Below are 72,089 nucleotides of genomic sequence, written 5' to 3' on the forward strand. Positions count from 1 at the left end.
TGGAGCTCAGCAGCATGGGACGACTCTTCATCCCCGAGCTGTCAACTCTCGTTTGGTGCCAGCTCTTCAGAAGAGGAAGAAGAATGGGGAGAGAAGGAGAGAGGTAGAGAGAGGTAGAGAGAGAGAGAGAGGGGGAGAGAGAGGTAGAGACAGAGAGAGAGAGAGAGAGAGAGAGAGAGAAGTAAAGAGAGAGAGACAGAGAGAGACAGAGAGAGAGGGGAGGAGGGGCGCTGGACACACATGAGAAACTATTAGCATGTTATATAAGTGACCCAAGAACATCACAGGAAGTGCGGAATGATGTCATAAAGCTGTTGATCTGTGCTTGGTGCAGAGAAAGAGTTCAATCTGAGCACAAAAATCTTCTAAACTCAAACCATATTACTAACATATTCAAACTAATTGCCTCAAAACCTCAAATTTGTGCAAGTAAACGATGACAACTGTTAGAGACGGACCATGAGATGTGGAAACTACATCCTTCATTAGACTATCGATGGTTAATCGGCTGTCTAATCAATTCATTTCTTTTTTAATCTAATGTATATAAAGGTGGAGCAGAGCCACATGACAGATCAGTGGTTTGATTCCTTCGTGTTGATTCTGAGTCGCGTCACATGGACAGAGACTCACCCACATGCCCCACTATTAACAAGCCAAACTCTGAACAGAGAAATCGGAGCTGCTTTCAGACACAGAGAGGTGCACCCACAGCCCTCAAAGCAGGTGTTTTTAACCTGCACAATAAACCCGAGGTTGTTTTACTGCACTGGATTACGGGCAGGAGTATCAGAAAACACTCAGGCCATTCGGAAAGTTTTGCTCGAAACCCGAAGCTCGTTTGTAAAGGAGTGAGAAACTATTCAGATTCCTTTCAAAGTGAGTCGCACAAGAAACAAGAACCAGTGAGAGGTGGGTTACAAAGGACAAAACAAAAAACACACACACACACACACACACACACACACACACACACAGAGAGAGAAAAGTCACATTTGGACATTAAGAGTACTGTGCTTCACCCTGTTTACACATAGTTACACATGCTCACAACACATCACACACACACACACACACATACATCACACATACATCACACACCACACACACACACACACACATCACACCACACCACACATCACATCACACCACACACATCACACCACACAACACCACACACACATCACACCACACACACATCACACCACACACACATCACACCACACACACATCACACCACACCACACCACACACATCACACCACACACACACACACACACACACATCACACACACACACACACACATCACACCACACCACACACACACACCACACACACACACACACACATCACACCACACACACATCACACCACACACACATCACACCACACACACATCACACCACACACACATCACACCACACACACACCACACCACACACACACCACACACATCACACACACACACATCACACCACACACACACACACACACACACACACACACACACACACACATCACACACACACACATCACACCACACACACACATCACACCACACACACACATCACACCACACACACATCACACATCACACCACACCACACACCACACCACACCACACATCACACCACACATCACACCACACACACATCACACCACACACACGTAACTATACACCAAACCAAATACTCCTTCAATATATACTGAATCATCCTAATTACTGATGTCCTAAATAAATGTTTTAAGTGCTCAGTAGGAACATTTTATCTGTGCACATTTCGTTTCTCAAGCATATAAAACTATTTGTCGTCGTCAGACTTCCTCCTGACCGGGTCTCTGTGTTAATCTAAAACACTGCAGACTATGTTGTGTACTTTGCTCTCGCTTCAGAAGTCACAGCTTGAGTCGGGATCACGTTTTATTTCGTGTGAGGACCTGGGAAAGTGTTCAGCTTTTAAAAAACAGGAGAAAGTGGATTCGGAGTAAAAGATAAACAGTTATAGATAGATACAGAAAAGATCATAAACCTTCTTATTACTTGGTCGTTAAGCCGACGGACACGATGCCGGTTCTGGTCCATTTTTTGTTTTACTTTGTTTTTAGCACTTCATCACAAAACCTTCACTGGGTATTCACCTCAACAATGCAAAATAAACCATAAATCAATGTGTGTAAATAAAAGTTTGAGGCAGTGAGCTCTTACCTGCAGGCTAGCTTGCACGGCCATCGCTGCGATCGAGACTGACGCTCCACTGCTCCAGTCTGAAACACAGCACAAGAGTCAAAGTGTGTGTGGGAAATAGATGTGGAGAGAGAGAGAGAGAGAGAGAGAGAGAGAGAGAGAGAGAGAGAGAGAGAGGGAAGGAGAGCGGGAGAGAGAGAGAGGGAAGGAGAGCGGAAGAGAGAGAGAGAGCGAGCACATCAGAGTTCAGTGCACCCTCCCACCCACCGGATCCCCCTCAATGTGTGTAGAATCAGTTCACACACACTGTCGCTCTTCAGTAGTGACACACACAACCCAGTCTTCACTAACCAACTGGTCTTATCAGTTGCGGGATCATTTCTTCTGTGGAGCTAAACTCTGATTCCTTGTGCATGTGAATAAATCATGTGAAAAGCCGAGCAAAAACTCGAGCTACGTCTTCCATGTGGATCGGGACAGTTCAGTCAACATCAGCACAGCTGAGGAAACAAAGCAGCACATGTGCGCGCATAGTACACCACCACACACACACACCAGGACAACAGAACTGGTGAACTAGACAACTGTTATTTATCTACTGCTACAAATACATGAGTAGGGAATGAAGAGAACATTCACACCCATTTTAATCCTGATGCAGGTTTTCACTAATTTCCCTAAAAAAATTCATTGTAAAACAGAACAGAAGGGAGCAGAACAGGAGCTCACCTGAGTGGCACAAACAAAAGCCTCAGTTCCAGTCAGTGAGATGAGAGGAGACGAGTTAAAGACCCAGCAGCACATTTAACAATCCGAAGATGAACTACTATCAGTTCTGTATTCCACACAGATGAAACCGAACTGTCACGGTGTGTACAGCCACAGAGCAGAGGGGAGGAGGAGGAGGAGGAGAGAGAGAGAGAGAGAGAGGAGGAGGAGGAGGAGTAACAGCCTGGGGACTGGCTAATGAAGTGTCTCCGCTCAGACGCACAGAACACCACCACAGATGCTGGCCAGGCTTTTACAAAAAAATCCTATTGTTACAACCCTCTTTCTAACACACACACACACACACAGACTCACGGACCCACACAGACTTGGACTTACCGACACACACACACAGGCTCACCGACACACACACAGGCTCACCGACACACCCACACAGGCTCACCGACACACACACAGGCTCACCGACACACCCACACAGGCTCACCGACACACCCACACAGGCTCACCGACACCCACACACACACAGGCTCACCGACACCCACACACACACACACAGGCCCACCGACACACACACACACACACAGGCCCACCGACACACACACACACACAGGCCCACCGGCCCACCGACACACACAGGCCCACCGACACACACAGGCCCACCGACACACACAGGCCCACCGACACACACAGGCCCACCGACACACACAGGCCCACCGACACACCGACACACACAGGCCCACCGACACACACAGGCCCACCGACACACACACACACAGGCCCACCGACACACACACACACACAGGCCCACCGACACACACACACACACAGGCCCACCGACACACACACACACAGGCCCACCGACACACACACACACAGGCCCACCGACACACACACACACAGGCCCACCGACACACACACACACACAGGCCCACCGACACACACACACACAGGCCCACCGACACACACACACACACACAGGCCCACCGACACACACACACACACAGGCCCACCGACACACACACACACACAGGCCCACCGACACACACACACACAGGCCCACCGACACACACACACACAGGCCCACCGACACACACACACACAGGCCCACCGACACACACACACACAGGCCCACCGACACACACACACACAGGCCCACCGACACACACACACACAGGCCCACCGACACACACACACACAGGCCCACCGACACACACACACACAGGCCCACCGACACACACACACACACAGGCCCACCGACACACACACACACACAGGCCCACCGACACACACACACACACAGGCCCACCGACACACACACACACAGGCCCACCGACACACACACACACAGGCTCACCGACACACACACACACACAGGCTCACCGACACACACACACACACAGGCTCACCGACACACACACACACACAGGCTCACCGACACACACACACACACAGGCTCACCGACACACACACACACAGGCTCACCGACACACACACACACAGGCTCACCGACACACACACACACAGGCTCACCGACACACACACACACAGGCTCACCGACACACACACACACAGGCTCACCGACACACACACACACAGGCTCACCGACACACACAGGCTCACCGACACACACACACACAGGCTCACCGACACACACACACACAGGCTCACCGACACACACACACACAGGCTCACCGACACACACACACACAGGCTCACCGACACACACACACAGGCTCACCGACACACACACACACAGGCTCACCGACACACACACAGGCTCACCGACACACACACTCACTGACACAGACACACACTGACACAGACACACACACACACACACAGGCGCACCCTCACAAAAACACAGGCAAAAAGAAAGAGGCAAAAAGAATGAACTGCAAAGAAGGAAGGACAAAAGACACACTCTTCAAGCTTCTGGGTTGGCGTTGAGCTTCAAGCCCACTAAATGTCAAACAGCCATAGAACAGAGGAAAAAAAGGGGGAAATAGTGGAAAAAACAAGCAGGGTTTTATGTAGCAGCTGAGAGGGAGCCTTACAACACAAAGGCCAGGCCCTGACCCAATGCTTTGAGCAGGGCACTGCCACATTCTCCAGAGGACTCGCACAAATTCCTCTCCCTCAGCAGCATGCCACGACTTGTGTACAGAGCAATGCCAAGCTTCTGTCTGGAGCCAACGGTCACAACAAGCGGAAAGTCTCAGTCAGTAACGGACGCAAAGTTTGTCTGCGTCTGAAAGTATGGGTGTGTTACAGCATTGTTTTATTAAACACGACTTAACTCGGGAATAAAATTCCCTGTTAAGGAAAATAAATCTGATGTGCGTACACTAAATGCATAAAAGAACCAAAAGCAACTATTCATTCCTCGACATGTACTGAACAAATGCACCCAAGGCACACGACTGCGTTAATATCGCGAGTGTTAATATCGTAATCCTATAATAATGAAGGGCTAAACATGTTACTGTCCAGATTGGGGATTTTAATTAAATGCGCAGACACCAGGGTCAGAGTAAACACGGCTGGAGAGTGAACGCAGGATGACATCCGGGTCGTCTCCATAATCACCTAAGAGGATCAGTGCTGCAGACGTGGACCACCAGGGCGTTCAGTTCACCCAGCCAGTATGTGGTACATGTGCAGGCTCCAGTGGCACAAACATGGGTCCAAAACATCAACCCCCACCCTAAATCCCTTCAACTATCCACGGACTACCCCTCCTCCTTTCTCATTGTAGTCCTTTGTTGATAGATGTGCTTGTGTGTGTGTTTAATTGACCTGTATGTTACTTTCATTAGAGTCACCGAACAAACACACACACATCCGTAATCATTGTGCATGAGATCAATGTTGAATAGTGTCCTTCAGAAACCCACCTCCACCCTGTATCCTATTAGGAAAAACCCCTTACTTTACAGTCCAATTAAAGCTGGGGGACTCAGCTGCCGTCAAGAGAACCTCCAGCTAGGTAATGATAATCCATACAGAACAGCTGAGGCACCTTGGCCTCACACAAAGACCATCAGAACACACGTTGACTTCTATTGTTTAAAATTATCACTCTGAACTAAAGTCATGCGTATCGATCCTCAGGACCTAACTTCTTAAACCCGATGGATCAGTATTGAGAAAATGTAAAAATTTACATTATTTGCATCTAACAGCACATAAGTATTTCTGGCTCAAACATGGTATATCGCATTAATATACATCTTTATTTCATATTTATGGAAAGAGTCTCTAGTGTCAACGCTTTGTAACAGTTTTCTTAACAGAAATTCTGGGTTTCTCTGAAAAAACGACTACCGTATATAAAAACGTGTGTTTTTGCGAGAGAAAAAGAGAGAGATGATGCTAAGAAAATGACTGTTAATCATTGCTAAAGCGCAAGACTAGCATGTTTAGCAAATGTCCCATTAACAAATCTTTATTATAACTTACTATGTTTGGAATCGTTGGCAAAATGAATAACACTTTATAGACCACAGGGTTATATTAGAAAATCCACTACAGATTAAGTCTAGGCCTAATGCTTAGATCACACCATGACATGACGCTGTGTCATAACTGAAGGTTGTAATGTGTGGAAGCAGCAACTAATCTGCAGCACAAGTGTTTGACACAAGACCGATTTACACCAACCAGCAAGACGGCGCGACAAAAAGAGAAACAAGGACGAGGTCAAATAGTTCAGGTTCACCGGAATCATCAAGGTTTGTATGTTCTTGCTCCGGCCTCGCAGGAAAATCCCACGGAGGCCGCAAGAGATGAGACGAGAACAGAAAACCAAGGCCAGTTATCAAGGACTTGGAAGCAAAAAGCAAATAGAAACCGTTGCCATGGCAATGTTTTGTATTTCCTCTGTCACAAAACAAATAAGTAAAATAATCTACTTAATAAACCAGACGTAGCTCTTTTTCTATTGTTGGCACCCCTCTCTGCCAGATATCAGCTGGTGCATCATTAATAAACAAACCGTAATCCAAGCTTGATAATGATCACCCTGCGAAGCAGCACGTTGACAGCATCGCATATGGCTGGGACATCATCAAGCATTCCCTTCATTCACAATGGGATTTGCCCTCAGTTCCCATGTGTCCCATCTCATTTCACTTGACAGATTGTTCTCTCATTAGATAACAAATCAAGCATTATACTTGTACATTATTTGTTATAGCAAATCGCAATGAATCAAAAATGTATCTTAAGAATATCCAATACATTTAAAAAACAAGGTCATCAAAACGATTTGTATGGCTTAAATAAATCAGTCCTACGGTGTCGCTGTAAAGGGAAACACCTGCTCTTCGCTCCTCCTCTGGGAAAGGAAGCAGGAACCCGAACAACCTCGACCTTTTACTATGAAAAGAATGAGATTCTAGGTTTGCTGGCATGACAGTGATGGCTCTGGGGAAAATGGACTAAATACATACTATAGTTATTATGACCAGCTGTTATACTAATTCCTTGGAAATGCAACAATATAAAATTTTACATCCTTAAAGTTAACAATGTATAATCCCTTTATACGTACATGTCACACAATTAATACCTAATTAATTTAGATTTATGACATCAAGCCAATCATGTTTGTTTTGCCACACACACACACAGGTAAGTGTCTAGATGTAAATTAGGCAATAGTATGAGGGTAGGTGAACCCCTGAAACCCCGTTCTTAATAGCTTGATTAACCTCCTTGCAAAATACAAGACTTTAAGACTGTTTAGAAACTTTAGAAAGAAGAAAAACATCAGTGTAATTGTAGTTATTCATATTTAAAAAAAGCAGGATTGGATTTCTACAGGGACATGACTCAGCCTGAAATAAAACACACACAGACTCACTCACTCACTCACACAGAGACAGACTCACTCACTCACACAGAGACAGACTCACTCACTCACTCACACAGAGACAGACTCACTCACTCACTCACACAGAGACAGACTCACTCACTCACTCACACAGAGACAGACTCACTCACTCACTCACACAGAGACAGACTCACTCACTCACTCACACACACACACAGACTCACTCACTCACTCACACACACACACAGACTCACTCACTCACTCACACAGAGACAGACTCACTCACTCACTCTCACACACACACAGACTCACTCTCACACACACACAGACTCACTCTCACACACACACAGACTCACTCTCACACACACACAGACTCACTCTCACACACACACAGACTCACTCTCACACACACACAGACTCACTCTCACACACACACAGACTCACTCTCACACACACACAGACTCACTCTCACACACACACAGACTCACTCTCACACACACACAGACTCACTCTCACACACACACAGACTCACTCTCACACACACACAGACTCACTCTCACACACACACAGACTCACTCTCACACACACACAGACTCACTCTCACACACACACAGACTCACTCTCACACACACACAGAGACTCACTCTCACACACACAGAGACTCACTCTCACACACACACACAGAGACTCACTCTCACACACACACAGAGACTCACTCTCACACACACACAGAGACTCACTCTCACACACACACAGAGACTCACTCTCACACACACACACAGAGACTCACTCTCACACACACACAGAGACTCACTCTCACACACACACAGACTCACTCACACAGACTCACTCACACAGACTCACTCACACAGACTCACTCTCTCACACACTCACTCTCTCACACAGACTCACTCTCTCACACACAGACTCACTCTCACACACACACACACACACTCTCTCTCACACACACACACACACACACACACACTCTCTCTCTCTCACACACACACACACACACACACACACACACACACACACACACACACACACACACACACACACACACACACCAACTTACCAGCACTATAAAATCAGGAATTTCAGACTATGGGTGAAATCCGAGCCACACAGTTCCTGTAGTCCACAGAATCTCGGCGTAGAGACATATACATACAGTGTCATATATATATCTCTCTCTCACACACACATACACACACATATACACACTCTTTAGCTCGGCATCTTTAGGAAAACGTTTGTAGTCCGCGTGCCTGGAATGTTCAGTTGAGTAGGAGGAAATGCTGTTCGAAACGACCAATCACAGCGCAGATTGGGGAAAAGGAGGCGGGGAAACGGTGCATTTGGACACAGGGACTTCAGAATGCCATAACAGCACCTACATTTAAAGTTTAGACTAAATAACATTACAATAATCTAGTACAACTAGTACATCTTGCACTTGCTGCTTATTGCACTTCTGTTAAATGCCAAACTGCATTTCATTGCCATGTACTTGTACATGTGTAATGACAATAAGGTTGAATCTAATCTAATCTAATCTAATCTAATCAATTAGAAGCACACAATTGTCTTTTTGTATTCTGTAGTGTTCAGTTCAGTTTTTAAATTACTAAGTGGCTCAAACACTTTTGGGATAAAGACCTCCTCATTCTTATAACATCAGTGTCTGATCTCACTAATGCTCTTGTTCCTAAATGTTCACAAATATGATGGTGTAAATATAGGATTGTTTATGTAGCCTATCGTTTAAAGGTGATTTTGACTAATGCTAACTCTGGTTGAACCACCATGAGTTCTAGGGAAGGAGCTTCTGCTGAGATTAACTCAAGTGTGCAAATTTTAATCCCCAAACTCTGACCCCAAAAATCCAACGAATACACCTCTCAACCTCAAACTCATTTATAACCTAATCTATTCATGAAGAAATAACATTACAGACAAATCGTATCATGTTGATGACAGGAAAGAAGTTCTCTCTGTAATTATCAGCATCATCCACATCAGTCTCATGACCTGAGGTAAAAGTCAGTGACTGTATAAACAGCAGCCTCATTGTTGTCTCTTCTCTCGACTGATCTCTGTTCATGCTAACATCAGACCACCACACAAATTAGATTAGCCTATCCTTAAGTCCACCAGATCTATTTAAGCCTTCTTGTTAGCCAACTGTCTTACCAGCAGGTTAATATGAATTTAGAGTTTAGAAAACACATTGTACGGGGGCAAATCCTCACCATCACTTCCACTGAAACAGATATACATACATATACATTTATTCATGTACCACAGCAAAACAGCAAACGTCATGTCTGACTGACTTGATAATCCATGTGCACTACAGAGCTGTTGTTAAAAACAGAACACAGATAGAGCCTTTGTATGTTTAATTCTGTAACATGAACATAATACGATACCAGAGCTATGAACTAATTAATAAACGTACATTATTGATAAATATAGATATAGATAAGGTGCTATTCTCATTAGCCTTGATTGGCAGCAAGCCACAGAGAAGAACAACCGTGAGTCTATGCCCAGACAGATAAAGCTTGTTAGCCATGTCAGGCCATCCATCTAAGAGAATTACACTTCAACATATGACCTGGGGACCTCACTGTCTCCTTCCCAGCTTGCTAGGATATGGCAGATGAACCCTCAGGGCTAGTATTTAATACTGGGGCCAGTACTGCACACACTGCACTCCACCTAAAAACACCATTGTACAGGTTGGAAGAACACACCCTTGTCTACACACCATGAAGCCCTGCAGCTAAAGGAAAGGGGAGTTATAGAAGGTGGAAGATGACACTGGAAGCCACAGTTCCGATCCTGTATGCAGGCGTAATGATTTATAGTCACACTATCCGGTGTCACCCAGAAGATGATGGCTTCTCTGGTGAGTCTTGTTTCCTTTCATGGTCTCTTCCTCATTTACTCTCAAGTAGCTTTTCCTCAGCTCTATCCCCACTGGCTCACTCATTAAAGATAATTAAAACCCTATATCAATATCCACATTTCTGTACAACTGTTTGTGAGGATGGTCACTGTTGATTTATTAAATTGAATATAAGAAATATGGAAAAACACTCCTATACGACTCACCATACACCCACGCCGTGTAAAAATTTCTGTATTCAGCACAGTGGAGTAGTCATTGGTTGCCTAGCTATTCATGGACATTAGTCATGTAACCAAACTTATTTTAGAGTTTCTACTTAAAAAATAAAAAAACTCGTATTTGAAAGACCAAATATGAGTTCAGAGTGAAAGGAAAGGAAAAATTCAAGCATCATAAATAACATTTTATGGGAATTTATTCTGGATTTGATTGAAGTTAGTAACTCAGATGTACTTGCATGTAAAACAGATAAGAAATGGCTATTTTTTGAGATAATGAGATAAAAAAACAAGCAATTAACAAAACAAATGTGAAATAAAAAAATAGTGAAATAAAATTATTAAAAACACAAAATAATATAAAGTATTTTACACACACACACACACACACACACACACACACACTGTATATTGTTGTTCTTTTGGCTGCTCCCTGTTTGGGGTCACCAAAGAAGATCCTCTGCTCTGCATATTTGATTTGGCACAGGTTTTTATCCCGGATAATCTTCCTGACCCTCTCATTTTCATCCAGGCTTGGGACTGGCACTGAGAGTTAACCCTTCTCACACACACACACACACACACACACACACACACACACACACACACACACACACACACACACACACAGTATGTTGGGGGTCATATTATGTAGGAGGGTTTGATTGTTTAGTGGTTAGCATGTTTGACTCTGATTTCCAGGGTAATGCACAGAGTTTTTATGTCCTGCCATGATTTAAGGGGTTCCTCTGAGTTCTCCCGTTTTCTCCTGACTGGCTTCTCTAAATTGGTGTCCTGCCCTGGCACCCTAAGTCCTTTGAGATAGACTCCATAATTATCCATAGGGATAATTGCTACAGAAAATGGATGGTTGGACGGATCATGTTATATTTAGTGAATAATATTTTACCTGCATGTTTACAATTCTTTGAGAAATACATTTTGGTGGGGATTATAGAAATCTATATTTTTTAATCATTTTTAGATAAGATAAGCTTTATTGATCCCAAAGTGGGGAAATTCACTTATCACAGCAGCTTAACCAACTGGTTACTGTGGCTACAATGGAAGAGTACATGGTTTGAAGTTCATTACAAAAACTTTGTTGGTCATTTTAGTCTGTTTCTTTTGGTGGTGGTGGTGATGGGAGCAGAAAAAGATAGAGAGAGATTTAAATATATAATCGCTTTTATATTTTATCAAGATTTGTTTGCTCATGCAGAGTTACTCTAAGAATTTTGCTACTGAACCTATTTTCCTTGAAGTGTAAATGACCAGATGTCAATATATAGCTAAATATATATATTCAATTTTCAATTCAAGTTTATTTATATAGCGCTTTTTACAGTTGGCATTGTCTCAAAGCAGCTTTACGGAACATAAACATAGAACAAAAGGTTATTATAAAAATAATATAATGATTAATATAATATAAAATTCAAGATTAATATTAGATATATTTAAATGTGTTTGTTTTTATCCCCAATGAGCAAGTCTGAGGTGACTCAGATGACTGTGGGGAAGAAAAACTCCCTTAAATGGAAGGAAGAAACCTTGAGTGGAACCAGACTCAAAGAGGAACCTCATACTCATATGGGTGACACTGGAGGGTGTGAAGGTGGCACGGTGGCTTAGTGGTTAGCATGTTCGCCTCACACCTCCAGGGTCGATTCCCGCCTCCACCTTGTGTGTGTGGAGTTTGCATGTTCTCCCCGTGCCTCGGGGGTTTCCTCCGGGTACTCCGGTTTCCTCCCCCGGTCCAAAGACATGCATGGTAGGTTGATTGGCATCTCTGGAAAATTGTCCGTAGTGTGTGATTGCGTGAGTGAATGAGAGTGTGTGTGTGTGTCCTGCGATGGGTTGGCACTCCGTCCAGGGTGTATCCTGCCTTGATGCCCGATGACGCCTGAGATAGGCACAGGCTCCCCGTGACCCGAGGTAGTTCGGATAAGCGGTAGAAGATGAATGAATGAATGAATGAATGAATGGTGGGTGTGATTATAAATATACAGTCTAACAAATGTTGTATCGATGGAAAAGACCACATGGAGTTGGCATCTCCTCTTTAGTATCACAGAGTCTAACTGGAGCTGGTAGATCTCTAGATGCCTCAGGATCCTCACAGAGTCTGCCTCATCTCAGTTAGGGTCCAAAATCTTCATGGCATGGAAGATGATCGGAGCTGATACAATTTCTGGATGCCTCGGGATGGGTAGAAAGAGAGAAGTAGTGGAGAGAGATTAACGTAGCTGCTGTTCATAATATTAGCAAAATAAGGACACAGTTGGCATATCTGGTATAAGCTTTGACCTGGGGTACCAGAGCTATAGAATTAGCTTTAATACCATTTAATATTATTTTATTGAACAGCTGATATTATGCACATGGGAAAGAATCGACAGGGCTGATCTCACCATCAACATTAAACACAAAAGCACTTGTTACCTTTCAGTGATTTATACACATTCACTTTTCCAGTTTAAATGTAGAATATAGCTGCAAGCAGCGATGACGGGCCTTCGCACGTTTGTTCATCGCTATACGGTGCCTTCCAGAAAACACTGCACGGTGGGCAAGTGCATCAAGTGGGTAAATATCAGTGGACTATTTTATGTTGTTACTGACCCATTTGGGGACTGTAGGTAAATGAAACCCCACATTTTAGACAAACGGGGGCGCTAGTGAGCCACTTAAGAGACACACCTTTGTCTGACCTTTTTGTCCACACTTAACAGCCGACAAATGTGATGTATGTGTCAAATTTCAAGTTAATCTAAGCACGCCAAAAGACTTAAATATGCCTGAAAAAGAAAGTAAAGTTTGACACGTTACCATGAGAACAGTGTTTGAGATATCAAAAATCCGTTCGCAATTTCGCATCTGCAATATCTCTGCACCATGTTGGCCAAGTCTGGTCTCAATTGCATGAATCCCCTAGGAGGAGTATTTAAAAGTTTACTGCATGAAGCTGACAAAAAATCCACCTTTGTGACTGACACACTTCCTGGGGCCTGTTGGTGGCGCTATACCTGGGACTCACAATAAGCACATAGATGCGATCGGAATCCTTGGCCGAACATACACACCGCGTGTCATCACAATAAGACATTTTTTGCTTTAGATATTAGACACTTTCTGTTTCTCTGAATTCGCCATAATTTTGTCGCCTCGCCATGGCAGCACCGTTCGAGATATCGAAACTCACTTCGCAATTTAGCAAGTGCAATGTCTCGGCATCATGTTCACCACTTTTGGTGTCAATCGCATGAATCCTCTAGGAGGAGTATTTAAAAGTTCATTGCATGCAACTGTGAAAAAATCCACCTTTGTGACTGACACACTTCCTGGGGCCTGTTGGTGGCGCTATACCCGGGACTCACAATAAGCACATCGATGCGATCGGAATCCTTGGCCGAACATACACACCGCGTGTCATCACAATAAGACATTTTTTGCTTTAGATATTAGACACTTTCTGTTTCTCTGAATTCGCCATAACTTTGTCGCCTCGCCATGGCAGCACCGTTCGAGATATCAAAAATCCCTTCGCAATTTAGCAAGTGCAATGTCTTGGCATCATGTTCACCACTTTTGGTGTCAATCGCATGAATTCCCTAGGAGGAGTATTTAAAAGTTCACCACATGCAACTGTTGTGACTGACACACTTCCTGGCGCCTGTTGGTGGCGCTATGTCCGAGATTCACAATAGGCACATCGATGCGATCGGAATCCTTGGCCGAACATACACACCGCGTGTCATCCCAATAAGACATTTTTTGCTTTAGATATTAGACACTTCCTGTTTCTCTGAATTCGCCATAATTTTGTCGCCTCGCCATGGCAGCACCGTTCGAGATATCAAAAATCCCTTCGCAATTTAGCAAGTGCAATGTCTTGGCATCATGTTCACAACGTTTGATGTCAATCGCATGAATTCCCTAGGAGGAGTATTTAAAAGTTCACCGCATGCACTTATAAAACAATCCAAAATGGCCGACTTCCTGTTGGGCGGAGCTCATAGTTTAGAGCGCGAAAGTTGTTCGGGTCGATGAGATCTATATGCGTACCAACTCTCGTACATGTGCGTACATAATTGCCCGATCTGTGCACCAATGTTTGTTTTTGCATTACAGGGGGCGCTACAGAGCCCCCCTGCCACGCCCGTATTCCAACCTTTGTCCAATCCTAGTGTCGCGCGACTCTGACGTGTGTGCCAAATTTCAAGAGTTTTCGAGCATGTTAAGGGACCCCAATTGGCCAATGTGTGGGAAAAAATAAAAAAAAATATAGCTGCAAGCAGCGATGACGGGCCTTCGCACATTTGTTCATCGCTATACGGTGCCTTCCAGAAAACAATGCACGGTGGGCAAGTGCATCAAGTGGGTAAATATCAGTGGACTATTTTATGTTGTTACTGACCCATTTGGGGACTGTAGGTAAATGAAACCCCACATTATAGAGAAATGGGGGCGCTAGTGAGCCACTTAAGAGACACACCTTTGTCTGACCTTTTTGTCCACACTTAACAGCCGACAAATGTGATGTATGTGTCAAATTTCAAGTTAATACAAGCACGCCAAAAGCCTTAAATATGCCTGAAATAAAAGTAAACTTTGACACGATGCCATGGCAACAGTGTTTGAGATATCAAAAATCCGTTCGCAATTTCGTATCTGCAATATCTCTGCGTCATGGTGGCCAAGTCTGGTCTCAATTGCATGAATCCCCTAGGAGGAGTATTTAAAAGTTTACCGCATGAAGCTGACAAAAAATCCACCTTTGTGACTGACACACTTCCTGGGGCCTGTTGGTGGCGCTATACCTGGGACTCACAATAAGCACATAGATGCGATCGGAATCCTTGGCCGAACATACACACCGCGTGTCATCACAATAAGACATTTTTTGCTTTAGATATTAGACACTTTCTGTTTCTCTGAATTCGCCATAACTTTGTCGCCTCGCCATGGCAGCACCGTTCGAGATATCAAAAATCCCTTAGCAATTTAGCAAGTGCAATGTCTCGGCATCATGTTCACCACGTTTGATGTCAATTGCATGAATTCCCTAGGAGGAGTATTTGAAAGTCCATTGCATGCAACTGTGAAAAAATCCACCTTTGTGACTGACACACTTCCTGGTGCCTGTTGGTGGCGCTATGTCCGAGATTCACAACAGGCACATCGATGCGATTGGAATCCTTGGCCGAACATAAACACCGCGTGTCTTCCCAATAAGACATTTTTTGCTTTAGATATTAGACACTTCCTGTTTCTCTGAATTCGCCATAACTTAGTCGCCTCGCCATGGCAGCACCGTTCGAGATATCAAAAATCCCTTCGCAATTTAGCAAGTGCAATGTCTCGGCATCATGTTCACCACTTTTGGTGTCAATCGCATGAATCCTCTAGGAGGAGTATTTAAAAGTTCATTGCATGCAACTGTGAAAAAATCCACCTTTGTGACTGACACACTTCCTGGGGCCTGTTGGTGGCGCTATACCCGGGACTCACAATAAGCACATCGATGCGATCGGAATCCTTGGCCGAACATACACACCGCGTGTCATCACAATAAGACATTTTTTGCTTTAGATATTAGACACTTTCTGTTTCTCTGAATTCGCCATAACTTTGTCGCCTCGCCATGGCAGCACCGTTCGAGATATCAAAAATCCCTTCGCAATTTAGCAAGTGCAATGTCTCGGTATCATGTTCACCACTTTTGGTGTCAATCGCATGAATTCCCTAGGAGGAGTATTTAAAAGTTCACCACATGCAACTGTTGTGACTGACACACTTCCTGGCGCCTGTTGGTGGCGCTATGTCCGAGATTCACAATAGGCACATCGATGCGATCGGAATCCTTGGCCGAACATACACACCGCGTGTCATCCCAATAAGACATTTTTTGCTTTAGATATTAGACACTTCCTGTTTCTCTGAATTCGCCATAATTTTGTCGCCTCGCCATGGCAGCACCGTTCGAGATATCAAAAATCCCTTCGCAATTTAGCAAGTGCAATGTCTTGGCATCATGTTCACAACGTTTGATGTCAATCGCATGAATTCCCTAGGAGGAGTATTTAAAAGTTCACCGCATGCACTTATAAAACAATCCAAAATGGCCGACTTCCTGTTGGGCGGAGCTCATAGTTTAGAGCGCGAAAGTTGTTCGGGTCGATGAGATCTATATGCGTACCAACTCTCGTACATGTGCGTACATAATTGCCCGATCTGTGCACCAATGTTTGTTTTTGCATTACAGGGGGCGCTACAGAGCCCCCCTGCCACGCCCGTATTCCAACCTTTGTCCAATCCTAGTGTCGCGCGACTCTGACGTGTGTGCCAAATTTCAAGAGTTTTCGAGCATGTTAAGGGACCCCAATTGGCCAATGTGTGGGAAAAAAAAAAAAAAACAAGCAGCGATGACGGGCCTTCGCACGTTTGTTCATCGCTATACGGTGCCTTCCAGAAAACAATGCACGGTGGGCAAGTGCATCAAGTGGGTAAATATCAGTGGACTATTTTATGTTGTTACTGACCCATTTGGGGACTGTAGGTAAATGAAACCCCACATTTTAGACAAATGGGGGCGCTAGTGAGCCACTTAAGAGACACACCTTTGTCTGACCTTTTTGTCCACACTTAACAGCCGACAAATGTGATGTATGTGTCAAATTTCAAGTTAATCTAAGCACGCCAAAAGCCTTAAATATGCCTGAAAAAGAAAGTAAAGTTTGACACGTTGCCATGAGAACAGCGTTCAAGATATCCAAAATCCCTACGCAATTTATCATCTACAACGTCTAAGCATCATGTTGCCCACTTTTGGTGTCAATCGCATGAATCCTCTAGGAGGAGTATTTAAAAGTCCATTGCATGCAACTGTGAAAAAATCCACCTTTGTGACTGACACACTTCCTGGTGCCTGTTGGTGGCGCTATGTCCGAGATTCACAATAGGCACATCGATGCGATCGGAATCCTTGGCCGAACATACACACCGCGTGTCATCCCAATAAGACATTTTTTGCTTTAGATATTAGACATTTCCTGTTTCTCTGAATTCGCCATAACTTAGTCGCCTCGCCATGGCAGCACCGTTCGAGATATCAAAAATCCCTTCGCAATTTAGCAAGTGCAATGTCTCGGCATCATGTTGACCACTTTTGGTGTCAATCGCATGAATGTCCTAGGAGGAGTATTTAAAAGTTCACCACATGCAACTGTTGTGACTGACACACTTCCTGGCGCCTGTTGGTGGCGCTATGTCCGAGATTCACAATAAGCACATCGATGCGATCGGAATCCTTGGCCGAACATACACACCGCGTGCCATCCCAATAAGACATTTTTTGCTTTAGATATTAGACATTTCCTGTTTCTCTGAATTCGCCATAACTTTGTCGCCTCGCCATGGCAGCACCGTTCGAGATATCAAAAATCCCTTCGCAATTTAGCAACTACAATGTCTCGGCATCATGTTCACCACGTTTGATGTCAATCGCATGAATTCCCTAGGAGGAGTATTTAAAAGTTCACCACATGCACTTATAAAACAATCCAAAATGGCCGACTTCCTGTTGGGCAGAGCTCATAGTTTAGAGCGCGAAAGTTGTTCGGGTCGATGAGATCTATATGCGTACCAACTCTCGTACATGTGCGTACATAATTGCCCGATCTGTGCACCAATGTTTGTTTTTTCATTACAGGGGGCGCTACAGAGCCCCCCTGCCACGCCCGTATTCCAACCTTTGTCCAATCCTAGTGTCGCGCGACTTTGACGTGTGTGCCAAATTTCAAGAGTTTTCGAGCATGTTAAGGGACCCCAATTGGCCAATGTGTGGAAAAAAAAAAAAAAAAAAAAAAAAAAATACTCCCGAGGAAAAACAATAGGGCTTCGCACCATTCGGTGCTCAGGCCCTAAAAAAAAAAAAAAAAAAAAATAATACTCCCGAGGAAAAACAATAGGGCTTCGCACCATTCGGTGCTCAGGCCCTAATTAAAAACTCATCTCTTAAGTCAGGCCTACACACAATACATCCAATAACATTGTGCTCTAATATATCTGACCAAATGCACATTATCATCTAGTGCTTGCTAATATTATGAACAGCAGCTACGTTAATCCCTCTCCACTACTTCTCTCTTTCTACCCATCCTGAGCCATCTAGAAATTGTATCAGCTCCGATTGTCTTCCGTGCAATGAAGATTTTGGACCCTAACTGAGATGAGGCAGACTCTGTGAGGATCCTAAGGGCATCTATAGATCTACCAGCTCCAGTTAGACTCTGCGATACTAAAGAGGAGATGCCAACTCCATGTGGTATTTTGCATCAGTACAACATTTATCAGACTGCATATTTATAATCACACCCTCCAGTGTCACCCAAATGAGGATGAGGTTCCCCTTTGGTTCCTCTCAAGGTTCCTCTCTTCCATTCAAGAGTTTTTCCTCGTCACAGCCGCCTGAGTCACCTCAGACTCGCTCATTGGGCATAAATACAAACACGTTTAAATAAATCTAATATTAATCTTGAATTTTGTATTCTATCATTCTTTATAATAACCTTTTGTTCTGTGTTTATGTTCCGTAAAGCTGCTTTGAGACGATGTCAATAGTAAAAAGAGCTATGCAAATAAACTTGAAATGTGAAAATACTGTTTTATACAGGTATTTACTTTTGATCACACACATTCAGTGATTCAGATGTTTGTTTTTTTTTGGAAGAAAATACACATGACTCATGATCAGTTAGCATGCTACACGTTTGAGTCTTGTTTACACACTGCCTCCCTCATGTGGAACTCCTCTGAAGCGACATGTAAGAACTACACATATTGTAGCTCCTACGTTACCCACAATTCACAACTTCTCAACGTTTACTACATCGGAACAGGAAGTGTAAACTTATTCGACCAAGCTAGCGTTTTGGGCTGATTTATTTGCGTTTAAAGTAAGCGTTTCATATACCCCAGCAATTCTAACATGTTATAATATACCCTTAGCAAACGACAGCGTTGTGTTTATCCTAGCATCCTGTTTATTTTTAGCATGTAGCTTCGGAGCTAGTCATAACTAGCTAACTGATATGATCTGTTTTCAAACTTAAACCCGCTGACAAGACAACGAGGCTGGTACACCTTTTAGTCTGTGAGTTGTTTTAATCATTTTTGCTGTATTAAAATGTCGTGTTGTGGTTCTGTGTACGATTAGAGATGAGCTGCTCGCTGGAGAAGGTGCTGACAGACGCCAGGTCTCTGGTGGAGCGGCTCCGAGATCATGACAACGCCGCTGAGATCCTGATCGAGCAAACCACTGTACTGAACAAACGTGTAGAGGCCATGAAGCAGGTACACACTATCGACACCACCATAAACACAGAATAATGATCACGAACACAAAATGACGTCTTAGACGGCAGGGCTCTCAAGTTTTAAAGACAGGCAAGAGTGACATCTCCAACCCCCCTCACCCAAACACAACAATTAGGGTGGTGTTGTGTTTGGTAAGGATCACTGTACACAATTTAACCAAATACAAAATGTTTGTGACTGGTGTTGTTTTTTGTAAGTGTTTGTTGCCTTTTTCGACTCCTTTATCATTTGTAATGTTGGCTTCCGTTTAAAACAGTTCGGCTCAAACCCAGCCATTTTTAGGGTCATGATTGAGGACAATGTCCCGTCCGGAGACAAGCTGTTTCGTGTTGAGGTTTTGTTCAAACCGACCATCGAAAATACCCTCTCGGCATCAGGGTGAGAATGTGGAAGCACTAAAAAGAAGGCTGCTTGTTCTGAGCAGGTGTTATCAGTGGACTGGGGCCTCCTGGCACCATCTCAGGGCCCCCAGTTTGAGGTCCACTGGCCTAGACTTCTTGTTCTGAGCAGGTGTTGTCAGTGAACAGGCTGTAAATCTGTTGGCTAAGTTACAGACACTCATGAAAAATTGATGCTGATTATCTGGGAAACGTCTCTAACAGCAGTCAAAATGTCATTGTTTGTGTCAAACAAGTTGTGAATTTGTTTTAACATTAAAACAGATCATGACTTACTCTGTGCTCAAAATGATGCTCACAGCTCCGGTGGTTTTCTCTGTGGGTGAACGAGGATGATGCTGAACAATTCCAGGATATGCTTTTTTTCATTGGGTGTTGCATTAAATCTTACCCAGATACAATAGTGCTATTTTCTGATTGGCTATTGTGTAGCCTCTTTTTTTTTATTGGCTGATAATTATCAGGCTTGACTAAGAACTCCAGGGGAGACGCACTTGATTCCTGCCCGGTTCCATAGAGACAGCGGTGCGGACAGATACATTTTGGGAGCTGCGTCATATTAAATATATGATAAATAGTAAGTTTTTCTGCGTGAGAAATACAATGTGTGGCGGGAGAGCGTGAAACAAGACCCAAATGAGTGACTGTCACGACTGTCAATGCGTGACACTTGAGAGCTCAGTAGACGTGTCAGTACAGTTGTACACCTTCCTAAAGTCTCTTCTTTTAACTTCAACCCTGACCAGGATAAATCAGTTACTGAAAATGAATGAATGAATGAATGAATAAATCAATAAATAAATTGCTCCATGTCCACATGCCTTAACAATCTGTTACCCTTTTTCAGGTTCTCCTCTAATATTAACTATGATTGTTAAAACTTTAAATTAATGCCATGATCTTCCTGAAGGTGAAAGCTTACCCACTTTAAGCTGAACAGTCAACAGACTGACTTAGGGTAAAAATAACCCTAAAATCTGCTTATCTGGTCATTAATGTTACAAACAGCTCTCGCTCCCTCTTAAACAATTTTCCTTTGCCTTTGAATTACTGTCACATTGGCTCATGTTATATTAAGTGAATAATATTTGACCTGCATGTTTACAATTCTTTGAGAAATAAATTTTGGTGGGGATTATAGAAATCTATATTTTTTAATCATTTTTAGATAAGATAAGCTTTATTGATCCCACAGTGGGGAAATTCACTTATCACAGCAGCTTAACCAACTGGTTACTGTGGAAGAGTACATGGTTTGAAGTTCATTACAAAAACACCACTTAGGAAACCATTAAATGGATAAATATCTTTGTTGGTCATTTTAGTCTATTTCTTTTGGTGGTGGTGGTGATGGATGCAGAAAAAGATAGAGAGAGATTTAAATATACAATTGCTTTTATATCATTTATCATGATTTGTTTGCTCATGCAGAGTTACTCTAAGAATTTTGCTACTGAACCTATTTTCCTTGACGTGTAAATGACCAGATGTCAATATATAGCTAAATATATATATTCAATTTACAATTCAAGTTTATTTGTGTAGCGCTTTTTACAATTGACATTGTCTCAAAGCAGCTTTACAGAACATAAACATAGAACAAAAGGTTATTATAAAAAATGATATAATGATTAATATAATATAAAATTCAAGATTAATGTTAGATATATTTAAATGTGTTTGTATTTATCCCCAATGATCAAGTCTGAGGTGACTCAGGCGACTGTGACGAGGAAAAACTCCCTCGAATGGAAGGAAGAAACATTGAGAGGAACCAGACTCAAAGGGGAACCTCATGAAGTGATCACGTTATAAATCGTAAATTTAAAAAAATAATAAGAATGTAAGGCGTTCAATGCTAGGGGCTTGGGCTTGACGAAAATTTAGAACGTACATTTGACATAATTTGCCCCAAAAGGTTCAGAAACCTCTGAGGTGTTCCAAGGTTTTAATAGATTAACTTAATCCGATGGAAATCCTGTCCAGAAGATTGGAGTTTATTATAACAGCTGAGGGTGACACCACTGGAATGTGATGTTTAACAAGCATATATGAAAGTGATGATTAAGTGTCTGCATACTTTTGACCACGTACGAGCTCAAAAAGGTGATGCCAAATAGTGAGATTATGAGTCATTACTCATCCACCGCTGTATACTTTAGCATCAAAACAAACTAAGTGTGGTTAAAGGACTTTCAGTAGAAGCACCAGGATAATTATTTATTTTACTAGCTTAAAGTCTACAGCAGGGGTCACCAACCTTTTTAAGACTGAGGGCTACTTCAAGGGAACTGAGTAGTACGAAGGGCTACCTGTTTGATACAAACTTCCTCAATAGCAAAATTGCACAGATCACTTTTTAATAATATTACTACTACTAATAATAATATGGTGAAGAGACTGCTCACATGTCAATGTTAATTATTCCCCACAATTATTAACAATGATTTATACAACATTGACGGTAGGAATATTTAAACATGCAACATTTATTTATGTTTATCTGTTCCAACATTTGAAAGTCAGGAAGTAATGTCAAGGAAATCATTAATCAAGTCTCAACAAGTTATCTAGTCTTTTTTGAACAATTTTTCACATTTCTGTGCACCATTTTTAGTTTAATGTTATGGTGTTTTCAATGAACACATGTTATCTCTTCTTTGTCTGTAAATGTCTGTTAGTGGGAAGCCTGGCACTGCATCCTGCACACCAGTGTACTGTAATCTGGTGAATAATTTGACACTGCAAGTCTGAGTGAGGCTTGTAAATGTGCATCAGTAAGGCGTGTTCTGTGTCAGTTCTTGATAAAGTTCATGTTAGAAAAGGCTGATTCACAGAGATAGGTTGAACCAAAAAGGCAGGCAACTTTCATAGCTGCTGTGCATACAGTACACCACTGTACTTTTCTGTGTCCACAAGGCACCAAAAGTTTGATGCAGACTGATGGGCTTTGAGGCGAAGGTCATTTTGCAACGTTAGGATTTCTATCTCTACCTGTCCAGCATCCAAGTTGAACAGAGCATTTAGTTGCTCAGCAGTGCATGTCATGTCCACTTGCATGAAAGGATTTGTAACGTCTTTTTCTGTCCTTAATGTGCCACCGGGTGGGTAGTTAGCATTGAAACTTTCGTCATACGTACTGAAGTGTATTGCCACATTGTGCCGCTTTGCCGTCGCAACAGTCGTCCCGCAAATGAGACACACACACTTTTCTTTGACTGGCGTAAAAAAGAACACCCAAACACCATGAAAAATGTATGTTTTCTGCCGCTTTTCTGCCATGTTTTTGGGGTAAATCACAACTGACTCCTCATTGTTGCTGCACCGCTTCCTTGTGTCAGGAGTCGGACGTGACGTGCGCGCAATATTGACATTTGACTTCAGAAAAGGCCAGAGTTTGTTATATACATAAAACATTTTTGTTTACATTGTTTTAAAATTAAATAAAATGAAAAATTAAATATAGTCATTTTAAAATCTACATTAATGCAAGCATTTTTTATTCAAAAACTACAGCAAGAAAATGTTTTTAGACGGAACTGTATTTTGACCAGTGCTATTTTTAGAACATGCCTCGTGGGCGCCTTAAGTGCTCTTTGCGGGCGACCAGGTGCCCGCGGGCACCACGTTGGTGACCCCTGGTCTACAGTATGCAAGCAAATATATTCATTGAATAACAAATGAACCAAAGTGATTACAGATGATATTATACAAATGTTTTTTGTTAAACTACAGTATCTCACAGAAGTGAGTACACCCCTCACATTTTGTAAATATTTTATTAGATCTTTTCATGTGACAACACTAAAGAAATGACACTGTGACATTTGTAAAGTAGTGAGTGTACAGCTTGTATAACAGTGTACATTTGCCTTTCTTTCAAAATAACTCCACACACAGCCATTAATGACTAAACCGCTGGCCACAAAAGTGAGTACACCCCTAAGTGAAAATGTCCAAAGTGTCAATATTTTGTGTGGCCACCATTATTTTCCAGCACTCCCTTAACCCTCTTGGGCATGGAGTTCACCAGAGCATCACAGGTTGCCACTGGAGTCCTCTTCCACTCCTCCATGAAGACATCACTTAGCTGGTGGATGTTAGAGACCTTGCGCTCCTCCACCTTCCATTTGAGGATGCCCCAAAGATGCTCAATAGGGTTTAGGTCTGGAGACTTGCTTTTCCAGTCCATCACCTTTACCCACAGCTTTTTTAGCAAGGCAGTGGTCATTTTGGAGGTGTGTTTGGGGTCGTTATCATGTTGGAATACTGCCCTGCAGCCCAGTCTCTGAAGGGATGGGATCAGGCTCTGCTTCAGTATGTCACAGTACATGTTGGCATTCATGGTTCCCTCAATGAACTGTAGCTCCCCAGTGCCGGCAGCACATATGCAGCCCCCAGACCATGACACTCCTGCCATGCTTAACTGTAGTCAAGACACACTTGTCTTTGTACTCCTCACCTGGTTGCCGCCACACGCTTGAGACCATCTGAACCAAATAAATTTATATTGGTCTCATCAGACCACAGGACATGGTTCCAGTAATCCATGTTCTTAGTCTGCTTGTCTTCAGCAAACTGTTTGCAGGCTTTCTTGTACATCATCTTTAGAAGAGTCTTCCTTCTTAGACAACAGCCATGCAGACCAATTTGATGTGGTGACGCATCTTGCTGGCAGCATTCATACGTCTATTTCCCAAACACAACCTCTGGATATTTCGCTAACCACGTGCACTCAACTTCTGTAGTCGACTATGGCGAGGCCTGTTCTGCAGCTCAGTTTCAGGGTCTTGTCAATCTTAATCTAACCTACGCCATCTTTATGTAGAGCAACGTTTTTTTTTCCAGATCCTCAAAGAGCTCTTTGCCATGAGGTGTCATTTTGAACTTTCAGTGACCAGTATGAAAGAGTGAGAGCGATACCACCAAATTTAACACACCTGCTCCACATTCACACCTGAGACCTTGTAACGCTAACGAGTCACATGACACCGGGGAGAAAAAATGTGTAATTGGGCCCAATTTGGACATTTTCACTTAGGGGTGTACTTACTTTTGTGGCCAGTGGTTTAGACATTAATGGCTGTGTTGAGTTATTTTGAGTGGACAGCAAATTTACACTGTTATACAAACTGTACACTCACTACTCTACATTGTAGCACACTGTCAATTATTCAGTGTTGTCACCTGAAAAGATATAATAAATTATTTACAACAATGTGAGGGGTGTACTCACTTCTGTGAGATACTGTATTTGTGGTGCCAGCATAAGCTTTTGTCGTTCATGTCTACAGAAGCTTGGTGAAATCTTCTCATCTCTTCTCCTCCCAAAGGCAGCTCATCACATCTCTCCCTCTCCCCCCCCTCCCTCCCTCACTCTCTCTCTCTTTCCCCCTCTCCCTCACACACCTGAATAACCAAGCACATCTCCCCACAGGAGCATAGTCTGGGGGTTGTTTTTTTTCTCCTCCCTTCCATCATGTTATGCTGTATTTCTTCTTCGATCCCCCGTCTTCCTGTCCTGTCCGCCCCTTGTCATATTGTATGTATGGACAGGTTGATGGCTAATTTCGCTGGTACCTGTGACCAGTGACAATAAAGGCTACTACATCTTCTGTCTATTGTTGTTTATCTCACCTCCTCATGCACCAGTCTTGTTGTTATTACATGTTGCTTGTTCATTTATCCAGTTTATTTATGTTTGCCATGTGCCCTTTAGTATCAGGAAGAGATTGAGGCACTTAACCAGGTGGCGAGGCATCGTCCACGATCCACTCTGGTAATGGGCATTCAGCAGGAGAATCGTCAAATACGAGAATTGCAGCAGGAGAACAAAGGTGTGTGCGCGTGTGTGTGTGAGATATCTTGGGTCTATGGAGCTCAAGTATAATAGATTATCTACATACAAAGATTAAGTGTCTACTTAAAACAAACCTGGCATTGTTTAGATTTAAAGCCTTGTACCTGCACATAACTTTCTCAACATGTTTTCAGAGTTGCGTACATCTTTAGAAGAGCACCAGTCTGCACTGGAGCTAATCATGAGTAAGTACCGAGAGCAGGTGTTCCGCCTCCTCATGGCTAGCAAGAGAGACGACCCCACGATTGTCTCACAGCTCAGAGAGCAGCACACTAACGTAAGTACTCTAACCACATTCTTTTACACACACACACTATTTGGCCAAAGGTATGTGCATATCTGTCCATCACACCCATATGTGCTTCTTCCCCAAACTGTTACCACAAAGTCAGACACACACAGTTGTCCGGAATGTCTCTGCATGCTGTAGCTTTACAATTTCCCTTCATTGCAACTGAGACTCAAACCCTGTTCCAGCATGACAATGCCCCTGTGCACAAAGCACAGAACTCCATGAAGACTGAACGGTGTGGAGTTTAATGTTGGACTTAACCCCACTGAACACCTTTGGGATGAAGCGGAACACAGACTGAACCCCAGACCTCCTCACTCTTACATCACTGTCTGATCTCACTAATGCTCTTGTAGCTAACTGATCACAAAATCTAGTGGAAAGCCTTTTAAAAAAGTGGAGCATATTATGAGATCAAACACAGGTGAAATTAATCTGGAATTATATCTTCAACAAGCACATATGGGTGTGATGGACAGGGGTGCACATGCTTTTGGCTGTAAAGTAGACATCAAAGTGATGTGTGTGTGTGTGTGTGTGTGTGTGTGTGTGTGCGTGTGCGTGAAGGAGATGCAGGCGCACATAGACAAGATAAACGAGATGGCCACAGTAATGAAGAAAGCCATTGAAGTAGACGAAGGCCATGCTTGCGAGGACGAGGAGCGGATCAAACAGCTGGAGGTTGCACTTCTATACATCTGTATTATGTATCACACATACATACTTTTTATAGTCCAGTTTAGCTGCTTTTGTTAAAAGCGCTATACAAATAAGATTGAACTGAATAAATATATATATTACACAATGCCATAAACCTGGTCAAGTATGCGGTCACACTATTAAGCAGCCAACAAGAATTCTTTTTCTATGTAGCTACAAGTGAGATTTAATTAGGTATAATGCAGCAAAGCGGAAAATTCTAACTATGAGCCGACATGATTACACGAATCGTGCGGTTTTTAAGATTCCAGATCACATCCCAGATTTTTTTTAATATCAACTCTGGCATATTTGTTCATCTCATAACGCTGTATTCATAACCACAATTTCATATTTTACTGTTATATATGCTCCCTCATTCAATGTCTATAAAGATATACAGTATATTATGAAGAGAAATATGCTCAGAATTATGAGTTGGTGTCTTGAAAGTGTTTGTAGCTAGTACAGTTAGGTTCTTCAACAAAGAACAAAGCTAAGATGAAGTAAGAAAGAAAGCACGTTTTCACTCTTAAAGTTATATAATTCATTTAAAATCCATATAAAAGACACAGAAATCAGACACAGCCACAAACTTTATGTACAAACAATACCTAAAATATATGGTGTACAGATATATACATAAATGGAGGTAAATTAGAGTAAGCAAAGAATTGTTATATACATATTAAATATTAAAATTATATACATAATAACTGGTAGAAAAGATGAAGCAGGGTGAAGCAGAACTGCAAGCTGATTACAGACAGTAAAGTGTTAGTTATCAGAATCCTAAGAGATCCCTATAATCATCTTTGCTTCTCTGTGTGCAGCTGGAGAACAGAGGCCTAAGGGAGTTGTTGGGGATTAGTCGAGAGGCGTTCCTGGTGCTGAGGAGAGAAGAGCGAGATGACGTGTCTGACAGCACCTCCCTGTCTCCACTCGTGACCAGCAGTGACCTGAGTTTGAGGAAGAGTTAGAGTGGTTTTGTTTCCCTGAACAACAGACTTTTCCTAACCCCGATTACAAACACACACACTGAAGAGAAGAACACTGTCCGAACCTCCTCTGCAAAGAAGAGACTCGCATCACGACCTATTCCCGTCCCTGTACGTCTCCGAAATCCTGCTCAGCTCATTTCATAGCCACACAGATGTCGGGCATCATCGCTGCATGTAGAGCTGCTGTAAAACCCGTGTGTGTGGTTGCCGTTAATGACGCTGCTGGCGGAGAGTTATAAAATGAATGTACATAATCATTTCCCCAGTGTAAATAACGGACACTCACCACGGCTGTTACGGGATGGACTGCTGCTTTGTCTAAGTGCTGTAAATATATGTGCAGTTGATGGCTACACGTGACGTACGATGATTCACATATGAATTCATTTTAAAGTCTGTTTGGCTTGTTTTTAAGGCTGCCTTTGAGACATGGTGCTTTAATTTGTTAAGTGTAAAAGAGACAAATTTATTGAAAAGAATAAAAAGGGCATTTATACACAGCCGACCTTTCCTTTTAATCTCTTATTACATAACAGACTTGTGTGTTTAGGATTTCGACCGATCAGTGAGATTTACTCAAACTCGGCAGCATCCTGAGGCACATGAGGGAGGATTAGATTGAAAGCGGCACTGTTCTTTCAGCAGGACTCTACACTTTATCTTTGGGAAACAGACACACATGCTGGTTAGATATGGGACAGTGTGGGAAACATCAAGGATGAGGGTTCTGTAAACACTTCAAGAAGTTGATAAATAAATTCAAGAAAGACAAATGAATAAAACAATGAAACAAAGAGAAGAGCTGAGATGTTATTGTGATACTGTGATGGTTGGTAGGGCCTTATTAAAAAGTAAGAAAGTATAAAAGAACCAAAAATAAGAGGAAAAAGATGAAAGAAGGAATTGACAAAAAAGAAAGTGTCACTAATAACGAGAAGGAGGTTGGGTGTCTATTACAAAAAAATTTCTGTGTTTGTAAGGTGTTTCAGGTGGTTGCGAGGGTGTTGCTAGGTGTTCCAGGTGGTTGCTAGGGTGTTAGTAACAAGAAAGAAAGTGGTAAAGAAATAAAGAAGAATTAAACAAATTACAGTTTCTGTGTGTAAGAGTAAAAAAAAAAAAAAACAAAAAAAAAAAAAAAAAAAGAGTCTGATTTCAGCCCAGATTAAAGCACCATCACTTACAGAATGTTTCATGAATTATTTAGACAGTCCATTAACATTAGGCCAGGAGCAGAGTTTGTTCACACAAATACTACAGCAGAAAATACATACAAATTACACAGTGTTATTACACAAAATTTTATTATCTTTAGCAAATACAAAATAAATTTAATGTCAAACATTTAGCAAAAATACATAAATAACAGCCATAACATGCAAGCAGTTTTAAAATATCCTTTTAGATCTTATTGCAACTTTTAAGACACTACATCAAACACTGCGGACACGAACACCACGCTCACACTGGAACACTTCGCCAAGCAGCATTATTACTCAACTGCCCTGCGACAACTGGCACCTGAACCAAATATGGGATGTTGTTACATGGCCCCAAACCTGGAACAGTACCCGAGTCTAAGGGATCTATAAACCACCCACGTCATGAGAATAAAGGGAACAGAAAACCGCTACACATGTCGACCACTCAGTGTTCTCTTCCAACAAGTGCTTACTGTCCAGAGGGTGGTTATAAAGTGGTCCTGAATCCTGATCCTACAAAAGACCCTCTTAATAATTTCCACATCTCTCTGAAGATTATAATGCATGCAGAACCGAGTCCCAAACACACACACACCGTGGTATCATCCAAGTAAAATGCTACGTCTTTCCGTTCAAAAAAAAAGTAGTCTTAGATTAAAACCATGGCAAATGAAACTAGAGGTTAAGTGTGATATCGGTTGTGATAAGGGTTAAAGACACTTCTCCAGGAGGTCTAGTGAGAATAAGAAACAATTCAACAGCCAATGGGGCTTAGGGGTAAAAACCTTTAATCAGTCTAGACCATAATCAGTGATGGCTGTGTATCCAACGACGTGCCCTTTTTTAAATCTAAAAGGAAATTCAGGTTTACACCCTTTTGAATGTTTTCCATCCATTTTAAACTTTACTTCCTAACAGCCTTGCAATGTTCAAATCAATGAGATGAGTACATAAAATAAAGTGGTGATCCCCTCTTATAAAGTGGTCACCTTTTCATAATGGGCTGTTAGACTCAGACTGGGTAGGAAAAAAAGGTTTAAAAAAATGTAATAAATTTTACACTTGGACTTTTAATGTAAACAACGTTTAAAAATTGCTCCCGTTCATCACACAAAGGTCTTTGGAGAATCATGGAAATAAACATCATAATGTTTTGGTCTGACTTAAAACGGCGAGAGGTCGACTCCGTTTTGCGAGGTCTCGTATCAGTTCACTGACACCACTGGAGACCTTCGTACAGGACCTTGCATTTAACAGGTTATAAACTAGGATTTAATAATTTAACTTCACAGCTATGATCGATATCATCTACATTCAAGAGCAGTTCTCCAAAATCAGACTGTAGTCTCCAGCTACAGATAATCTACAGCTGAACGGTGTATGAACGAGTCACATACAGTGGGCCCTGAGTCTGTATCCTTCTGTAAGTCACCTCTCACTGTGGATGATGGCAGCAGGTCTAACAATCAAGCTGGTCAGTGGTCAGAGAAGTAGAGGTGTGCGCTCCCCAGCAGGCTCTTGGTGGCGAGTGAGCTGGCGTAAGCGGGCGAGCAGGCGGGCGGGCAGAGACGGCATGTGGTGGCTCGGGTCTAACACGTTGGTCTTGCGTCGCTCACGTTCCTGGCACCATAGAACGTACGGGCTTGGTGGAAAAAACGGCCGTGAGCGCTCTCTGTACAGTTGTAGTGCGATGCCCGAGACCGCCAGAATCACCCACACGCTGATCAGGATGAAGTCTTAACAGAGTGGGAATGAGCAGAAATCACAAACACATGTTAAGAATAAACCCTCGCTGTCACCATTCACACAGAAAAGGATTTTATACATTTTTAAAGTTTCACACAACACTTATATATGGATGGGTCACAATTTGAACAGAACTCATTTGTCAGTATTGATGTACATTGGAACTGTGAGAACTAGCATGTGGTGTGTAAATCGTCTCACCGATCTTCTGCAGAGGGACGGATATGAAAGCTCTTCTGAAGTCCTCGTTGAGGAAGCGTTTAAGGATGTCCAGTGTGATGTAGGACAGGCTGGTGTAGATGTAGGCGTTCACAGCAAGCACTACCATGTATGCTCCCACCACACCGCAGGTCAATATATTACCCTAAAAAAAAACACGCACAAACACATTACACTCATCTCATCTACTACAGTAAAAGGACATGGGCTGCCTTTTTTCCTCTAAGAACATTTGAAGACTTCTTCTTGAAAAAGTCCAACAACATAACTGTAAGAAATGCTTTCATTTTAAAATTGTAGACTTGTTAAATCAAAGGACATCAAACTGGTGTATATTTTTCTATTAGAGAACTACAATATACCAAACAGAACAATAAGCCTACTGTATATCTAGACAATTTTACTCATTTCAAGCCTTATTTTATTGCCAGATCAAGCTAGAAAATAAATGCTTAAAATGAGGAAATGTTTAACAGTTTATAACAGTCATACCTTGTAAGACTTTATATACACAGATAAATGTGACTCCGATCAAGATATTTACATCTGCCTTCTTAATTGTTCCCTACCTGTCCATTTTTTATCGATTTTATTTGTATTAATTTGCATAAGATAAGCATACATATAAATGCATAATTTTTTTTTAAATAAAAACTTAAAAGCATACACAAAAACAAAAAGACTGCAAATGTGAACCAGTAAACTCACATATCTGTAAGTAAAACTTCAGTAAAAACACCTACGCTCAGCAAGCACATGTTGACTAGGCTTTATGTCTTAAAGTGATGTGGGAGGTTGAATGTTACCACTCTTGGCCATCTGATGAAGAACAAAGGCACGACCAGCACCATGCAGCTGAACGTCACCCAGAAAACTGCATCGTTATGGAACACAGAGAGGTCACCTGGGGGGAGGGGGAAAAAAAAAAAAAACAGTAAGAAGGACATTCAGGTGTCATCCAAAGCGAAAAACTGTGTCAGCAATTATCTGTATGCTTTAACATTTGTCTTACCCAGTGGCGTAAAAAAGATAACAGATGAGATGAGAAAGCTGAAAGTGAGGCCAGCGACAACAACACAGGCCATCACAGAGCCGAACCGCCACCACGTCATCACCAGGCCCATGCCCCATACAACACCTATTAAAGTGGTCAGAGCCAATCGGACTGCAGGGACAGAGAAAACATCAGGACATCCTATACAACTGTCAATTTGTACCACTCAAAACAATGTTTATTAAAATATTTACATTTCATTCATTTGTATGTTTATAAATCTGCTCATGACATTTGACATCTTCTCCATGAAGACTGAGACATTTACATTCAGGTGATCTAAAGAACTGAATCAAATTATTGATCAGGTAGACCAAGGGAACCTAATTATTTCAAAGGCATACATAATTAGGGTATGCCAAAAGCCATCAAGGGTACCCTACACCTATGTGACTACACTAAATGACCTTCAGTTGTCCACAAAACGGCATCACAGGGACGAGTGCATCTCAGAACACCATCAAGGAATCAGCTGCAGTACAAATCAGGAAAGGGTTCACAAAAGAAGAACCAACATTTTAGTGATGTCAGAGCCTTGTTGTTCCGGTATTTTTGGAGGAGACTGTACACGATCAATACTCCTGAGTCTCTAAATAGAAGAGGAAACCAGCAGGACTCAACCCATCAACAACCTTCACTTATCTGCCCTCATGTGTGTGAACTGGGCACAACTCACTGACTCATGATTCCACTGGCATATGGGTGAAGACATCAACAACACACACAAACTCCAAATACAGAACCAGAAACGTTTCAGTCTTCATTTCTCACTTCGCTTTAACCAGTTTTTGGTTGTTGTTTTTTATATGTCAAAAGTTTAGGTGTTCTCTCTCTCTCTCTCTCTCTCTCAGAATGAGCATGTCTTCAATCACACTTCCTCAATTAAAGCGCACATGATTACTAGCTTGCATTAACAGTTTGTTTACCAACTATTTTTTACTAGTCTTGTGGTTTTAAAATAAGATTTGCAACCTGAAGTCCCTTGTGCGACAAATAGGAATTGTGACAACTTGTGAAAGCAAGCAAAGCATTGCCAACTTTGACAAGACATCCCGTTTTATTTTCCGTTTCTCTTTTATCCAAACCTCCATCTACACCACACATCATTGTACTGATTCATCTTCGATATAAACTTACTGTCATAATCCAATGTGGTGGTTCTCGTGATCAGCACAAAGAAGAAGAACGCTCCAAAGCCAAAGCCCAAGCAGAAGAGCTCTGAGGGAAAGATGGAGGTGGAAATTGGAGCAATAATTTATATTCAAAAGCCTTCTAGTTAAAATGTATTAGCATTATTCTATGTAAAACATTGTGATTACTGAACACTTGCTGGAAGGAAGTTCAGCATGATTACAGCTGTTGTTGAATATAATGACCCACAAACCAGATCTTACCAGCTTTAATCAATCTCACAAACTTGATAAATATAAAATCATGACAGAAGGCTTTTCCCACACCAACAATAATAAACACACACATGAGAAATAATGATTTAAAAATAAACAGGCTAAAGTTTTATTTAGTCTGCCTTTTGAGAAATGTTCTTCCAGCCCAAGGTTAAGTAACTGATTTAGGACCAGGACTTACCACATTTGAAAAAACGATGGCCTAAGAAACAGACGAGAAGCCCTGCAAGTCCTGTAATGGTGAAAAATACTTTGGTGGAAGTTCTTCCTGGAGAGAAAAAAAAAACAAAAACAAAAAAAAAAAACACATAAAACTTTAAAAAAGAAAATACAGCATGTCAGGAAGGTATAAAAGATGTCTGCACGAACAACAAAATCCGTCTTTCTAATCTTCATTTCTATAATAAGTGACAGATGCTCTCCTGACCCCATTAGTAAATCAAGCAGTCCGACATAGGACTCCGACCCCTACCACAAGCCAGCTTTATCGTCTGAGTCCAACGTGGGGCCGCTTGATTTACAAATTGGGTCATGAGCACAGAACTCGTGAAGTAGTTCTTGAAGTGACTGTAAACTCAGAGTAAACAGAAACCAGGGTTGTTTCTTAGAAGTTCCACGCTCATACGTTACCCAGGGTTAGCAATTAATCCCTCTTTGTCTCCCTTTTCTTGTGGTTTCCTCATTTACTAAGAATGTAAATGTGAACCGCATTCAGCAACGATTTTGGACAAGCAACAGTACAATAATGTCTTATACGCATCAATGAGGAAAAAAATGCTGCCCATATATATTCTCCTGTTTTGTGTTAAACCTTCTGAGAAGCACAAAGGGAAAAAAAAAAACCTCACATTATGTAAATGGTTTCACCGCAATCGCTGCAATTACCATTTCCACAACATGCAGGGTTTCTGTGACTGTGCGAAGCAGGTGCAATTCTGAAGCGCTATTCAGAGTCCGACTGGGTTTCTGTTGCTAAGCATCGAGTCATAACACGCTAACACCACATCGTTTCGCACTGTGGGTTGACGCTCGACCAGCGTGCAACTTTCCTCTACCCGATGTTAAGCGCAGTGTGAAAAAGCAGTGTTCCTACACATTTAGCGTATGAAGGTTAAAACCTCTCGTGTGGCTTCAAACGCCTATTTTGAAAGTGTTATTTTGAGCCTCCTATGTTTTCTAGACTTTTAAAACAAGGTTCCTGACAACAACCAAGACGACGGCAGAAAATCGCTTTAAGTGTTTAAAATCGCTGTAAGTGAGCTTGCTGAACGTTTTAAATTTTGAGTTGGAACCCTGATGGACAGGATCGTCTTCGGCCAACGTGAAAGCTTTCAGATTTTTTCAGACAAAATTTACACGTGCAAATGAACGCTTCTGCTTCCCACTAGACTAGCAAGGGTTTTGTATCACTTACGTAAACGTACGTTTCTGTTGTTTATAATAAAACGTAAAAACTTTCTGGTAATTCTTGATTACAGATCTTAAAAAAGATGACATCATCACCTAGTGTGGTGCATCCGTCTAAAACAGAGGTGAAGCTGCAGGCATAGGTGTGCACAGGCACGTATGAAGCGGAGCTGTTGTAGACGGGGTCTCTCACCACGATGCCGTAGATTACTCCCTGACCCGGGATGGAGTTGAAGGACACCAGAGTTTTATCTTGGGAGGATAACGTCATCAGCTGGTAGACAAGGAGATAGAAGATTCAAGAACCAGAACAGGACGAGAAAACTGACAATCCACTACAAACCAAAATATTTTCGGGTTCTATACAAGTTAATTTTATTTACACTGGGACAGGAGCACAGGATATTCAAATATATTTTAATATTTTTGTCACCGTGTAAAATTAATAAAAAAAAAAAAACACAAAAAAACAAACAAACAAACAAACAAACAAACAACAACAAAAAAAAAAGGCTTGGTAATAATATAAGAACAGTTTCAGGAGACAATGGACATTAGGGTGTTCTGTAGTTGAGGTAGAAATAATTAATCAGGTTAAACAAATGATTTGTTGGCTACGAGTCTGACCTAAAATGAGTCAGGACTTTCATTGTGAGACGTGAGTTTTTTCCTCTGTTGATAACCTTACACAGAATTTTGCTGCTTATGAACAAGAATTTGGGGCATCTCAGAAAGCAGAAATGAGTTTGATAACATTTTTCTATGAACATATGCCCTTATTAGACTAGATAAAAACTGAAATACTTCTAAAACACTGCTTAAGGCTCTGAGTGTCTACTTTCATATGAGCTTCATATTAAGCACCAATGTAGAGTGAGTCATGATATGTATAGTATTAATTATGTCTGTACTTTTGAGAGTCACCAACAGCTGGAACCAAATTTTTTGTGTGTGTCCACACACTTGGCCAATAAACCTGATTCTGAAAGACATTCGATGATCAACACGGACACAACAAAAACAGGAGGAAATTTTTTTGGGAAAAAAAAAAAAAAAAAACTAAAGTGAAAGTGAAACGGACATTGTCTAAAGGAAAATCAGCTTAGACTTTAATTCAATTTGTAATTCTATTCACACTATAAACGGATTTTTATGCCGAATCAAGTTGGCATTAAGTACTGTAAAATAGTAATGATTCGCATTAAGAATTAACGGTTATTAATGGCAAAAATATTAACAGTGCGTCTGAGGTGTGTAATTGAGACAATTGTGTTTCTTTACTCCTCTGACCTTTGTACCGTTTTCCACCATGCCTGGCACCGTGGCAACCATCTCCATGCCACTGATCAGACTCTGCTCTGATAGGTCATTCTCAGGAAGGAAGTATTGGTAGACGTCGTACTCTAAACGCCAGCGACTGCTCAAATCCATTTTCACATCACATGCAAGGGGAGAAACTCCTCTGTTCCCAGGGAGCAGAAAAGAACAAAGATGAACCCATAGGAAAAAAGGAGAGAAGAAAACAAGACAAACAGGAAGAGATCAGAGCGGGTGAAACGATAAACACCATGTGGAACGGCGAGGCAGATTCACCATGCAGGTGTAAATCGACACCTCTAGCAGCTCTTTACGCTTTCAGTTCAAACCACACGAGTTGTGTTTGTGTTGGAGTACAGAAATTGTGCAGTCTTTATATTCTGCACTCTATGGATCTGAATTAGTTACATTAAAACAAGTTCCACAAATAGTGATTCAGAAATGTAAAAAAAATAAAATAAAAAAAAAAATAAAAAAAAATAAAAAAAAATTAATAAAAGGATAATAAAAAGTAATAAAAAGGATATGTACGGGTTTGTTTAATAATTCACAGATAAGAATTTGTAATGCAAATTTTATTTATTAATTTTTTTATTTTTTTTTTTTAAACACAAAACCTCACTCCTGACTGTTGTTAATTTGTGGACTGAGCTGTAAGTATCTACTTCTGGAACAGCCTGCATTTTATTTGTGCATTTGCTCATGCCTACTTACTTACTTTACCTATATATTTAATTTAGTCTTTTTATTTTTCAATCCTCCTTACAATTCCTCTTTACATTTTTATGGACTTTTAATATTTGAAATATCAAGGCAGAGGATATAATCTGAAATATAATATATTCCACTTGAATAACAGGAATGACAAACAAAAACTCAACTAAAATTGGTTTCAAATGAAAAGTGAAATGCTTTAAAAAAATAAACTAGACAAGATGAAGGGAAGAGAGGCCAGGATTAATACCTTGCGTATCCGATGTTAGCAGGAGCAAAGCGAATGATGGTCTCGTAAAAGTTGTAGCGCAAGTAGATGTTAGGATCGTTCTCCAGTGGAAACTCCAGATTGCAGGCCCCAGGGACAGGGTCTGAAGACAGCACAACACAACAACTCAGTGACTAGCAAAGCTAAACATGAATTTTCTTCTCTGAGAGAGAATAAAAATAAGCAACAATGCCCACTCTGTCCTAAAAATCTGCTACATCATCATCATGAGAGGCTATTACTCACTCCTCCGGAAACAAGCTGCTAGTCACATTTTATATAAAAAAAAATAAAAAAAAAAAAAGATCATGAGGTGAATCATGAAATAACGTGAGGTTTATCTTCTTGAAGAAATTCATAGAGCCCACCTTGGTAGCAGTGTTTGTGCGGTTTGGATTTCTCATCACAATTAGTTTGAATTTAATGGGTTTTTTTTTTTTTTTTTTTTTTAGAATTGAATTGCTTGCATAAGTATCCAGGATCCTTGATATTTTCTGAATTCTGTATTGGTGCAACCTGGATGTGAATTGAACACAGACACACACACAGGCACACACAGACAGACACCCTAACAGAGAGCAGAATGAGCTGATATACCAGTGCGTGAGTAGGGCAGTATAACCCCAATTCCAGCAACTGAGTCACCGTTAGGAGTCAACAGGAAGCAGGAGAGAGTCAACTGATTTGGCGAAAGAGGGAACAGCAGCCCAGAATCAACTGTGGTGACCGAATAACCATACGCTGGTACCTGAAACAAACACACAAACGATCAAACAGGCAATAAGAATAAAGCACAAAAGTGTTTGTATAAAGCAACAACAAAAAAAAAATATATAATGCATGTCATGAGTCAGGAAATAAATCCTCCATAGGAGAGAGAGACAGACAGAGAGAGATAGACACTTACTATTGTGTAGGAGATGGTGGCATTGCGGTGCTGAGTGTGAAACTGCAGTATCACGAAGGCCACCTCAGCTGGGATTTGGGACACATTGACTTCCAGGCTTCTGTTCACAGGAATACTCACATTCTGGAACCTTCCCAAAGTGAACACCACTGGGTCTGGGGGGGGGGGACACACGAAAATCAGACACTTCCTAATCTCATTTTCATAATGCACCTTGCATGATATCCAATTTTTTTTTAAATATAGAATTATAGAATTTTATATAGAAATAGTTTATTCATTTATATACATTAATATGTTATTTAATTATATTAAGATATTATTTACGCACAAACGTGCTTGATTATTTCATTTTTGCTGCTGCCACACAATTGGCTGATTAGATAGCATGAATGTGCAGGTGTTCCTAATAAAGTGGACCTAAGCATTGAAAGTTGTGTACTGAAATCAATTAAAACTAGGACAAATCTCTCATTTTGTAATCTGCTTTCAGTCTAAACAAAGTGGCTAAACAAACTGCTCCAACAAGTTCGGCTTAAAAAAAGTTCCACTCAGGCCAAGAATGTGCTGAATTACAGACAACTCCTGACCTGACCTGTATTTCTCACACTCACAGCAGCCCATTGAATAAACGAATATAAACACTCCTGTCTCCTAGAACACAGCCTTTTCTTTTCCTAGACAAGTGGTTTTTAACAGAGAAAAATGTGGAAATCCGATTAGCTGATGAAAAATGATGAATATCTTAAACATAATTAAAAATATATACGGGATATTCGCTGAGGTACGATTTGCAAACCTTAGCATATATTTAAGTTTCTAAAGGTTAAACAGGTGGTGTTGAATAAGATTTGAATTCTATATACACACATACTGTATAGGTTTACCTCATTATTCCCACCCATGTACACAAAGCTCCGCCCCAGAATCTCGGTTTGACTACCGATAGCATTAGGAAGGACTGCCGGGAAACAAACATTCGACTGGCAAAGTTCCAACTCTTTGTTTTTATCTCATACAGATTTAAGAGGATGTTCGTGAGGGTCTTTGCTGTCCTTTTAAAACCAGTCACTGAAACTTATTTCTAATTTCTTAAGAAGCAGTCAGCGTTTGTTCTGTTTTTTTTACCCCTCTGTTTCTCCTCTTTAGTTTTTTCCAAAAGCGCAGAATGAATTTCTGCTCAAAGGAAAATTATCTGGCCGGCTGAGAACTGACTGATTTCACACTGAGATGGAGAAAGAATGAAGGGGAGCATCATGGAGGGGGAAAAACTGACGAGAAGCCAATCCAAACACAAACAAGCATTCCAGGCAGTAACACACAATGCAATTTGCTGCTTTTTCAACCAGAAATTTATATTACATTTTACATATTTTTGTTATTATACAAGTAGACAAAAAGACTATTGCTACTTTATGCATGCTGAGAAGAACATCAAAAAACAAGAAATGCAAACGATTTAAAAGTGACTGTAAAACATGCCGTCGAGCGGTGATGGACTGGGAAACACCCAAAAGGTGTGACTTCACACGTACCTCATTTGTGCTCCAATAGAGCCAATAGTTTGAAAAATCTAATATAAAGCATCAACTTCGGTCTGCAAAACTAACTGATTCATTTATTTCATTTACACCAGTACATTCCTTACCGGAGAGATGGTTCACTCCTGAATTCTCACTCGGTTGAGTTCTGTTTCAGAAATCCCGTGAATTATCCACGATTCACTGATAGAATTCACCCAAAAGTCATTAAGATAACAGGCTTATTCCCAGGGCATGTAGTTTTCCTGCTGGTTTTGCCGATGTGTTCCCTAGCACCATTTCTCCTGTACAAGCTGTACAACGATAAGTGATCACAGCAACAGGGAGCGAGAGAGAGCTTATTCCAGTCTCTTGGAAAGTTGTGGCAGATGGAGGTGCTTGTGCATGTATAGCAGGTTCTCTGAAGGTTCCATCCAGGGTGAACCATAAACAAAGCACATGCATCTTATCAAAACTTTCTGATCTTTGACTAGTTCTAGATACGGACAACACTTTATTCGATTAGCTACATCATTAGAGGAGGTTTTCCTGGAGATTCTAACTGTGGATGGGGCCACCTAAGAACCTTCTCATGCCACTGTAATGATAAGTTCACCATGAGGCCAATGTGTGTGAGGGTTAATATGTCCCCAGTGGTCTGAGCTTTGGTGGGGGAAAAATAGTCCTGTTTTCCCATACATGGTATGGACAAGACATGGTTTGAAGATCTTAATTAAATGTTTGCACTGAGTAATAGTGAACATGTTGTGTATGTAACGCTATCAGGCCATTTTAACTGACACAGCCATGGCAGGTTTAAAGCCTCTCAGTGGTGTCTTTGAGCTCACAGACACAGATCCAGACTGGTCTTCACTCATTCCAGTGAATGGACTTGATCACGGAGGTTCTGTTACTAGATCATGGGTGATGCTTTAGATAACCTTGTGCTCCTCGGCTGAGAAAAATAGTAACTGCACTATAAGGAGGGATCTGTAGGAAGACATTAGACTCCAAGCATTTTTGGTCCTGAATCACACAGCATCATGTCTGCAGCTACACAGGAATGCTATGGTGTCACAGTTTAACAATTAGTCACAGTGTACCATCTGATGAACAAGAACAGTTTCTTCCACCAGGAAATCTACCTCATGATCAGTTAAATGTTCCCACCATTATGCAATAAAAACGTGCATACATAATAACCTTACATTTAATTGTTACCATCTCAACTCTATGAAATCCCTGCATCTCATTCTATTCTATTCCATTCTAAAATCTATTCTACCATCTATAGCACTACTGTATGTACAATTTATTCATTTTCAATTTATTTTCAAATGTGTATTTTGTTGTATTCTTGTTGTCTCTGTGTACCGGAAGCGCATGACACTACAATAAATCTGCATTGAAGCTCGGCTCTCAAAGAACAGGGCTGTTTCCTGGGTTTCACAAGCGTACACTAGATACTGCTTCTTTAATATGATTAGTGCATAGGAAATGAGCACATAGCTGCTCCCCCATATTTAACTTCCTGTGGCGTGTCTTTTAGGTACAGATTGGCAAACCATCAGTATATTGTGTGAAAAGAGAAGTCGTTTGTTTTGTAAATGGAAAACCAACTAAAGCCCAAGAGCTGTGTGTGAACAGAAATCTACTGCAATTTTAGCATGTTAAACTGAAAACAGTGCAAGATTCAACCACAAGTGAAAAAAGACTCTTTATAAACAAGTTTTTGATTTACTAAAAAGCTGAAAGTACCAGCAATGACTGCATTAGAAACACATCATCTGAGCTTGCTAATGCCGCTGGATAACAGTGGAGGACAACATGGGGCAGATCAGGCCAAGGTGTGATCTATTCTAAAGATTCAGGTGTGGTTAGTGGGATGCAACCACATTGGTGTGTCTTCAGAGTTTGTGAAGAATGGTGTAGAAAAAGCAACGGTTCTACAGATGGGACATTGGTCTGAGCCGACAGGAAGGTTTGACACGGACAACCACTCTTTTGAAGTCCACTTTGTTTACAGTCCTAAACAGGAATTTGAGGCTACACTATACACAGGATCACCAAAACCAGACAATCTTCAACTGTATAGTAAATATCACATGAGCAGCTTAGTAGACACATCACTCTTCATGCATCTCTGCATGATTTGTTTATAGTCTTTCCTGCCAGAGATTAAAATCAGCTGTAAACTGCTGAAAAAAAAACCCAAAAAAAAAAAAACCATAAGATTAATAACATCTCTGTTGCAATCAGTAAATTGAGGAAACTTTGAACCCCTCATGAAACAAATACCACGTTCCTACAAGAGCAACAACCATTTTGAAATATGTACTGGTATAACTTGTAATATGTACTGGAGGAAACTTGATTGCGCAGCTGATAAAGCTGGTAATGTTTTTCCTTAAATGTCTTTACACTTAACTCTCACTAATTCTTGCTAACCAAAACAGACGTGGATTAGTGTGTAACGACGTTGTGTGAAGATTTGTGTTCTTCTGACCTGAACTTTAAAATAGATGTGACAGAACTGTGAAAAAAGGTTTGCTATGAGCGGTGCTAAACAAGATTTTCCTATAGAAACTGAACTGCAGATTTTGGAACAAATTGTTGTTTTCAAACTATGGATATAAAGGAATTAACATGCAACAAACAAACAAGCAAGCAAGCAAACAAACAAACAAACAAACAAACAAACAAACATTCCTTACGTAAATGTTTTATGACAATACAGACGAATTCTACTGATATTGCAGATTAAAATCCACATTGTGAAGCATAAGGAAGAATCTCTAGAAGACATTTGTGTACAACAATATTTTCAGGTCCTATTCAGGTCTTCTATAATATGTTTAACGTGTAAATCAAAATCCAAACTGAAACTTACTTTCATTTTGCGTGTGAACGCGACCAAGGCAAGAAATCAGGAGCAAATCAATATATACCGTCCAGAGACGAGACATAGTCGACACGCAAGCTGCTCACGTGTACAAATGTGCAAATAAAGCCACCGATTTGTTACAGAGTCTTTTAACAGCCCGTCCATCGGAAGCCGCTGTAACACTGCACGCGCACACACCTACGACCGCAGCTCGAGTACAGTACGCGGGACTCTGCACTGCGCATGCGCACAGAACAAACGTCTCCATTAGAATTCATTCGCTTGCGTGAGTCACGTGAAAATTCCACGTTAATTGCTTCAACGCCGCTCAACAGGGGGCGATGATGTGATTCCCAAGTACATAATCTGCACAGCCTCATTCGACTCAGCTGTCTATTAAGAATCGACTCAATTCCCAAACGGATAACTACAGTTTATCCGTTTAAAAAAAAAATCCTATTGATTCAATCCAATTCGATTCAATTAAATTCGATTCGATTCGATTCAATTTGTTGAAGTAAGTACAAAATAAACTGAATAGAATTTAATACATTTAAAAACAGAATACATTTTTTTACAGGAGTATAGAAACAGAAGAGAGAGAAAACTCCCTGAGAGGACATGAATAACTATATAATAAGGATAGAAATAATAAAAAAAAATAAAGGTTAAAAATAATTGAATGAATATATACAATTATTATTCATTCATTAAATATTAATATTAATTAATATTAATTATATATATATATGTGTGTATCCCTATCCCTAATGAGCAAGCCAGAGGTGACGGCGGCAAGGAGAATCTCCCTTCAGAACCAGACTACAGAATGTAAATATAAATAATGTCATTTCTACAACAGTTTATAATAGTGCAACCGAGAGCTCCTGAGGAACTAATGGGTCATTGTAACCTCTGAGTTCAGAGCAGACCTGATTGATAATACAGACCAGACCATACAGCTGACTGCCAAAACATTGGGTCAAAATAAGGCATGACAGTCTCCAGGCGGCTTCATCAACAATCCCATGAGACACTGGCTGACCACGCAGATCAATCCCTGGCAAGGTGACCACCAGGCAACGAGACTCCAGCCAGCGGTAAAACATCAGGATTGACTAAGTAGCTCCGTAAGAAGAGATTGACTATTGATTAAATTTCTATTTATTTCTGTCAATGAATACACTATTCAAGTACAATTTCTATAAACTGGGGATTTTTAATCTTATCCATAAAGGGCTGGTGTGGAAAAAGAGCTCAGTAACATTAAACATGTCACAGTCACAGGTGGCCATACGTTGGTATATTACATTTCTGTCCTGTTAGACCCGCTCATGTCAACTTTAAGTATTATTAGTGTGATAAGGAAGTGTCAAATAGCACTGACAGGTCAATCATGATGTGCATGACTCTGGAGCAGTTTCTCAGGAGTGATGTATCTGGCAGTTAGGTGACTAGTCTTGGTGGATACCCAAAGAGTGCTACCCCACTGGAATGTACAATGCCAGCAATAAAATGTGATAGCCTAGTGGTTAAGGTGCTGGACTACAAATTGGAAAGGTTGTGAGTTTCAGTCCTACGTCCAACAAGCTGCCACTGCTGGGCCCCTGAGCAAGGCCCTTAACGCTCAGTTGTATAAAATGAGATAAAATGTAAGTCGCTCTGGATAAGGGCATCTGCTAAATGCTGTAAATGTAAACTGTGGTTGAGGATGCATAGTTTTTTAGGCATTGAACCCTTTAGTTAATACTGCGGCATACAAAGGCATTTTAGACAACATTATACTTTCCTTTTTGGCAATTTGTAGGTGACCCCTTCAATTCATATCATTCATTCATTCATTTTCTACCGCTTATCCAAACTATTCTCGGGTCACGGGGAGCCTGTATCTCAAGTGTCATTGGGCATCAAGGCAGGATACACCCTGGACGGAGTGCCAACCCATCGCAGCGCACACACACACTCTCATTCACTCACACATTCACACACTACGGACAATTTTTCCAAAGATGCCACTCAACCTACCATGCATGTCTTTGGACTGGGGGGGGACCGAAGTACCCGGAGGAAACCCCCGAGGCACGGGGACAACATGCAAACTCCATACACACAAGGCGGAGGCAGGAATCGAACCCCCAACCCTGGAGGTGTGAGGCAAACATGCTAACCACTAAACCACCATGCCAACTCAATCCAATTCAATTCAATTCAATTTATTTGTACATTCAAAATCTACCCGACCTTCACTTCAGCCCCGACTGCACTTACATCTCAGAGTATGGACTCCCCTACACCTTTGTAACAGCAGAAGAGATTCTAAAACTCATCCAGTCTTGAAATCCTACCACCTGCCCATTGGATCCACTCCCTTCCACTTTGCTCCAGACCATCTCGCAAGACCTTCTGCCCTTCATTACAACTATCACCAATAGATCCATAGCATCTGGTCAGGTACCAACTACCTTCAAGAGAGCAAGGGTTATTCCCATCCTGAAGAAACCTGCTCTGGATCCATCAGACATCAGTAACTACAGACCGGTATCACTTATCTCGTTTCTTTCAAAAATTCTTGAACGCATTGTCTTTAATCAACTGTCTGTCTATCTCTCACAGAACAACCTCCAAGATCCCAACCAGTCTGGCTTTAAAGCAGCTCATTCCACAGAGACAGCCCTTTTAGATGTCTCTGAGAAACTACATGCTGCTAGATCAGCCAATCTCTCATCCGGCCTTATCCTCCTTGACCTTTCAGCAGCGTTTGATACGGTCAACCATAAGACTCTCTTAGCCACCCTCAGGAGTCTTGGGATTTGCGGATCAGCTTGGGAATGGTTCGCTTCCTACCTGGAAGGACGCTCATATCAGGTAACATGGAGGGGAGTGACATCTGCTCCACGCAGACTCTCCACTGGCGTCCCACAAGGCTCAGTACTTGGTCCTCTTCTTTTCTCCCTGTATACTCACTCTCTTGGTGAAGTTATTTCCTCACATGGGTTCTCTTACCACTGCTATGCTGATGATACACAACTTATCTTCTCTTTCCCACCCACAGATGCCACAGCTTCTGACCGGATCTCTGCATGTCTGGCAGAAATTTCATCATGGATGACTGCTCATCAGTTAAAGCTTAATCCTAGCAAAACTGAGCTGCTCTTCATCCCAGGTGATTCATCCCCAGGTCATGATCTTGCTATATCCTTGCACAACGATCTGATCTCCCATTCAGCCACAGCTCGCAACCTTGGGGTAACCATGGACAATCAACTGTCCTTTTCCTCTCATGTTGCTAATGTGACTCGCTCATGTCGGTTTCTTCTCTACAACATTAGAAGGATTCGACCATTTCTGTCCACACAGGCTGCTCAGGTACTTGTTCAGTCTCTTGTCATTTCTAGACTGGATTACTGCAATGCACTGCTGGCAGGTCTACCTATGAACGCAATCCGTCCTCTGCAAATGATCCAAAATGCAGCTGCCCGGCTTGTTTTCAACCTGCCAAAGTTCTCGCATACCACCCCGCTGCTGCGATCCCTCCACTGGCTTCCGGTAGCTGCACGCATCAGATTCAAAACACTGATGCTGGCCTACAAAGCCAAAAATGGACCAGCTCCCTCTTACCTCAAAGCCCTCATAACTCCTCGCACTGCACCCCGCACCCTCCGATCTACCAGCACTGCTCGACTGGTTCCACCATCTCTCAGGGTAAGAGGCAAGTATACTACAAGACTCTTCTCTGTACTGGCACCAAGGTGGTGGAACGAACTTCCCCTAGAGGTCCGGACAGCTGAGTCACTGGCTATTTTCAAGCGGCGGTTGAAGACCTACTTATTCAGGAAACACTTCAACTAGCACTTCTTTCATTATCTTTTGCATTTAAAAAAAAAAACAAAAAAAAAAAAACACACCTTTGACACTTTCATTGTAACTTTGAACAAATGTTTTAAACTCATGGTATCTTAAGTATGTAACTTAGTGAGCCAGCATTAATGTATTCAATGTTAGAGATTTAAGCACTTATGTACGTCGCTCTGGATAAGGGCGTCTGCCAAATGCTGTAAATGTAAATGTAAATGTAAATTCACATGGTTTCAAAGCAGCTTTATAAAACATCAGAATCATAATCAGCTTTATTTGCCAAGTGATCATTATACAAAGATTAATATAATACAAAAATTCAAGATTAATATTAGGCTTAAATGTGATTGTATTTATGCCTAATGAGCAAGCCTAAAGTGACTGAGGCGACTGTGGCAAGGAAAAAACTCCCTTAGAGATGGAAGATGAAAAAACCTTGAGAGGAACCAGACTGAAAAAAGAACCATCCTCATGTAGGTGACACTGGAGTGAGGAGGAGGTTGTTGTCCTAAAAGACCACATATAGTTGGCATCTCCTCTTAGAATGTCAGAATACTTCATGAAGCAGAAACCAAGCTAATCTTTAATTTACCATAAAAATACACCACATTATTAAAAGCAACATATGCTGATCATTCTTTAAATCTCACTCAAGAAATGCCAAATAACATCATTAGGTTTCAATGGATGCTTTTCCATCAGTTTTCCGACAAAGTTTGCGATGACCCATTGGTTCCTCAGGAGCTCTTGGTTGCACTATTATAAACTGTTGTAGAAATGACATTATATACATTTACATTATTTACTGTAGAGTGTCACCCAAATGAGGATGAGGTTCCCTTCTGAGCCTGGTTCCTTTCAAGGTTTCTTCCTCATATCATCTCGGGGAGTTTTTTCTTGCCGCCGTCACCTCTGGCTCGCTCATTAGGGATAGGGATAGATATATAGTATTTTAAATCTTTTTTTTTAAAGTTAATTTTTTTAAGATTATTTTTAAACTTCAATTATATATATACATAATATATATATTCATTCATCTTCTACCACTTATCCGAACTACCTCGGGTCACGGGGAGCCTGTGCCGATCTCAGGCGTCATTGGGCATCAAGGCAGGATACACCCTGGACAGAGTGCCAACCCATCACAGTGCACGCACACACACTCATTCCAGGGCCAATTTTCCAGAGATGCCAATCAACCTACCATGCATGTCTTTGGTCCGGGGGAGGAAACCGGAGTACCCAGAGGAAACCCCCGAGGCACAGGGAGAACATGCAAACTCCACACACACAAGGTGGAGGCGGGAATCGAACCCCGACCCTGGAGGTGTAAGGCGAACGTGCTAAGCCACCGTGCCACATACGTATATATATATATTATTATACACGTATTTCCTTTTCTCTCACTTCTGTTTCCATACTTCTGTAAAGCTGCTTTGAGACAATGGGAAATTGTTAAAAGTGCTATACAAATAAATTGAATTGAATTGAATCGAATTGAATCGAATCAGTCAGTAAAACTGTATTTCATTGCGAGTCGACTCCGAATGTTCACTTAAAAGGTCCAGTTTAAAGAGTCAACTCCGTGAACGACACGGAACCACAAAGAACAGTCAATATGGCGGACAGGCTAACGCAGCTCCAAGATGCCGTCAACTCCGTAAGCTAATACTTGTATTTTTTCTTGTATTATCACTTCACCAGTAGGTTGAATATGTTTAATGGCCTGTAGTGACAGTTATGTGAAATTTAATGTATTGTAAACACATTATTCGTAGAGTAAAGTCTACTTCCTGATAAAAACAAGTCTGAATTGAGACCCGAACATGGTGCTAATGTGTTGTAGTGCATCAGCTCCTGCATAATGTTTGGGTTTCAGACAATGTTTTGGAGCATGAAGGATAAATATTTATATAGTTTTGCTATTTTCTACTTTTAATACTTCAATTCTCTGTGGATTGTATTCCTCATGTGTGTACAAGCTCATTTGTCCACCAAATCTCTTTATGGTTTGTTTAATAGCAAAGACAAACTCTGAAAGCAATTTAACTGATTTTGTACCAAAAAAAAAATATATATATATATATTTATTCAGACACTACTGTTTTTCTGGCAGGTTACTGGCAAATATCCTGATTTTTTTTTAAAAAAAAAGGTCTTGAAGTATTGAGAGATCCTATTTTGTCATATTTTTATTACTACTAATATTAATTAATTTATTTGTTTATACAATCACACTTTCCTGGATTTATTTTCTGGGTCTGTTTCCTCTCGAGGTTTTTTCCTCATGTCATCTCAGGGAGTTTTTCCTTGCCATCATCACCTTTGGCTTCCTCATTAGGAATAAATTCAAATCTTTATCATTTTTTTTGGAATTTATTATATTCCTGTAAACCTGCTTTGTGACAGTGTTCACTGTTAAATGTGCTATACAAATAAAACTGAGCAGAATATCTCCCAGCTCTAATGGTAGGTTTATGTGGGGGAAAAAATGTCGTGTTTGGTGTAGGATTAAATTGCCATATCAGGATATAAATACAGTAGTATCAGGGTTTTTTTTTTTGTCCTTGCTTTATATTAATTTTAATTTGTTGACTGTTCAATATAAATAACTGTTTTTCTTTAAAACTGTGGTACGGCTGTCGGCTGTTTGAAGCTCATGCGTCTGTGTTGCAGTTGGCTGATCAGTTCTGTAATGCTATTGGAGTCCTACAGCAGTGCGCCCCTCCCGCTTCCTTCAGCAACATCCAGACCGTCATCAACAAAGATCAGCCGTCAAACCCCACAGAAGGTAAAGATGTCCACAAGAATCCACAGCTGTGCATCAGTTACAGTTTGTTCAGCTAATGGGATGTTATGGGTGTTGAAACTGAACTGCTCGGTCTCTTGTGCTATAGAATACGCACAGCTTTTCGCTGCACTGATTGCAAGAACGGCTAAAGATGTTGACGTCTTGATTGACTCTTTGCCCAGTGAGGAATCCACGGCTGCCCTACAGGTATAAGCATAATCTCAGACTTGGTGTTTAGGAAAACATACGGGCATTTCCAAAACTACTGGGACAGTTAATTTATTTATGCTGAAGACAAATTGGGTTTGAGATCAAAAAATGACTGAAGACAGTTTAGAATTTCAGGTTTATTACCTGGTATTTATATGTAGCAGTGTTAAATGGCATACAACATTTTGGGTTTTGCCCCCATTTTTTTTTTTTTGACCCAAAAATATTGAAACAGGTCTGTGAGTTGTTAACGCTGAACATCTACTCTTGCTACTCTGTTGTTAAAACAGATGAACCAACATAAAGACCAGAGAGCTGTCTATGGGAGAAAAGGAGCATGATCAATAAGACACAGCTTACTGTGATTTGTTTATCAGTGCATTATAAATAGAAAAAAATACACCGTAGTATATAAAGTGTTCAGAAAACCATGCAAAACTATACATTCTCTCTGTCTATTAATCTTCTGTGATGTGCAATTGCCTATATCTCCCAGATAACATGATCTAATCATAGGTTTTTCATTAAAAAAAAACTCAAAACATTTCATTGCATGAAAAGCATTGCTGAACACCTTCCTTTTCTTCTTCCTTGTACCAGGCTGCTAGTCTGAGGCAGCTGGAGGAGGAGAACCACGAAGCAGCAGCTCGGCTGGAAGAGGTGGTGTTCAGAGGAGATTTACTGCTAGAGAAGATACAGAGTGCTCTGGCTGATATTGCGCAGTCGCAGCTCCGCACACGCAGCGGTACATCCAGCCAACCTGTAGCCCCTGAACCCTGACCACACGCTTCCAGCGTTAAACTATGGACAATATATAACCTCCACTGCAGGGAACTTTCTGTTCCGTGTTCATTTGCTGAGAGTCGCATTCTGGACATGTTCGTGTTCTAGCCTTGTATGCAGTGATGCACGATGACACAACTATCACATTGTTGTGATCCATGTATGATAACTATCACATGGATTAATATGACTATGAACTTGGACTAGTCTGAGGTGTTCATAAGCTGAAAAGTGTTTATTATTTTGCCAAGGCTCTAGATGTTACTCTTTTTGTAACATAGTGTGAGTTTTTGTATACGGTAAGTATTCATAAATTTCAAGAATTATCACAAACTTTAAAAACACCATTTAAATATACATTTTTGTTTCCATTACATTAATTTAAATTTATTTACAAACTCATTGTTAAAACTATCGAATCTTCTTTACAAACCATGGACAAATATACTGAACTCGCTTGTCTTCCTTAGTTGTGGTTCTAATGCTGCAGCATTTCTCAGTGGATTGTAATAAATGTTTCACCTCTCTGTAAATATGCAAACGTGTGTGTTTGGTGTGCCTTGGACTTTTCTAACAGTTTCTAACAACAGAATACGTTACATCCGCACTGTCGTTATTATAGACAAATTAATATAACTTTGACAATGAAGAGTTGTGATTTACATAATATAACCACATAAAGAATGTCACTGAGACCACTTTGAGAACCATATAGTATACGACACTATAAAAGATCTCCTTAAATTAGTTTTGTTAGGCCTTAGAAAAGAGGAATTATAAATATAGCTGCAAGTGGTGATCTGCGGGGTCCAAGCACTCGCAAAATATCACACTCTATAGCCAATTTTGGCCAAGTTACACCGAAAAAATACAGGTAGTAGAGGAGCACACTTTTAATTCACTGAGTGAACATTATTGAGTTATGGAACAGCATAATGATGCAACACACAATGTTTGCAGTTTTGCATACTTTGTGAAAAAAGGGAGGGGCTTCCAGATGCTGACACTGGATAAGAAACAATTATGCATAAGGTGCTGGATAAGAAACAATATTCAAGATGACACGTGATTTATTGTTCAACATTTTAGAAAGTACTAAAAATGTATTTTATATGTATTTCTGTTTACTCTGGATATTTTGTCATTTGTTATCGACTTTGTACTTAGTAAATTAAAACCTTGTGTTTCCTTTGAGACAAGATCTTCAAATATCTATACATTTACTCCAATCAGGCAGGAGCCAAACCTTATTCCACCTGTTTATCTGATCTTGACAGTTAAGAAAGTGTACTAGAGGGTACATAGTGTGTAGGAGTGACCTGTGGCGTGAGTGATATAGATTTAGCAACCAAATTTTTGGTATTTATGGTAAAACACATCTAAATGTAAGAAGTGCTTGCTGTGTTTACTGTGAGGGGCCATTTTGATTTGACATCACTTGCTGAACTCGTCCCCACTGGGACAATCTTTTTGAGAATATTAATTGGAAATTGGTTTGGACTTTTAAACTTCAAATATATAATACAATTTTGAACTTCAAATATATATATTCACTTATTTATTTTTATTATTATTATTTCTTCTTCTCAAAATTATTATTATACATGTATTTCCTTTTCTCTCTCCTCTGTTTCCATACTTCTGTAAAGCTGCTTTAAGACAATGGGAAATTGTTAAAAGCGCTATACAAATAAATTGAATTGAATTGAATCGAATCAGTCAGTAAAACTGTATTTCATTGTGAGTCGACTCACAATATTCTGAACAAATATTGCATTAACAATAAAATTAGTGAAGTATATTTTAAAATTATACACCTAATTTATCCAACAAACAACGAACATATTTTTGTGCATTCTGTAATATAAATACATAATCTGCTGTACACCTTGTTTTTTTTATTATTGTATGTACACTAGATTTTTATTTGGATTGATGTCGAACATGTTTTTGAGTCATTATTTGGGACAAAAATTAATATACAGAAAAAAAAGATGTTATATTTATTCATAAGGAAAGTTAAATGGTGAAATGTCATATTTTTATTTTAAATATGTTTATTTTAGTTGGAAAGTTTCATATCCATAAATGTAAGTGGTCTGAAAAGAAACCAAACAGTTTCCAATTTTTAACTGGAAATTATTTTGAAACTTTAAAAGGAAAAGCTATTAAAACGATGGACTTTTACTCTCTCTCTCTCTCTCTCTCATTTTCTACCACTTATCCGAACTACCTCGGGTCACGGGGAGCCTGTGCTCAGACGTCTCAGACGTCATCGGGCATCAAGGCAGGATACACCCAGGACGGAGTGCCAACCCATCGCAGGGCACACACACACTCTCATTCACTCACGCAATCACACACTACGGACAATTTTCCAGAGATGCCAATCAACCTACCATGTATGTCTTTGGACCGGGGGAGGAAACCGGAGTACCCGGAGGAAACCCCCGAGGCACGGGGAGAACATGCAAACTCCACACACACCAAGGCGGAGGCGGGAATCGAACCCCGAATTGTTTAGCTAAAATTCCCTAAATCGTTCCCTATTCATTTTTTATGGTAGTGCTAAACCATAGACTCTTGTGGCGCTGTTTCCGCCATCTGCGCATGCGCCGTGAGATAACGCGCACTGTTTGACTCCCGTTCGTTTCATTCAACAGTATCGGCTCGTCGATCACAGGTAAGTTACCTTAAAATGACTTGTTTGTGTTTTACAGTTAATGCTAAGCTCCTATTAGCTTCTCTGCGAACAGTTTTTTCTTGTGATTGTTCTTGGACACATCGTCTGTGGTTTATTCAGTATTCATATTAATTCAATATTAATTATAAATCAATATTCTGAAATCAGAGTTTTCTGGGGTAATTACATACTAAACGATGAATGAACGTGTCCATTATTTTTTCTGTTTTTTTTTTTGAGTCTATCAGTTTACATGTATTACACTAATTTTAAATGAGTTTATTTTTGTCCCGTTGAGGATAATTACATACTAAATGATGAATGAACATGTCCATTATGTCTATATGTTCACTTTATGTCTATATGAACGTGTCTATATGTTTACATGTATTACACTAATTTTAAATGACTTTATTTTTGTCCTGTTTGACTGTTTGTTTGATGACAGCGTGATTTATTAGTTAAATTATTAATGAGCAATAACTTTCTTTGTGATTTTATGTATTTAATGACTTACAGAACAGTTGTTTTAAACATTACATGCACTCTCTATGTTAATGAGTGTGTGAAACTCTTTGTCTGTGATGGCTCCTATGGCCCATTATCTTTTTCCATACATCAGTCAAAGTCACTCCTAGGTGATAAACCACTAGGTGTGAATGACTTGTCTGGGAACAGCTGTTAAGTGTTACCTATTAATTAAATCATATGATTGTTAAGTTTGGGCCAGGGTGGGTAGGGATTATAAACAAACAGTGTATAATGTTTTATAGAGATTATTGTAAGGTTTTGTTTTAAACAGACATGCTATCATCTAACATTTACTACTCTTTCTGTATTACAGGTCACCATTCACAAAAAATCTGTGTTTTTCCCATGGTGCTTTAAGGTTGTGTTCCGTAAGGGACCCCTCGGATATCTCCTTCAGGAGCCGACTGAGGAGGCCAGGGTAATCGATAACCCAGCTCTTCAGGACAAATCGGCACCAAAGAAGGAGGAGATCGTCAGGCAAAACGCTCTTGCTGTGGTCCGTCAGAGAGGAGGCGATGCCTCTGACAAAACAGAAGTTCTTGGCGAATACATCCTGCAGTTTGGAAAGTGCAAGGGGAAACTTTACATTTACATTTACGGCATTTAGCAGACACCCTTATCCGGAGTGACTTACAACTGAGCAACTGAGGGTTAAGGGCCTTGCTCAAGGGCCCAGCAGTGGCAGCTTGGTGGACCTTGGGTTCGAACCCATGACCTTCCGATCAGTAGCCCAACACCTTAACCACTGAGCTACCACATCCCCAACTTTCCGGTGGCTTCTTGAAAATGACATGGGTTACTGTCGGAACTTAGAGCCCGTCTCCAAGTCGACACATCGCAGGGTGACCTCCACACTTAGACTTTCGGTTGATAAAGACTATTTTAGTTAGACATAAATGATAACATTATAATTACTACAAACAATACACTGAGAAAACTCCTCAGACCTGGATGAGAATGAGCAAACTTCTTTATTGTGGTCAATCAGCCAACAATTCTTTAAGAGAAATTGCCAAGTTAAAAGTAACAAAAGAAAACCCAAAAACCCAAAAAGAGCATCGGCATGCAAAAACAAAAACAAAACTCTCAAGACGGTCCTGCAAAGTAACGTTTTTTTTTTTACACACTTTTTTGACCCCAAAAAAACTATTTTTTGAAATCTATATATACCCTGGCGCTTCTAGGCGCCTCCTCTTTGGTTCCCATCCTCTCAGGCAAGTTCCCAGTCCCACGGTCGAGTTCCACCTGGTGTTCTTCCTCATATCACCTTATTTACCGGAATTACCTCCTATGTTTTCTAAAGCCACGTTCACACTGCAAGTCTTAATGCTCAATTCGGATATTTTGCTCAGATCTGATTTTTTTTGTTTGGCTGTTCACATTCATTCATTCATTCATTCATCTTCTACCGCTTATCCGAACTACCTCGGGTCACGGGGAGCCTGTGCCTATCTCAGGCGTCATTGGGCATCAAGGCAGGATACACCCTGGACGGAGTGCCAACCCATCGCAGTGGCTGTTCACATTACCTTTTAAAATGTGGCTTATATCAGATACCAGTGTGAACTGTTTGCTATTTCGAACTGACCCGCATGCGCAAACGAACAATAACAATGACGTCACACGCAGCACGCCGTTGCGCTAAAAAGTTGGCGAGGTTATGGAGGAAGTATTGTATCATCTGGTGCAAGCAAACATATCATATAATGCTATAATTTGATGTATTCAATGCAAACATTATGAGCTGGTTCACGTAACCACTTTATTTAACACAAACGTTACCAGTCACGTTTTCGCCGGTGCAAAAAAAAAAAAAAAAAAAGGTTTCGCCGGCGCATAATTGTGACGAATGTCTGTAGATTGACGTAAAAGTCGCATCAAATCCGCCTTGGCTGTTCACACTGCGGCCACATTGAAAAAAAAAATCGGATTTGGGCCACTTTTACCTGCAGTGTGAATGTGGCCTAAGTAACCTAACATCCTGTTCCCTACAATCCCCTTATTTCCCATCACCTTTTACCCATATGCCCATTTACGGATTTTCCTCCCCTTGGTTCCCAGGGCCCAGGTCTGGGAGCCCAGGTCTGAGAACCTGGGTCTTCTTCATTCTACATAACAATTTTGAGCCATGGTCTGGGAACCATGGTCGTCTTCATTCTACATAACAATGTATGAGCTAAGGTCTGGGAACCACGGTCTTCTTCATTCTAAAAAACAATTTTGTTATTGTCATTAAAAATGTGCTCAAAAGAGCTTTACTTCCTGGTCAATGTTACATTTGCCTCTTAGTTTTTTCATGACAGACGTCCTGAGGATTAATCCTTCATTCAACTACAATGAGTAAGTTTCTCTTTTGCTATTTTCTTCTATACATGATTTTTACTGATTATAAGTCACTCTATGAGTCTGATTTATGTCAAAAGTTATGATGTTAAAAGAAAGCTCTTATCTATTGTCATCTTATATTGTTACTATTGCTAAGCTATTGCTGCTATAATGTTGCTTGTGTACAAATGGAGTTCTTTGCTTACGCATATCTCAAGCTTCAGTTCCTCTATCTCTACTAAGTTACTCCCCTTATCTCCCCTTAGATCCTTCGCCTCAGGGTCAGCCAATTCATCCTGGTCACACCATCCGGATCTTCCCTCACCATCCTCGTCCTTCCCCCTACCCAAGGTCAGTGCCTGCTGACGTCATGGCCGGCTATCGCCGCTTCCAGCTGCTACACTCCTACTACCCCCGTTTACTAAGTTTTCATAATAAACATTTCCTCTTTTATCCACCCTCTGACTCAAGTGTGGTTATTTTATTCTCTAGTTATATATTACCTTAAGATTATTACAACATCTGGGGTTTATTCCCATGTGTCTTATGACTCCAATCATAATTCCCTTAAGGCATATCACTCTCTCTCTCTCTCTCGCCTCTTCTTCCTCCGATTCTGGCCCTGAATCCCCTGTTTACATTCTTTCTTCTCCTGTCTACCGAGTTATTATAATAAACAGTCCCTCTCTTATCCACCCTCTGACTTCTGGTTAACATAATCTCTAGTTATATATTACCTTGGTATTAAGATAATAACATTAATTATATTATAATATAATATAATCTAAGTATAATATATTCTATAAAGGCTCAAGGATTTTTCACAACATTACACCATCTACCTGATAAAGAACCTTCAGCAGGAAGAGGCCATGGGGGTCTTTACATCAGAAGGATCCAGCAAGAGCAGTCTGTTATCCTTTTCTAATTATGCCCGAAGTTTTAATGAAATTCAGTCTCTGCTCAGTTATGTGTCCAAAAATCCGGGTGCACCAGCAGTCTCATCGGAAGGTGACCAGCTGGTTGGTTTTGGTGCTCATGCAAAGAGTACGTGGCAGGAGATTTGGAACAACAGGGCTGATGGTTATGCATCCTTTATATTGGGGGCAACTTGTGTCCCGGGGACACGGATGTACAAGCTGCAGCAATACCTGCGAAATCAGGTGCAGTCTGCTGGTCTGTCCGTGGTTGCCTCAAGTGCAGCGTCTAAGCCAATGGGTCAGTTGTTTATTTTTTGCTTCTGTGAAGGAATTGTTTGCCGTTGTGTCCACTAGTATGAATAACATCATAGCTTGTTTTACATGCACACTATACTTTAATTAATACAGAGGTATAATTTAAGAAATCTTTCACCAACAGAAATGGATGATGACGATGAGTTAGAGAGTGCGATGCTGAACATCTCCCCCTCCAAGCTACAGTTGTGGTGTAAGTATTTCTTTCTGTACTGACTGCATGTAATTAATTGATTTTGTTCCAAATGGATTTTCATTTTGTCAAAAGTCTTAAAAATATGCTGTATATGTTATTGTGTTGTGTGCTTATCACTAGCTCCAAGACCACTGTCATCAACATCATCATCCTCAGCTGCTGAACTGGGACGGTCTGCAGGACCAGGAAAAGGTTTTTACACATCAGGCTCAGCACTGGGGTACAGTTCTGTTGAATTGTGATATGAAATGCTCTCCAAGTCTGAATAAAACTGTTTTGGCCATGTTCTGGCCTTGTTCCACTAACAAACGTCTGTGATGTTGGCAATATACTAACTGTTCAAGGGGCTATGAATTGATTCCCCGACCACCATGAACTGATATCAACCACAATCAGTGTAAGTATTCTTTTTTATTTATTGTTGAGCTTTAAATATTTCTGTCTACTAACTCATGATGATGCATGTGCATGTACAGTAAGTTACCTTTTCACAGTTTGAAATTGTTAACATTCCTTTGGTAGGCATAATGTTTACTATTTATTACTACCATAAAGATAAGCGGGTGAAGTAAATGTGGGTTATTTTGAACCTTTTATATTATTACACACAAATGCCTGACAAGATTTTGCATGTTGCAGTGCCTTCTGCTGCCCTCTCCATAACACCTCCTGACACCAAGCAACTGCCACCAGTCAATGGTAAATTGTTAATGTGTAATTACATTATAATTCTGCTTATATATTTGGACTTTTCTCTCATTTACTATGGTACTAATCTTATTTTCTACTTTGATTTTGTATCTTTTCCTTCTTTTGGCACCAGACTTGACAGCTCAGAAAACGCCTGTGGCCCTTCCCAAAGAGCTGATGTTTCTTGTCCCGGAACAATCAGTTTCCACACAATCTATGATGAGACTGGTTTCAACTGCAGGTGTGTTTAGTGTCAGATTTGTTAACAAATTGTCATGTTCACCTATCTTTACTCTTTAGGATTTAAAATCATATTTATAAACTCTCACTTCTTATACAAATAATTACTCATAGAGGAATAATGCTCTGTTTTAGCAGACATCAGCACCACAGACAGCTCTCCAGTCTGCAGGACACCTATAATTGAGGAATGTGGCAAAGATGGTAAGGTTGTATTTCAGATGACGACTTGACATATTGAAAACATTCAGATGACTCAACTTGACATACTGAAAACATTCAGATGACTCGACTTGACATATTGAAAACATTATGTTGTACTGAATCCGTTCTAATTTTAGAATGGATTGTTTGTCCATCTTTTAATTTTTTTAGAAAATCTCTCATCTTCCGAGAACACTTCATATAGTGTTCTACATACAGCTGAGGCATCACATGGTAAGATTGGATTTATGCACTTATCTGAGTCATTAATGTAGTTGTTTTCTTTGTTTATTGTCGACTTTTGAATGTATTTTTAATTACTATTTGTCTTCCCAGACTCATTATCCTCTGCCCTTGGCTCTTCAGTGTGCAGCCCTCCTCCTCTGCAACAGACACCTAAAAGTAAGAAAGATTACTTTGTGTCTTTGTTATGGGGAAGAGTGATTGCCATAGTCAAGGTCTGTAGCTATAATTGGAAAATCATTCTTTTATCTTTTTATTACAGCCATTTCTAGAGGTCCTCCTCTACAACCTCTTGACTATGATTACGATGCACCCTGCAGTTATGCATCCACCAGCACCTGCGCAAACTACACCCTTGACCCCTGAGAGCTTAGAGAAAATGTTGAGGGCATCATGGAGAGGCAACAACAGCAGCAGCAGCAGAAGCAACAGCCAGAGCAGAGAAAGCAGACAAAGACGTGTCTTGCCTGTGGACAGCCAAAGTCTCGCTATGAGAACGATGGCTCCTCTGTCCACTTTTTTTTTTATCAACAAGACCCTGTCAGATATTTCTACTGCTCTACAAAGGTCTTTAAAGCATACAGTGGTGAAGGACTAACAAACCCCAAAATGGCATTTCAAGACTTTATGGAAACTGAGTTCTTTCAGAGAGAACTTGTATCCACAAAGAAACGGGTGGAGGAGAAAAGACAGCAAAAGCGCAAGAGGCCTGAAGTACACCGTATTGGATGCCTGTGTAGGTTTTGTAAGATGGAACTAAAGCAGGGCCCAAACAGTCCACTCCTGCATACAGACTTCCCTGGAATTGCTGGGAAATATATTTACTGTCCTTCTAAAGTAGGTCCCTTTTTGCTTTAATCCTTTTACCAGCATCAGGGGATGGAAAAAGAAATGACCTGGAAGGAGTTTCAGAAGTCTGCATTTTATGAGATGGAATGACAGAGATGCAGTGAACATTATGTAAACTTTTGTAAATATATGTTCTCTTTATTTTAATGTGTATTAATTTAATTTAGTCTTTAATGTTGCATTAATATGTATATAGCGTATGCGCAGTCTTATGTGTGTGTTTATATAGTGTTTTACTCGTTTAAAGTGTTTAGAGTGCCAAATAAACAAAATAATTAACACTGATTTATTTGATGTAGAATGAACTTCCCCTAGAGGTCCGGACAGCTGAGTCACTGGATATTTTCAAGCAGTGGTTGAAGACCTACTTATTCAGGAAACACTTCAACTAGCACTTCTTTCCTTATCTTTCGCATTTAAAAAAAAAAAAAAAGAAAAACCCTTTGACACTTTTTCATTGTAACTTTGAACAAATGTTTTAAACTCATGGTATCTTAAGTATGTAACTTAGTGAGCCAGCATTAATGTATTAAATGTTAGAGATTTAAGCACTTATGTACGTCGCTCTGGATAAGGGCGTCTGCCAAATGCTGTAAATGTAAATGTAAATGTAAATGTAGTGTGTCTCACTTTACAGAATTCATATATATATTATTCAGAAATGTGTTAAATATATGTATTTGTGTTTATAGTTCACAAAGTAGTGTAGTGCAGAATTATTTTCAAAGTTGCACTGAGTGGGAATCGAACCCAGGTCTAGACAAACTTTTTAATTAATAAAAATTGACCGTGACGTACACTCTGCCCTCCCCCCTGCCCTCCCCCCAAAGCCCTTCTTTGTATTCTTTGTATTTTCCTTTTTCTTTCCTTTTATGTCATGTTACAGTTTTAGGTTTTGAATAATATGGCATTGCATCTGTTATCATTTGTTATTGAAACAATAATATAAAAATAAATAAATAAATAACATTAAAAATAAAAAAATAAAAAATATAAACATAAATAAAGCCTGTTCGGTTTACACAGACGTCATTTCCGACGCTGATGACATACGAGCACAAGTAAACAAAATGGCGGCGCCCGTGCGGCTCATCGGTGTTGCAGGAGGGCATCTTGTAAAAAATCTGTTAAAAACAAATCCAGTCTCACAGGTAAGTTAAAAATAAATAAGTTACCGTACCAGAAAAAGCAGCTAAGCAGCTGTAGCGAACATGTCCTTCTGGGGTGTCTGGTGTAGAACCAGCTTCAGGTTGAGAAGCTAATGTGCTAATGTGAAAAAGAAGCTAACTGGCTACAGTAAACATTATGAAATAGCAGCACACCGTTAGAGTAAACAGTGATATAACAGAAGTTAGGAGCTTATAATCTAACGCACACCTAGTAGCCTAGTGGTTAAGGTGTTGGGATATCAATTGGAAGGTTGTGGGTTCGATTCCCACATCCACTCAGCTGCCACTGTTGGGCCCCTGAGTAAGGCCCTTAACCCTCAATTGCTTAGTTGCATAAAAGATTTGATAATGCCTTGTTCTGGCCGTTTTGATTCAAATTTATGGCATACACAGAGTTGTAAATTTTCACTTTTAAATATCGTTTTATTTCCAGTATTAATGCTGCTAATAATGATAATCCTTGATAATTTCTTAATAATGTTTTATTTTATTGTAGAGGTTTCGTCAGCGAGCTACACAAGCAGCAGCAGCTCAGGTAGCGCTCAATGTGCCGGAGACGAAGTTAACCACACTGTCCAATGGCCTCAGAGTGGCGTCTGAAGATTCAGGGCTGCAGACCTGCACGGTATGAACTGTACACCACACAGGCTTTCATGATCATCGTATTTTCTGAGAAAAAAAACGACGGGGCTCTGATGCCTGTAAAGGGTTTCTTCCTCGATGTAGCTGCTATATATTGCCTTATAAGGTTTGTGGACACCTGACCATCATATCACCCATAGGTGCTTGTCGAGAATCTCATTCCAGATTTATTTCACCTTTGCTGTTAAATTAACTTCCACCTTTCTGAAAGGCTTCCCACTAGATGCTAGAGCATGGCTGTGTGGATTTTTGATCATTCAGCTACAATATTAGTGAGATCAGGCATTGATGTTATAAGATTAAGGAGGTCTGGGGATCAGTCGGTGTTCCAGTTCATCCCAAAGGTGTCAGTGGGGTTGAGTCAGAGTCAGGGCTCAGTGCAGGACACTTGAGTTCTTTCACACCATGTCTTCATGGAGCTCTGTGTGTCTCTTAGTTGTAATTGTAAAGCTACAGCATACTGAGACATTCTGTACAATTGTGTGCTTTATGGAACAGTTTGTGTATATGCTTGTGGTGGTCAGGTGTGTGCACACTTTTGTTGGCCATATTGTGTATTTTTAAGACTTTTTTTAATTCAAACTAATGAAGCCCTTATGTAAGGGTAAGGGTTTCTCTCATGATTCTAAGTAGATACTGCTACTGTAGATTAGTGTTTAATGTATAACATCCCTGCAGGTGGGTCTGTGGATCGATGCTGGGAGTCGTTACGAGAATGACCGAAACAACGGCACAGCCCACTTCCTGGAGCACATGGCCTTTAAGGTCAGACAATTTTACTCAATATGTAAAAAAGAAGAAAAATTCTGTCCTTTAATGGCTTAAGCAAAGAATTCCTGAACATTGGTCTCAATGAGACTAGAGCTCTTCAGTGGCACAAAAGTTAGCATCAAAAATGTGTTTTGTAAGAGCAAAGTGTGTAGTATATCATTTGGTACGCAGCTCTGTTCTTTAGGATTCCCTGAAGTTTGCATTAAAAAAATATTAATGGACAAGACTTGTTGATAATCTCACATGGACATTGAAGACTTGTACCTATAAACCATTCATTTCCTGCCTGTTGCATTCTCTATATATGTAGTCATTTTGTCCACTTAAAAGTGAGGCGTATACGAGTCAAGCAACTGGCAGGTCTGAGATTTGAACTGGAAGCCCTGCGGTCCTACAGAACAGAACTTTAAAAGGCTGTGAGTGAAAGTGAACAGGATGCATAACAACAGAGCAGGACCTTCAACTAAAGTGAAGCTCTCACTTTTTAAGCCTTTTACCTCTCTCTCTTTTTAATTACATTTTTCAAAAAATAATAAATAGGGTACAAGGAAGCGTTCCCAGCTAGACCTGGAGCTCGAGATAGAGAACATGGGAGCTCACTTGAATGCCTATACTTCAAGAGAGCAGACTGTTTATTACGCCAAAGCCTTTTCTAAGGACCTTCCCAGAGGTATGATGCCACCTTCATCATTTGATGAACAGATAGTTTAAACCAATGAAGTACTTTTCTTTTTGGTCTTGCTGAAAGCCTCCATGGCCTGTATCTGTCCTGCCATCCCCAGCTGTGGAGATTCTCGCCGACATCATCCAGAACAGCATGCTGGGGGAAGCTGAGATTGAGCGAGAGCGTGGAGTCATCCTTCGAGAGATGCAAGAAGTGGAGACCAACCTACAGGAGGTTGTCTTCGACTATCTGCATGCTACGGCGTACCAGGACACTGCTTTGGGAAGAACCATCCTTGGACCTGCAGAAAACATCAGGTGCGTATTTTATACAGGGCTGTGGAGTTGAGATTACAATCCACACTCTTTAATAGTGACTCCTGAAGCCTTTAATGAAGTTAGTGTCCATAGCTAAGCGTGACACTCTGGTGGTGTTTTTTCAGAACTATAAACAGAGCAGACCTTGTGGAGTATATTACAACTCATTACAAGGGGCCAAGGATTGTGTTGGCTGCAGCTGGAGGTAAACAGGCACACGTGTACCTTAACACGGTACTTAATTAGTTTGTTCTATCCTATAAGGCGTTTTTGTTTATTGCTTAAATCCCGATTATTTTTTTCCCCCTTAAGGAGTGTCTCACAGTGAACTAATAGATTTGGCTAAATACCATTTTGGAAAGCTGCCTGCCAGGTACAGGGACGAGGCCCCAGCGTTACCGCCTTGCCATTTCACTGGAAGTGAGGTAAAATAATACATACAGTCAGACATGGTGACAGTTTCCCTTACAAACATTGGGACTTATTTATCCTCCTTGGGTGTAAAGTTGTGTGTAAATGATAGCTTAAGGGAGATTTTATTTGTACCCGTGCGTAATCACATCTTAATTTCTGAGCATGTTAGTGTTGCAGAGCTGATTTGAATGTCGACGCCCACAAAACTCCACATAAGGAAAGACTTAGAGCTGAAATGGCCAGCGAACAGCAGAACAAAAAAACATGCAAGCTATTTTAATTGACTTATTTGCAAGTAAAAATACATTATTTTGCTGCAACTGAAAAGGCTAAAATCTGTTGCCTAATTAGAGAAAAGGTGAAGTTGATACGAATGAATACAGCGATCAGTAGTTTGAGGACACCAAGCACATCATACAGGGAAACTTGGTGCTGGTTTCGCATGGCAATGTTCGGATTTACACACACGCAGAGCCGTTCTTCGTTAAATTAGCACGTGTAATAAAAATACCTGTGCAGTGTAATCTGTATAAGGTGTAGTAACCGCTTACACGGTTTCTTATACGCTCTTATCAGTGTTTTGTGTATCTGTGGTCACCAGTTTCTGAAATACCAACGATTGCTCATGCCACAATTAAAGTTAGACTTTTTCTGCATTCTGATGCTTGATATAAACATTCGCTGAAGCTCTTGACCTGCATCTGTACAATAATATACAGGTGTTCCTAATAAAGTGGACAGTGAGTGTATTAAAATACTAGATGAGTTAATGATGAGGAAATGAACTTTTTGTACAGTAAATAAAATATTTCTCACACTATTTTTTTTTTTTTAACAGATTCGAATCAGCGATAATAAGATGCCACTTGCTCACATAGCGATTGCCGTGGAGGCAGTAGGTTGGTCTCATCCTGACACGATCCCTCTCATGGTGGCCAACACGCTTATCGGGAACTGGGACCGATCTTTCGGTGGCGGTGTGGTCAGTATTTCTACCTTGTTGTTTAGGATTCCATAGCAAATGAATTAAGGTTGTTTAATCGTTTGTATTTGTTTGTATCGTAAATGTTTGTATCGACTCGAATCAACTTGTTGCTCTCCCTTAGAATCTGTCCAGTCGACTGGCCCAGATGGCGTGCCAGGGGAACCTGTGCCACAGCTTCCAGTCATTTAACACCTGTTACACCGACACAGGGCTGTGGGGAATCTACAGCGTGTGTGAGCCGAGCACGATCAGTGACATGATGCACTTCACCCAGCTGGAGTGGTGAGCGACTCAGACAGAATTCCGTATTCGGAGCATCAATGACTTGCCTGTATTTAATTGTTGTGTGTGTGTGATGATGTATGTCAGGATGTCCCTGTGCACCAGTGTGACTGAGAGTGAGGTAGCAAGAGCAAAGAATCTCCTGAAAACCAACATGCTGCTTCATTTAGACGGCAAGTCTCAGTCTTTCGGGATCAGCTTTTGAGTGACAGGAATCAGGCTGAATTTATATGGTTAAATAAAATGTCTTTTGGCGTTTTCATATTAGGATCCACCCCCATCTGTGAGGACATCGGGAGGCAGATGTTGTGCTACGGGCGCAGAATTCCACTCCACGAACTGGAAGCTAGAATAGATGTAAGTCTACATGCTAGTAAAACAATTATTTAATTAAAAAAAAAATCATATATATTTGTTCTCTCACAATGATGTGTCTCTCTACACCAAGGCCATTGATGCAGACACCATCAGGGAAGTGTGTACTAAATACATTTACAACAAAGCTCCAGCAATTGCAGCTGTTGGTACGTATTCCCCATGAAATATATACGCTGTACAACCTTAACTTGAGGTGCGGCCCAGATCACGTACTGATGCATTATTCTGTGCTGTTATGCATAAAACTTTTTATTACTGAAAACTCCAGTAAGAAGTGTACTTCAGGCACAAGGATGATGCACTGATATAAAGTATAGAATTTTGGACACTTCTTTCATTCAATGCTGCCAGTTTTGCTTATGTAGTGAGAGAGAGGCAGGACTCCAGGCACTGATGCTGGATGGCCCAGGACACCTTATGTTACAAATGACTGTTAAATTAACCCACTAGCCCAATTTTTTTTTTAATTTAAGCATTTAAAAAACGTATCGTATTCTGCTAAAGCTGTCGACGTCACATGCGTTTGACATCATCCACTAAACAGTATAGTGTAAGTGCATAGTGTGTAATTGGTCTTATGATTCATCACTAATGTTGTTCGGTTTAATTAACCAACATATCAATATAATGTGTTTCAGGGCCGATTGATCAGCTTGCAGACTACAACCAGATCAAAAGTGGAATGCATTGGCTGAGATGAGGAGAACGTCACAAATTATAAACCTGGAGAATTTATGGAGTCTGTGCATTTTTTTGTTTTATTATAAAATAAAGAACACCACAATAACATTAAAAGAACATGAAGCTAAGTGAGTGTGCACGTGGGGTTGTTTCTTGCGCTTTTTGCTGTCATTTTTTATTCTTTGCAGTGACTTGTTCCTGGGCAGCTTTCTTGGCTTTAATCATTTCCACGAGTTCCTGTGATGGACAGAAATGACAGATGGTTATGATGTTCGATAAAGTGCCGCTTACAGACGCTCAGTCTCGCTCTAACGTGGAGCGCTTACCTTGTATCTCTTCATACAGTCTTTCTTGGTACGTCCAGGCACAGCTGCAGCGATTTTGTCCCACCTCTCAGGTGTGTTGACAGGGTAGGTCTTCAGCGCCTGCTCCAGAAGCTTTTGCTCTTCCGTAGTCCATGGAGCGAGATTAGTGTCACTGGCTGATCCTAATGAGAGCGTAAATTATATTAACTTAATAAGCAACAGTATGTACATTTGGAAAAGAGCAATCTTAGGTAGTTTTCACACTGGTGGTTTAGTCAGAAACTGATCACATGATAAAAACATTAAGGTGGAGCAGGAAGCGCAGTGTGCTACTGCACCAGAGACTACCTGCAGGGTGAAAATGAACACAACTCGTACTCGGGTCTAGACTCGTTCAGAAAGTAAAGTAATCTGTGTGTGTGTTTTAGTTTATCACGTCACACGTGCAGCACGAGGGACAGTGAAACATTGCGGGACACAGATGAAGCCTTACCGTATTAATAACACCCAAATAATAAATAAATAAATATAAAAAAGAAAAGTTCTCTATGCACATTTCGGATAATGTCAAAGTGAATCTGAAACCAGAGCAGCACTGCAGAAGCACCAGGGAACAAACCAACTGAGACACAGCAAACTCAACTAGTGTGAAAAGCAACCCAAAGTATTTGGACTCGCTACAGCACAAAGGAACAAACACTGGGTTCAGGTCAGATGTGCATTAAAGCACTCAGGAGTTGAGCTAGAGAAGAAACTCACCTTCAAAGCGCTCCGAAGGCACGGCGTTGTCTACAGCCGGAGGAACGGCAGAATGCTCTTTCTTAAATTTCTCAAAAGCCTTTTTGTTCACTTCTTCCTTTTGGTGAGGGTCTGGAGGTAAAAAGAAGCATTGAATAATCTGCTCTTCAAGCAGCAACAGTTCAACCCTGTGAACGGAACTCACCGAGTTTTTGGAGAGTCTTGGCTTTATTGATGACATCTTTGGCGGTTCTTTTGATGCCACTACCTGAGTGCAGGTTCATGTAGTTGGCGATTACTTCCCATCTACAGGACAGGAAAGAGTTCAACTGTAACACACTGACAACGCTGCTGCCGCCAGCATGGGACGGCACGATTGATGGTGTAAGTAAGGATCTAACCTGGCGTTGGTACCAGCAGGAAACAGGTTAACGGCTTTGATAAGCAGCTGGAGATCCTCCTCGTTCCAGCCCTTGCTCACTCCGCTTCCGGCGTTGGCGTTTTCTGAGCTGCGTGCAGCCTGCTGTGTCCTGACCTCGGCCTCTCGCTCGCGCTGCAGCTGCGCGTTCACTTCCTGCACCTACGCCACACATACTCATAGTGAAACCTCGTGAAAATATTTTCAAAACTTCACTCTCACTGAGGCTACAAGTGGCTCAATCTCAGATTTTCACAACTCAACACATTTCAGGTTACTGTACATTTCTTCTGGTTAGTTTCTTCTAACTTTATTCACATCAAACAGATTTATTTCTTACCTGTTTCTCTATGGCAGCTCGGCTCTCCTCCTTGCCGCCTGAAGCTAAAAGCTCATTTAACGTCTGTAAGCTAGAGAACGAAAGTAAAAAATCAGCTTCATCTCAGACCAGTGCATCCACAGGGAAAAGAAACAGATCTCTCCGACATAAAGGACAGTAGGGAACAGTACACTACCTCAGAAGCTCTAGTCGATCGCATAACTTCTCGACGTCTTCCATCATCTTCACGCTGTCTGCCTCGTTATCCGCAAAGTAATTACAGTTCTGGAAAACAGAAGACTGGTTAATGCTCCTATGCTCACAAAACACTTTAAAGTGGCAGGGTCCAAGGACCCTTTGCAAGCCCCCATGCCCCCAGTCTGATCGGGCCACTTGTCATTAGAAAGTCAGTTATATTTTAGCGTCCTGATACAGCACGACAAATTTCAGCTCACTGGTTCCTGGGAAAGACGTATTTGACTTTAACCCCGCCCCTTACACGTGACCACACCCCAATCTCAGAATCCAGTCGGCTGCTTGTTTACAGAACTTTCAGGAAAAGTTCTCGTCATGTTTTTGGTAGTGTTTGACCTTTAAGCAGCAAAAATCCTGGAACCAGCTCACAAAGTAGGACTTGCATGTTATGTATTGTATATTTTGTTATGTATTTTATAATTATTGTATATTTTAGTGGGTGGGACTAAATAGTCCATAAGGCTAAATTGGTCCATAAGGCTAAATTTTAATAGTTTCAGCTAAAGAATCAAGAGAAAGGTAAAGATTCAAAAGAGACAGGCTCACTATAGTGCCCCCTTCTGGACAAATTTTACGACTATAGCTCAGAAAGCTGACCGACTGACGGTAACTTTTTTTTTTCCTCCACCCAATATGTATTACCAATCCCCAATTTTTGGCCACATCCTAAGGACCGTGAATCAGGAATCTGCGATAATTAGACTCCTTCTTGACTAGACTTTATTGGCATGTTGTGGCCATGTTGTTTATGAAGGTCAAACTTTTTTCTTTTCTTTTATCATTATTAAGGTTCACACGAGAGGTCTTCTTGGGTCTAAAGAAACGTACCCGACCGAAGTGACCCGAATCACTTTTTATCCGACGTGCATTAATTTTTTTTTTTTTTTAAGAAAGACCCTACCCGAGACAAACCCGAAAAAATTAGACCCGAGTCCGACCCGATGGCCCCGAATGTTGCACACACCGATGCAGCCCTGCAGGCACCAGTCAGACAGAAAAGTAACTGCTACAGCGTGGATTCAAAATTGATTGACAGGTCTGTTTCAACGTCAATTAGCTTACCGCCAGCAACACGATGTTGCAAGCGGTCTTGGCAAACAGAGGAGAGGATGGAAAAGGACTCGAGTCGATGCACACACGCGAGATACAGTAGCTATTGTCTTCTCGGGTCCGTTCGGTAAAAACACATTTATTTTAAATTACCCAAGACCCGATGCTGCTATTATCATACCTGACCCATGTCCGAGGCACATGTGAAACTTTTAGACCTGAACCCGCTCGGGTCTGGGGTCGGACCTCGGGTTTTCGGATACAAGTGGACCCGTGAAGACCTCTAGTTCACACTCAGTAGTATAACATTTTGTACAGACGGGCCACTCTGAGTTTTCATCATGGTTTCTCAAACCTTGCACGTCGTCCTGAGTTTCTGTCTCTCTTTCTTGATTGCTTTCTTCTGTGCCTCTTTCTCTTTCTTGGCCTGCTGGGCTGCCTGCTTGGCCTCCTCTTCCTCCTTCTCTCTGGCCAACCGAGCCGCTTCCACCTCCGCCTGTCGAGCCTGAAGTGCAGCAAAACACACGAAACACTCACATTTTATTCTAATGACTAGACATGATCCTGTAGTATGACCAAAAAATTAGTCTTTAAAGTGGTTTGAGAGATTTTTCTGTTCACTTTTCTAACATTGCTACATTTTCTTCCCTCTGATAACCGTCATCATTCTCCACCCAGAAACACAATCCAATACAAGGCTCAAGTACAGTTTTCTCTATAAGACAATCATTATTTACAAGATTAAATTCTCTTTAGGACATGAATATGGCTCAGTTTAGAAGAACTGACCCGCTCCTTTTCCTCTTGCTCCTTCTTCTTGGCTTCGGCTTTGGCTTTCTTTTCTGATTCCTTCCTGGCTTTCTCCTCTTCTTTAAACTTCTTTATCCTTGGGTCACAGCTGTAGGCCGTATCTACAACACATCGGTCAAAAGGTGAAACTAAACACAGGAGAATATCTTCAGTACAGTGCCAAAGATGCTGTAATCAGTATTTTAAGACCATTTTGACTGAGCTGACACTCTGAGAAAGAGAATGTCTCTGTCCAGTAATCAGGAACTAATCCTTTGCTTCTACTAGAGTTTCTCCACAACATGGCTGTACCTTGGTAGAGTTACATGAAAGTAGGAAAGAGTCCCAGACATTTAAGGTAAGCAAATAAATGCACCGGATCGTGTGCGGCAGGCCACTGGACTGAGTGCAGCTGGTAATGAATGGACTACTGCAGGTCACTGAATCGAATGCAGTGTACAGAAAATGTTTCAGATAATTACAAGTTACGGACTTGGCAGAGTAGTTTGTGAAGATGCTTTAAGTGCAAACCTTACTATAAGGTGTCCACACAGACACACACCGACACAGACACACACACAGACACCCCCACACACAGACAGAGACACCCCCACACACAGACAGAGACACCCCCACACACAGACAGAGACACCCCCCCCACACACACAGAGACACCCCCCCCACACACACAGACAGACACAGACACCCCCCCACACAGACAGACACAGACACCCCCCCACACAGACAGACACAGACACCCCCCCCACAGACAGACAGAGACAGCCCCCCACACAGACAGACAGAGACAGCCCCCCACACAGACAGACAGAGACAGCCCCCCACACAGACAGACAGAGACAGCCGCCCACACAGACAGACAGAGACAGCCGCCCACACAGACAGACAGAGACAGCCGCCCACACAGACAGACAGAGACAGCCGCCCACACAGACAGACAGACAGCCGCCCACACAGACAGACAGAGACAGCCGCCCACACAGACAGACAGAGACAGCCCCCCACACAGACAGACAGAGACAGCCCCCCACACAGACAGACAGAGACAGCCGCCCACACAGACAGACAGACAGAGACAGCCGCCCACACAGACAGACAGACAGAGACAGCCCCCCACACAGACAGACAGAGACAGCCCCCCACACAGACAGACAGAGACAGCCCCCCACACAGACAGACAGAGACAGCCCCCCACACAGACAGACAGAGACAGCCCCCCACACAGACAGACAGAGACACACACACACACAGACAGAGACACACACACACACACACACAGACAGAGACACACACACACACAGACAGAGACACACACACACACAGACAGAGACACACACACACACAGACAGAGACACACACACACACAGACAGAGACACACACACACACAGACAGAGACACACACACACACAGACAGAGACACACACACACACAGACAGAGACACACACACACACACAGACAGAGACACACACACACACAGACAGAGACACACACACACACAGACAGAGACACACACACACACACAGACAGAGACACACACACACACAGACAGAGACACACACACACACAGAGACACACACACAGACAGAGACACACACACAGACAGAGACACACACACAGACAGAGACACACACACAGAGACACACACACACACACACAGACAGAGACACACACACACACACACAGACAGAGACACACACACACACACAGACAGAGACACACACACACACAGACAGAGACACACACACACACAGACAGAGACACACACACACACACACACAGACAGAGACACACACACACACAGACAGAGACACACACACACACACAGACAGAGACACACACACACACAGACAGAGACACACACACACACAGACAGAGACACACACAGACAGAGACACACA

At 41.3% G+C, this 72,089-nt stretch overlaps 6 protein-coding genes and 1 long non-coding RNA gene across 7 annotated transcripts in view; 4 read left to right on the forward strand and 3 right to left on the reverse strand.

The window, feature by feature from the left end:
- Positions 1 to 9,009, reverse strand: part of gas2l3 (growth arrest-specific 2 like 3) — a 16,968-nt gene extending 7,959 nt beyond the window's left edge. Inside the window, exons 1-2 of the mRNA XM_060887359.1 lie at positions 8,828 to 9,009; positions 2,208 to 2,266 (exon numbers count right to left, since the gene is read on the reverse strand). Of these exons, the coding sequence (XP_060743342.1) occupies positions 2,208 to 2,231 (24 nt within the window). The 5' untranslated portion in view covers positions 2,232 to 2,266; positions 8,828 to 9,009. The remainder of the gene's footprint in view (positions 1 to 2,207; positions 2,267 to 8,827) is intronic.
- A 10,716-nt stretch (positions 9,010 to 19,725) lies between these two features.
- On the forward strand, positions 19,726 to 29,018 carry fgfr1op2 (FGFR1 oncogene partner 2). Its single transcript, XM_060886229.1, has 6 exons — positions 19,726 to 19,847; positions 20,108 to 20,244; positions 26,386 to 26,503; positions 26,661 to 26,803; positions 27,386 to 27,499; positions 28,351 to 29,018. Exons 2-6 carry the CDS (start codon positions 20,110 to 20,112, stop codon positions 28,495 to 28,497), a joined length of 657 nt encoding a protein of 218 aa, XP_060742212.1. The 5' UTR covers positions 19,726 to 19,847; positions 20,108 to 20,109; the 3' UTR covers positions 28,498 to 29,018.
- A 782-nt stretch (positions 29,019 to 29,800) lies between these two features.
- On the reverse strand, positions 29,801 to 43,376 carry tm7sf3 (transmembrane 7 superfamily member 3). The gene is made up of 12 exons (XM_060886228.1): positions 43,166 to 43,376; positions 38,756 to 38,910; positions 38,446 to 38,596; positions 37,831 to 37,951; positions 36,840 to 37,011; positions 35,646 to 35,823; positions 34,324 to 34,410; positions 33,874 to 33,954; positions 32,695 to 32,847; positions 32,489 to 32,586; positions 31,665 to 31,827; positions 29,801 to 31,453 (listed from the first exon to the last, which is right to left on the reverse strand). Exons 1-12 carry the CDS (start codon positions 43,239 to 43,241, stop codon positions 31,200 to 31,202), a joined length of 1,689 nt encoding a protein of 562 aa, XP_060742211.1. The 5' UTR covers positions 43,242 to 43,376; the 3' UTR covers positions 29,801 to 31,199.
- A 5,218-nt stretch (positions 43,377 to 48,594) lies between these two features.
- On the forward strand, positions 48,595 to 51,339 carry med21 (mediator complex subunit 21). Its single transcript, XM_060887400.1, has 4 exons — positions 48,595 to 48,674; positions 49,691 to 49,805; positions 49,912 to 50,012; positions 50,616 to 51,339. The coding sequence occupies exons 1-4, from the start codon at positions 48,633 to 48,635 to the stop codon at positions 50,793 to 50,795; spliced, it is 438 nt and encodes a 145-aa protein (XP_060743383.1). The 5' UTR covers positions 48,595 to 48,632; the 3' UTR covers positions 50,796 to 51,339.
- Positions 51,340 to 55,534: 4,195 nt separating this feature from the next.
- LOC132857120 (uncharacterized) lies at positions 55,535 to 56,794 on the forward strand. Its single transcript, XR_009649485.1, has 2 exons — positions 55,535 to 56,352; positions 56,604 to 56,794. It is a non-coding gene; the product is annotated as an uncharacterized LOC132857120 (long non-coding RNA).
- Positions 56,795 to 61,032: 4,238 nt separating this feature from the next.
- On the forward strand, positions 61,033 to 66,425 carry pmpcb (peptidase, mitochondrial processing subunit beta). Its single transcript, XM_060886574.1, has 13 exons — positions 61,033 to 61,145; positions 61,660 to 61,788; positions 62,484 to 62,570; positions 63,117 to 63,246; positions 63,359 to 63,557; positions 63,683 to 63,762; positions 63,870 to 63,982; positions 64,810 to 64,953; positions 65,078 to 65,238; positions 65,326 to 65,411; positions 65,507 to 65,595; positions 65,687 to 65,762; positions 66,255 to 66,425. Exons 1-13 carry the CDS (start codon positions 61,065 to 61,067, stop codon positions 66,314 to 66,316), a joined length of 1,437 nt encoding a protein of 478 aa, XP_060742557.1. The 5' UTR covers positions 61,033 to 61,064; the 3' UTR covers positions 66,317 to 66,425.
- Positions 66,348 to 72,089, reverse strand: part of dnajc2 (DnaJ (Hsp40) homolog, subfamily C, member 2) — a 10,937-nt gene continuing 5,195 nt past the window's right edge. The window contains exons 9-17 of the mRNA XM_060886573.1: positions 70,172 to 70,293; positions 69,738 to 69,887; positions 68,274 to 68,362; positions 68,099 to 68,168; positions 67,742 to 67,920; positions 67,546 to 67,646; positions 67,362 to 67,472; positions 66,624 to 66,784; positions 66,348 to 66,534 (exon numbers count right to left, since the gene is read on the reverse strand). Of these exons, the coding sequence (XP_060742556.1) occupies positions 66,466 to 66,534; positions 66,624 to 66,784; positions 67,362 to 67,472; positions 67,546 to 67,646; positions 67,742 to 67,920; positions 68,099 to 68,168; positions 68,274 to 68,362; positions 69,738 to 69,887; positions 70,172 to 70,293 (1,052 nt within the window). The 3' untranslated portion in view covers positions 66,348 to 66,465. The remainder of the gene's footprint in view (positions 66,535 to 66,623; positions 66,785 to 67,361; positions 67,473 to 67,545; positions 67,647 to 67,741; positions 67,921 to 68,098; positions 68,169 to 68,273; positions 68,363 to 69,737; positions 69,888 to 70,171; positions 70,294 to 72,089) is intronic.

This window comes from Tachysurus vachellii, chromosome 14 (genome assembly GCF_030014155.1).
Source record: "Tachysurus vachellii isolate PV-2020 chromosome 14, HZAU_Pvac_v1, whole genome shotgun sequence".
Lineage (NCBI taxonomy): Eukaryota > Metazoa > Chordata > Actinopteri > Siluriformes > Bagridae > Tachysurus > Tachysurus vachellii.

Excerpts from the sequence above, each read along its gene's own strand:
- fgfr1op2 (XM_060886229.1), top strand. The coding sequence starts at position 20,110 with ATGAGCTGCTCGCTGGAGAAGGTGCTGACAGACGCCAGGTCTCTGGTG. Across the intron at positions 20,245-26,385 it reads GTGTAGAGGCCATGAAGCAG|TATCAGGAAGAGATTGAGGC; the intron begins GTACACACTATC and ends TGTGCCCTTTAG. Across the intron at positions 26,504-26,660 it reads ATTGCAGCAGGAGAACAAAG|AGTTGCGTACATCTTTAGAA; the intron begins GTGTGTGCGCGT and ends ACATGTTTTCAG.
- tm7sf3 (XM_060886228.1), bottom strand. The coding sequence starts at position 43,241 with ATGTCTCGTCTCTGGACGGTATATATTGATTTGCTCCTGATTTCTTGC. Across the intron at positions 38,597-38,755 it reads CCACCATCTCCTACACAATA|GTACCAGCGTATGGTTATTC; the intron begins GTAAGTGTCTAT and ends TGTTTGTTTCAG. Across the intron at positions 31,828-32,488 it reads TCATCAGATGGCCAAGAGTG|GGTAATATATTGACCTGCGG; the intron begins GTAACATTCAAC and ends GTTTTTTTTTAG.
- med21 (XM_060887400.1), top strand. The coding sequence starts at position 48,633 with ATGGCGGACAGGCTAACGCAGCTCCAAGATGCCGTCAACTCC. Across the intron at positions 48,675-49,690 it reads TCCAAGATGCCGTCAACTCC|TTGGCTGATCAGTTCTGTAA; the intron begins GTAAGCTAATAC and ends TCTGTGTTGCAG. Across the intron at positions 49,806-49,911 it reads GCCGTCAAACCCCACAGAAG|AATACGCACAGCTTTTCGCT; the intron begins GTAAAGATGTCC and ends CTTGTGCTATAG.
- pmpcb (XM_060886574.1), top strand. The coding sequence starts at position 61,065 with ATGGCGGCGCCCGTGCGGCTCATCGGTGTTGCAGGAGGGCATCTTGTA. Across the intron at positions 63,247-63,358 it reads TTCTAAGGACCTTCCCAGAG|CTGTGGAGATTCTCGCCGAC; the intron begins GTATGATGCCAC and ends TGCCATCCCCAG. Across the intron at positions 64,954-65,077 it reads GATCTTTCGGTGGCGGTGTG|AATCTGTCCAGTCGACTGGC; the intron begins GTCAGTATTTCT and ends GCTCTCCCTTAG.